Source organism: Pinus tabuliformis, chromosome 2_2, assembly GCF_031772625.1.
Source record: "Pinus tabuliformis cultivar Carrire ecotype Pingquan chromosome 2_2, CPIR1, whole genome shotgun sequence".
NCBI lineage: Eukaryota > Viridiplantae > Streptophyta > Pinopsida > Pinales > Pinaceae > Pinus > Pinus tabuliformis.
This window is the reverse complement of record NC_142300.1, coordinates 928812483-928884571: the sequence shown is the minus strand read 5'-3', so window position 1 is coordinate 928884571 and position 72089 is coordinate 928812483. Positions and strand designations below refer to the sequence as shown.

Here is a 72089-nt window from a genome sequence, read left to right as displayed (position 1 = left end):
ATAGAAGAAAAGACTCCATCCAGATATGTTCAAAAGAACCATCCAGAATCTCAGATCATGGGACAAAAAGAAGCAGGTATACAAACTAGAAGAACAGTTGCAGAAGCTTCAAGTTATTTGGCATTACTCTCCTCTACTGAACCACAAAATGTGAAAGAGGCATGCAAAGATGAATGTTGGGTGAAAGCAATGGATGAAGAACTTGAGCAAATCGAAAAGAACAACACTTGGGAGCTGGTTCCTAGACCAAAAGATAAGAATGTTATTGGAACAAAATGGGTCTTCAAAAATAAATTGAATGAAAATGGAGAAGTAATTAGAAACAAAGCCAGACTCGTCTGTAAAGGGTATGCGCAGCAAGAAGGAATAGACTTTGAAGAAACTTTTGCTCCTGTTGCAAGACTTGAGGCCATCCGAATGTTCCTTGCTCTCTCAAGTTTTTAGAACTTCAAAGTATTTCAAATGGATGTGAAATCAGCCTTTTTGAATGGAGACTTGGAAGAAGAAGTGTACATTGAACAGCCAGATGGGTTCATTCTTGGAAATGATCCAAATCTTGTATGCCGATTGAAAAAGGCTCTCTATGGTCTCAAACAAGCTCCAAGGGCTTGGTACTACCGGTTGGACAAATATCTTCATCAACAAGGTTTCTTAAAAGGTTCAGCAGATAGTAATCTGTATATAAAAGTTGAAAATGACAAATTACTAATACTTGTTGTGTATGTAGATGACATTATTTTTGGCAGCAATGAAGAAGCTATGAGTCAAAGCTTTGCCTCAGTCATGCAGAAAGAATTTGAAATGTCCTTGCTAGGAGAACTAACATATTTCCTTGGTTTGCAAATCCAACAGAAGGAAGGAGGAATCTTTTTATCTCAAACCAAGTATCTCAAGCAGATTTTGAAGAAATATGGCATGGAAGATGCAAAACCAGTATGTACACCCATGGTCACAGGATGTAGTCTCAGTGCAAATGATGAATCTGCAGCAGTACATCAACCAACCTACAGATCTATGATTGGAAGTTTACTATATTTGACAGGTACCCGACCAGACATCATGCATGCAGTTGGAATAGTTGGAAGACTTCAGGCAAATCCGAAGGAGACTCATCTTCAAGCAGTGAAGAGAATTTTCAAATATCTTCAAGGGACTCAAAATTATGGCTTATGGTATCCTAGAGATACAGATCTTACTCTTCATGCCTATACAGATGCAGATTGGGCCGGAAGCGTGGATGACAGGAAAAGCACAAGTGGTGGTGCGTTCTTTATGGGTTCCAGACTGGTCTCTTGGTTCAGCAAGAAACAGAGTTCAATTGCCTTGTCTACAGCTGAAGCAGAATATGTTGCTGCTGCATCTTGTTGCACCCAACTCCTTTGGATGATGCAGAATTTGCAGGATTATCAAATCACTTGTACTCCTCCAATCCCTATCTTATGTGACAACACAAGTGCAATCAGCATCTCAAAGAATCCGGTTATGCATTCAAAAACCAAGCACATACCAATCAAGTACCATTTTCTCCGGGAACAAGTACTTGAACAGAAGGTCAAGTTGGAGTATGTTCCTTCTAAGGAACAAGTTGCTGATATTTTCACCAAACCGTTGCCCAGGGACACTTTTGAATATCTCAGGCAAAAGCTGGGGGTTGTTGATGCATCATCTTACTGTTGATCATCTTCCTATTGGTGGTATAGGCTCAGGGGGAGCACATAATGCATTGTTGGCATTATGGAGAAGGAGATCTTGGAAATAGCTGCAATATGTCTCTATCTCCTTCATGATGGATTTCTGGTTACAGATCTGGAGATGCATGAGCATAGGGGGAGCATACCCTTTGCCCTTGATGTCAAAGGGGGAGAATGAAGCTGAAGATTATGTGGTTGCCATCAAGTCCAAAGGGGGAGTTTGTTGGCATTATGATTCAGGTGTTGTCCTTGATGGCAAACCCATTCAGGTGATAAATCAAGAAGGACGCAGGAAATATGTTCAGAAAGTGCGTCCCCGCAGGTATACCATACAGAACCCGCGTCCAGGGACGCAGGCCAGCCGTTCAGGAGGTGCGTCCGCCCAGTGCACACATTTCAAGGCAGAGAAAAGCACGTGGGGGTTTCTTGTGTGGTATCTAGCCGACGGTTTTGTGTTTCTATGGTGTCGGCTCGTGGTTTTGTTCCATGTTTTGGGGAGAAGCTTGCCTATATAAAGCAAAGGAGTTCATTTGGATTTGGCATCATCTTGGTTGAACATCTTTTGGTGAGATCTAGTCCAGATCTATGAAGGCGAATCTTCTAATGGACTGTGATCTCTATGGCGCATGATCAGATCTGTGGATCTGAGTGTTTGGGTTGGTTCTGAAGTCCTCATATCTTTTATATCTGAAGGGACGCAGGTTCAGTGAAGGGAAAGTGCGCCGGGACGCAGTACAGTAAAGGCTCAGGTGCGTCTCTGAGGCAAAGGACGCGGCGCGACTGTGTTATTGGGTGCGTCTCTGAAGCAAAAGACGCGGCGCGATAGTGTTTCTGAGTGCGCCGGTCGCAGCAAAGCATAGAGGAACAGTGCGTCGGCACGCAGAACAGTGGAAGGTAGACTGCGTCCAGTCGCAGGTCACAGAAAGAAAATATGCGTCCCTGTCTTAAGATGATCTGTTGACTGTATATTTCTGTTCATAAGGTGTTCTGGGTTATTTCTGTAATTACTGATCTGATATCTGTAGTGGACTGTATCTGTTGTATACTTGTTGATCATTTGATTCTTCATGAAAAGAAGTAGGGGTTTGTAGCTCCCTTCCAGGAGAGACTGGAAAACGAGAGAGAGTTGTAGCTCTCTGCAGGTTGCAACCTGCGTGCTGGTAAAGGACTGCACCAGTACAAAATCATTGTAAAAAAATTTCTTGAAAGAAGATAGAGACATATTGCAGCAGGTGGTTTTCTCCCGCATTGGGTTTCCACCTTACATCTTGTGTTCTTTGGTGTGACTGTCTATTTTCTTTATTCATGCTCATTATTTTATGGTACTGATATGCAAGAATAATTCAAAAGATCAAATAAGGAAGATTTGGTAAATTGCTTGATAATACTGATTCACCCCCCCTCTCAGTATTATTTCCAACAATTGGTATCAGAGCAGGTCCTTCAGAAAAGCTTGATCGCTTGAAGGTAGATCGTTCATCATGAGCAACTACGAGAGAGAAGCATCAATCAGGCCACCAGTTTTTGATGGGACAAACTTCAATTATTGGAAGGTAAGAGTTACTGCATATCTTCAATCTCTTGGTACAGAAGTTTGGAACATTGTAGAATCAGGCTATGCCTTTCCTTCAGCTACTCCTACAGATCCAGCTGAGAAAAAGCAGTATGAAACAAATGCAAAAGCAGTCAGTACTCTATTAGGAAGTATATCTCAAACAGAGTTCATGAAGGTCATGCACTTCAAATCAGCAAAAGAGATATGGGACAAAATGATCACTAGCTATGAAGGAGATGAACAGGTAAAAGAAGCTAAACTTCAAACTCTCAGGATTCAATATGAGACTCTCAAGATGTATAATGATGAAAGTGTGGCTAATTATTTTCTTCGGGTAGATGAGATTGTTAATTGTATGAAAAATTTGGGTGAAGAAATAAAAGAGACTATAGTAGTTCAAAAGATTCTAAGATCTTTATCCCCCAAGTTTGAATCTAAAGTATCTGCAGTAGAAGAAAAGGAAAATCTCCGTGTTCTCACTATGTCTCAGCTGCATGGAATTCTAACTGCTTATGAAATGAGAAAGGGAGGTCCATCAGACAGAAGGGAAGCTGCTTTTAAAGCATCAGGCAAAGAAGATCACTATGAAGCAAGTCATGTTCCAGAAGAAGAGGAAGAAGAATCAAATTTTGTCAGAAATCTTCAAAGAGGTTCTGGAAGGTTCAGAGGTAAGCTACCTTTCAAATGTTTTGCTTGTGGAAGAGTAGGTCATTATGCTGCAAAATGCTCTTATAAGGATAAAGGAAAGGAACCAGTTAGATGGAACAAGAAACAAAGTGCAAATAAGAAAAGCTACTACACCCATGAAGATAGTGATGGCTTATCAAACAGTGATGAAGATGAACAAGGTAACAAATATAGATTGTTAATGGCATTTGAAGATGATGATTATGAGGATGCTGTAGATGTGGATAACCTTTATGATGAAATTACTAGACTCAAGAGATGTATAGAAGAAAAGAACATGATTATTGATACTCTACAATTTCAGATTGATGAAAAGGAAAAACATCTTGAAAAATTAGAAGGTGAAATTGTTGGTCTTAGAAAAGAAATTGAGAAAACAAAAACTATTAATCTCAAGTTTGTCAAAGGATCTGAAACGTTGAATGAGATTATCAGTGTGCAGCGGTCTCCACTAAATAAGACAGGTCTGGGCTATAATGGAGAAACTTCTCAAGCATCCACTTCAAAAAGTTATCTTGATGCAGCAAGAAGAAATGAGCAAGAGCACAAGGAAGATCATCAGGTAAAGCAGGGACAAACGTCAAACAGAAACTATCAGGGGCAATCCAGCTTAAGGGTGAACAAAAGCCACAACCAGCCACAGGTAAAATCTTCCCAATTTGGTTCAAGAATAGATGAAAATAGAAATTACAATCAGTTGGCTGGTAGATTCAATAATCGCAGAAACTTCTTCAATGGACAATGCTTTTCTTGCCATAACTTTGGTCACAAAGCAGCTCAATGTGTTGCGTATAAAACAATCATGACTAGGGAAGCTCAAAAACAAAGAAGTATGACAGGGATTACAAAAAGGACCTATAACAATTTTTCAGCTCTTGAAAATGAAGTTGAATGCTCTATTTGCAATAATTTTGGACATGAAGATTTTGAATGCAGAAGCAGGTTTCCGGAAAGAAAGGTACAAGAACAAAAAAGGGAACAAACCTCAGGCACCAAAACATGGAAAATAAAGGAACCTCAAACAGAAAGATGTGGGATAGCATTCTATGCAGAAGGACAAGAAAATCTATGGTACATTGACAGTGGATGTTCAAAGCATATGACAGGTGATAAAGAAAAACTTGAATCTTATTCTAATTTAGAAAAGGGAAAGAAAGTCTCTTTTGGAAATGATACTCCTGCAACTATAAAAGGAAAAGGTATTGCTCCTTTAAAAGAAGATGTTAAGGCTGGAAATGTTTTGTTTGTTGATGGACTAAAGCATAATCTTCTAAGTGTAAGCCAGATGTGTGATCAAAGAACCGAGGTTATATTCAGATCAAATGGATGTCTTGTTCGTGATCTTGATACAGGTAAAACAGTTCTCAAAGGTAAAAGAACTCCAAATAATCTATACATATTTGATGAAGGACAACAACAATGCTATCTAAGCAAGGATGAAGAGCACTGGTTATGGCATCGAAGGTTGGGACATCTAAGCTTCTCACAAATAAGGAAAGCTTGCAAATATCAGGCAGTTCGCGATCTTCCAGATATCAAAATTCCTGACAACACCATATGCAGATCATGTCAGTTTGGAAAACAAACCAGAACTAACTTTCCAGAGAAAGAAGGATCAGCCAGCATGCCTCTTGAGCTAGTACATACAGATGTATGTGGACCATTCAGAAAAAGAACACCTAGAGGAGAGGAATACTTGATATTATTTATTGACGATTTCTCCAGGTTTGTTTGGTTAGGTCTTATGAAGCACAAAGATGAAGCATTCGAAAAATTCAAAACCTTCAAAGCCTTGGCTGAAAATGAATCAGGTCACAAAATTAAGTGCCTCAGATCTAACAGAGGTGGGGAATTTACTTCAAATGAATTTTTCGATTTCTGTGATGAACATGGGATAAGGAGAGAATTTTCTACAGCTAGAACTCCTCAGCAAAATGGAGTAGTGGAAAGAATGAACAGAACAATCCAGCAAATGGCTCGTGCTATGCTTGATGAATCAGGAACTCCTGCAACCTTCTGGGGTGAAGCTGCACATGCGGCAGTTATTATTCTCAACAAGACAAATGTCCGAGTGAACAGCACTCAAACTCCTCATGAGCTCTGGAGTGGTAAAACTCCTTCGGTAAAGCACTTCAAAATCTTTGGGAGCAAATGCTATATCAAGAATACTGAGGAGCAGCTTGGCAAACTTGATCCTAGAGCAGATGAAGGAATTCTTCTTGGCTACTCTCCACATAGCAAAGCATACAAATGCTACAATAAAAGACTTGGCAGAATTGTTGACAGCATTGATGTAGTGGTTGATGAGAAGGGATACATTCCTAGGCAAATACATCGTGAAGACATTGAAGAAGATGAAAGCTACCCTCAAAGACAGAATGATGAAGAAGAAGAACCGCAAGAACAATCTCAAGAAGGACCTCACGAAGAAGCAGAAGAAAGAACAAGAATAGAAGAAAAGACTCCATCCAGATATGTTCAAAAGAACCATCCAGAATCTCAGATCATGGGACAAAAAGAAGCAGGTATACAAACTAGAAGAACAGTTGCAGAAGCTTCAAGTTATTTGGCATTACTCTCCTCTACTGAACCACAAAATGTGAAAGAGGCATGCAAAGATGAATGTTGGGTGAAAGCAATGGATGAAGAACTTGAGCAAATCGAAAAGAACAACACTTGGGAGCTGGTTCCTAGACCAAAAGATAAGAATGTTATTGGAACAAAATGGGTCTTCAAAAATAAATTGAATGAAAATGGAGAAGTAATTAGAAACAAAGCCAGACTCGTCTGTAAAGGGTATGCGCAGCAAGAAGGAATAGACTTTGAAGAAACTTTTGCTCCTGTTGCAAGACTTGAGGCCATCCGAATGTTCCTTGCTCTCTCAAGTTTTCAGAACTTCAAAGTATTTCAAATGGATGTGAAATCAGCCTTTTTGAATGGAGACTTGGAAGAAGAAGTGTACATTGAACAGCCAGATGGGTTCATTCTTGGAAATGATCCAAATCTTGTATGCCGATTGAAAAAGGCTCTCTATGGTCTCAAACAAGCTCCAAGGGCTTGGTACTACCGGTTGGACAAATATCTTCATCAACAAGGTTTCTTAAAAGGTTCAGCAGATAGCAATCTGTATATAAAAGTTGAAAATGACAAATTACTAATACTTGTTGTGTATGTAGATGACATTATTTTTGGCAGCAATGAAGAAGCTATGAGTCAAAGCTTTGCCTCAGTCATGCAGAAAGAATTTGAAATGTCCTTGCTAGGAGAACTGACATATTTCCTTGGTTTGCAAATCCAACAGAAGGAAGGAGGAATCTTTTTATCTCAAACCAAGTATCTCAAGCAGATTTTGAAGAAATATGGCATGGAAGATGCAAAACCAGTATGTACACCCATGGTCACAGGATGTAGTCTCAGTGCAAATGATGAATCTGCAGCAGTACATCAACCAACCTACAGATCTATGATTGGAAGTTTACTATATTTGACAGGTACCCGACCAGACATCATGCATGCAGTTGGAATAGTTGGAAGATTTCAGGCAAATCCGAAGGAGACTCATCTTCAAGCAGTGAAGAGAATTTTCAAATATCTTCAAGGGACTCAAAATTATGGCTTATGGTATCCTAGAGATACAGATCTTACTCTTCATGCCTATACAGATGCAGATTGGGCCGGAAGCGTGGATGACAGGAAAAGCACAAGTGGTGGTGCGTTCTTTATGGGTTCCAGACTGGTCTCTTGGTTCAGCAAGAAACAGAGTTCAATTGCCTTGTCTACAGCTGAAGCAGAATATGTTGCTGCTGCATCTTGTTGCACCCAACTCCTTTGGATGATGCAGAATTTGCAGGATTATCAAATCACTTGTACTCCTCCAATCCCTATCTTATGTGACAACACAAGTGCAATCAGCATCTCAAAGAATCCGGTTATGCATTCAAAAACCAAGCACATACCAATCAAGTACCATTTTCTCCGGGAACAAGTACTTGAACAGAAGGTCAAGTTGGAGTATGTTCCTTCTAAGGAACAAGTTGCTGATATTTTCACCAAACCGTTGCCCAGGGACACTTTTGAATACCTCAGGCAAAAGCTGGGGGTTGTTGATGCATCATCTTACTGTTGATCATCTTCCTATTGGTGGTATAGGCTCAGGGGGAGCACATAATGCATTGTTGGCATTATGGAGAAGGAGATCTTGGAAATAGCTGCAATATGTCTCTATCTCCTTCATGATGGATTTCTGGTTACAGATCTGGAGATGCATGAGCATAGGGGGAGCATACCCTTTGCCCTTGATGTCAAAGGGGGAGAATGAAGCTGAAGATTATGTGGTTGCCATCAAGTCCAAAGGGGGAGTTTGTTGGCATTATGATTCAGGTGTTGTCCTTGATGGCAAACCCATTCAGGTGATAAATCAAGAAGGACGCAGGAAATATGTTCAGAAAGTGCGTCCCCGCAGGTATACCATACAGAACCCGCGTCCAGGGACGCAGGCCAGCCGTTCAGGAGGTGCGTCCGCCCAGTGCACACATTTCAAGGCAGAGAAAAGCTCGTGGGGGTTTCTTGTGTGGTATCTAGCCGACGGTTTTGTGTTTCTATGGTGTCGGCTCGTGGTTTTGTTCCATGTTTTGGGGAGAAGCTTGCCTATATAAAGCAAAGGAGTTCATTTGGATTTGGCATCATCTTGGTTGAACATCTTTTGGTGAGATCTAGTCCAGATCTATGAAGGCGAATCTTCTAATGGACTGTGATCTCTATGGCGCATGATCAGATCTGTGGATCTGTGTGTTTGGGTTGGTTCTGAAGTCCTCATATCTTTTATATCTGAAGGGACGCAGGTTCAGTGAAGGGAAAGTGCGCCGGGACACAGTACAGTAAAGGCTCAGGTGCGTCTCTGAGGCAAAGGACGCGGCGCGACTGTGTTATTGGGTGCGTCTCTGAAGCAAAAGACGCGGAGCGATAGTGTTTCTGAGTGCGCCGGTCGCAGCAAGGCATAGAGGAACAGTGCGTCGGCACGCAGAACAGTGGAAGGTAGACTGCGTCCAGTCGCAGGTCACAGAAAGAAAATATGCATCCCTGTCTTAAGATGATCTGTTGACTGTATATTTCTGTTCATAAGGTGTTCTGGGTTATTTCTGTAATTACTGATCTGATATCTGTAGTGGACTGTATCTGTTGTATACTTGTTAATCATTTGATTCTTCATGAAAAGAAGTAGGGGGTTGTAGCTCCCTTCCAGGAGAGACTGGAAAACGAGAGAGAGTTGTAGCTCTCTGCAGGTTGCAGCCTGCGTGCTGGTAAAGGACTGCACCAGTACAAAATCATTGTAAAAAGAATTTCTTGAAAGAAGATAGAGACATATTGCAGCAGGTGGTTTTCTCCCGCATTGGGTTTCCACCTTACATCTTGTGTTCTTTGGTGTGACTGTCTATATTCTTTATTCATGCTCATTATTTTATGGTACTGATATGCAAGAATAATTCAAAAGATCAAATAAGGAAGATTTGGTAAATTGCTTGATAATACTGATTCACCCCCCCCTCTCAGTATTATTTCCAACATGTATTGATTAAGTGAACGCAAGTAGGAAGATCTGTTTACGCGAAGATGATTAAGGTCTTTCACTAAGATAAGTAAGATACTTAGTCTAGTTTGGGAAATAGCGCAGTTCGCTGCCGTAGCAGCACGAAAGGACTTAAGCCCCTGGTTAGGGCTGCGCAAAAATCAATTATAACAAATCACGAAGGTACCGAAGGGTAGAACAGTGCACGAAGCGACCTGCACGAAGGTAGGTCTAGTTGGAATAAACCTACATCACAAACATCTCAAGGGTGCAGAAATTTGGTTCCAACATCCCCCCATACTTCTTTGGGTGAGACTTCAGTCCGCGCTCCGCGGGCTGATGCCGAAAGGGCCAGTAGTGTAGGGATTTGTTTGGATAAATAACTCCGAACCTGGGTCAGGCCCCCATAAGCCAACAACAACTAGCCAATTATCTACAAATTCATCTATTTTTGTACATTTTTTTAGCTTTGAAGACTTGCTTTTTGGACATTTTGCCGCAAAATGACCTTTTTCTTTACATATGAAGTAACAACTTTCTTTTATAGCATTTTGTCTTCTTTTAATGTACCTGTATTTTTTAAATGGTTTTCTAAGATTAGATATCTTCTTGATCTTATATTTGCCATATCTTTTCTTATGATTTTTCTTCTTCATTGGCATCCATGGAAGCACTTCTCTACAACATTCTTGAGAAGGATTTATAGCATTATCTTGAGCATTCTTTTGCCAACAAAGATATTTTAACTTTTCTTTGCATAAGTGGATTAAATCAACCCAATAAATTGAACTCAAGTTTTTTCCTTCTTTTTCTAGATCTTTCATAACCAGTTCACATATATTATGAGGTAGTTTATAACAAAATGTAACTTTGGTCATGAAATCATCTTGAATATTTTCTTTCATGACCACTCAAAAATATTCTTGGGAAAAATTTTCTAGTTTTCTGGAATCGCTAATTTCCATTCTGGACAAATTAGACATGTCTTGTTTCTTTGTATCATGTGGTTCAACATAAAATTGTGTATTGAGAAGTTTTTCTAATATATCTAACCCTATTGAGATGACTGCATCTCTTTGTTCTTGAGATGGAGACATCCACCAATCATATAATATTCTATTCATTCTTTTTTCAGCTATCCAAAATATGGCATTGTTATCTAATTTAGTTGTATATTGGATTTTCCATAATGGACCAATCCATACCCTTATTGCATCTGTCATATTATCTATTTCATCTAAGTCTAAAATATAGCCATTATTGTTGGCTTCCATTAGACTTTCTTCAACTTTTGGGTATTTAGGAACATATTGAAAGATGTGGGCTTTGTTGAGACTGGGTCTTATAAAATCAAGACACAACTTTGCAGCTTTAGTCATATTCAACTGACTCTTTTTTAATTCCGGTTTAATTTCAAACTTAGTTCCTTTTTCTTTCTTTCTACTACTTTTCCCCTCTGAAAGTGAAAGGTATTTTTCTGGTTCTTTCTTTAAGAAACAAGTTGATTCACTATCATCTTCAGAGTCATATGTCATTCTTGTGAAAGATCTTAAGTTATCAAACTTTGATATTTCTCGTTTATTCTTTTTCTTTTCTTCTCTGATTCTTCTTCATTCTTATTTTTCTATTTTGGCTTGAGTTTGTTCATCATGAATTAGCTTTAAATTCTACAATATTAAGTATCCTTGTGATCCCAAATCATTTATTGCACTTTCTGCATGATGACACCAATTGGCTATGTTATTTTTGATTTGATAAAGTTCATTAAGATCCTTTGGATCACTGGCATATTTTCTATCATTGGAGCACAATCAACTCTTGTAGTTGTTTGTTTATAGTTTGTTGAACTTGTAGTACTATATTTTGTTTTGGGAGGCCATTTTCCAACATAGGAAAATCTATGATTATTATAATTCCATTCTTATGATGTAGCTCTAGATTCATTTGGAATTTGAAAGGATTTTAATGGACACGTATCTTCTTTTAATGAACCAAGTAAAGATTTATAATGTTTTGGAACGTTTGGTTCATATGGAATTCGTATTGAGTTGATCTTGAAAGCCTTAGACAAAAACGGTTTTTCATCTGGAACATACAATCCCTTGTGTTCTGGAATATGGAACTTGGACTGACTATTACTAGATGATGCTTCTGTATTTACAATTTGGGATTTATTCATATGATTAGAAAAACTATATCTTGGTGGCTTAATGATTGTTTTTGGAATTTCTTGCATATCTTGTAGAAACTATATTTGACCATTCCTAGTCACAATTTTTCTTGGATATTTTTCTCATTTTTTTTGACCCTCTAAAGATTGATATTGAAAATACCAATCGGAAGGAAGACCAACTTCTTCATAACCAACTCCCTCTACCTCAGTATTTGAAGTACCAGTTGTTATGCAATCTTTTAACACATGTTGTTTTAGTTTTGGATGAGCAGTATCATTAAGCTGGAATGAAGTTTGTACCATTACTGAAAGATATTCAGCTTCATCAACCATAATAATTCCTTGGACTCCGATTAGTAGTTTCCATGCATGCTTAATATGCTTATTTGTTAAGCTAACAACATAGTCTAGATATATAGTACCATACGGACAACTAGTAGCTAAATTTCCCATTATTGTACCTATTCTTGCATGTTCATATTCCTTATGACGGATATCAAACAGTTCAACCATGCAAGGAGTATTAATTCCTCTTTAGAAAAGGGGTTCCAACCCTATTCTTATACCTCCAAAATGGAGATAGGATTACCTTTTTTCTTGGACATATTTTTGAAATTTTTGTATATCTTCATCAGTGAAAAATATTAAGTGCAACTATTTGAGTAGCAGGTCCAAACACATTGATTTTTACTTCGACTTGTTTTAACAAAACTTTATTCCTTAAGAGATGAATAATATTATTCTTATATACATCATTACTGGATAGTTCAGGAGGATTCCATTTAGTAGGGTCAATGATTTCTTCCTCTTTTTCTAACTCTTTGATCTCTACTTCAGATATACATTTCTTATCTACTAGAGAAAAATTTCTAGCCATAATCTTATCCATAATAAAAACACACAGAGATTTATATATGCTTCTTGGACGTTTCACTTTTGAGGGATTCTAGAAGATGATGCTCCCAATGCTTTGCTTCTAAAAAATTCTCCCACTTCGTGCAATCTTGCTTTTGATTATCTCAGTATGTTTGTTAGTTTGGGGATGGAATGAGGTGGAAAACCTCAATTGACAACCAAGAAGCTTCCACAATGTCTTCTATATTTACCTCATAAATCAAGAGTCACGCTTTGAAATAATGGGCAACATGTCTTGCATCATTTTGGCTTGAAACTTGTTATGTTGTTGTTATTTACAATGGTTGCTCCAACGAGAACTGGATTTATTGGAAACATTGCTATTGGATCTTCTCTGCCAAGAGCTGAATGGTACAAGGGTCTTGTGACTTGTCTGAGTCTCTAGAGTTATGAAGAGTCATGATGCAGTACTGAAACAAAAAGTTATGTTGGTTTGAAGTAGTTTTCGTCTGTGGTAAGGTACATTTCCTTGAAATATATAGTACATGCAACAGGAATATGTGGTAGAAAAAAATAGTAGCGGGATTGTAGGTCATGAAAATGTGATGTGACTTGAGAAAATCTGTAGAAGAATGAAAAATGGATTTGGAAACTTCGAGTGACAAGGTGTTACTTGTGTTAATTACATACAAAGAGTATGAGTGGGTACCAATGCATTGTGGATCTCTCAAGCATCTTGGAGTTGAGATTTCAAGGAAAAGTGGATGTGGGAGTCCCTATGGAAGTAAATTGTTGATATCCAAAATCCCTAAAACTTTGCATATATTCAAGGATCTAAAAAATCTCTGCATACAATCTCTGCAAAGATTTGTATACATATGTTTGTATACAATCTCTGCAAAATGTGCTTGTGTAATATATTTCATTCTTGAAATCTCCTTGAATAGTGGACTTTAGAACGTCATTCCATTCTACATTTTCCACACACTTAAGTTATGATAATAAGAGAATCGCCAAAAGTTACTAAATTTGGAGCCTATCCCTTTGAAGCTACATATATAAACAATTTTAATCTTGTAAGCACCAAAAAAATAAGTAGAATAGCTTCACACTCCTGTTTTGAACCCAATGAAATGCCCTTTAAATCCGTTTTTAAAAATAATGAAATCAGTATAAAATAAGAAAAGGGTTCCCTTTCTCCATAGCCAAGAAGTCCTCCTTAGATGGTACCATTGAAAGGACCCCATTCCCTTGACTTTTTAATAAGCTAATGGATGAGTTTCCTCTATTGCATCATTTAAGCTAATGGATTTACAGGAGAAAGTACATTGCAGAATAATCCATTAATGGCTGCAAGCTGAGTGGAGCAAACGATAGCATTTGAATATGCCAATCACGACGACGGTGGCAACAAAAGACCAACAATGGAAATGTTTAGGTCGAGTTATTCAATTTGGCAAAGGAATAGTTACTTGGGCTCATATTAAATTCACTTCAAAATCTACCATCATGCCCATTTCTTGGAATGGGCCCGAAGCTCTTACTTAATCCAGCCCCAGTAAACCATCCCGATAAAGGTAATCACGATGATGCGAACCAATTGAGGTTGAATTCTGAACATTCAATTGGGCAACAGAGTAATTATGTGGGGTCATATAAAATTCCTTCATCTATGTCAATAGAAAATCTACCATCATACTCGTTTCCAGGTATGGGCCCAAAGTTGTTTAATCGATGAAGAATGCCAATTGATGATGATAATATAATTAGGGTGTGGTGATTAGAGGATCGACACAGATATCAACCACTTGATGGTAGTAATGCATTGACTGTTCAAATCTATCCCTTGAATCAGCCCGGAATCCTTCCATTAAGAAAGATGAGCTCTCAAATTGTATGAGCTCCCAAGATGGGACATCTTCATTGTGATTTTTCTTTTGAGCATCCCATCCTATCCACAAACAGGCCATAAATGAATCTACGGGTCCTTGTAATTCCTTAAAATGTAAACATTGCATTGCTTTTCAAATGTTGATTTCACAGCTTAATATAAACTGATGATAATTTATTTAAATAATTTATATGCAAATTGATTCTTGTTTGTTAGGGACGTTGATTGTTTGTTGAGCACCATATATGCAACCTCGTTGGTTTCACTAGTGTGAATATCTAGTGGGTTGGGTTGGGTTGGGTTGGGTGGGGTGGGGTGATTATAATAATAAACATAAACCCTTCTTCTAAATCATCTCATAATTTACAATAGCAAGAAGATGTAGTGATCCATATGTTGTCACAGTGGCAGCTACCCTTCTCGATGGATGTTATATCCATGGTTGCCCAGTAACGATGTTAATTAAAGTCAAGAAGCTATGGAGAGCGGGTTATAAATAAAATATTTATGTTGAGAGATTTGACCCCTCTCAACACTTGATAGATCCTAAATTAAGATGGAACTATGCTAATTATAAAAATTTCATGATAGTATAAACAAAATATTTTAGCAAAAACACATAAAATGTATTATCAAAATACATTATTATGAATGCACCATAATAGACTCATCTCCACATCTAATACAATTATCTCCGGCTATGTATACAATCTTTACAAATAAATATAACACCTCATGTTTAGATCCTTACATATTTTCATCCTAGCCTATTAATTTTGCTTGAAATCAGAGGTGCCTTGAAGAAGTATCTGCAGGGGACTCTGATTTTGATATCCGGATCATATGTAGAATAGTATTATGAACACCTGAATGCTACTCATTAAGATAGTATTATCTACACAGATTAACCTCCTTAGTATCTGGCATAATAAATTCCTTTAATTCTACACACAGTGGTACTCGTGATATATCATAAATGCTGAGGGATAGGTGTTACTCTGTCTTCAGGGCCTTTAGTATGCCCTCTTCTTTTGTAAAGCTAGGGAGCATCTAGCCCTTGCCATCAAAGGCATATTCCCATTCATTGTTTAGGTGGATGCTAGAATATAGAACTAGGCAGCAGCTTTAACACCACCTTCATTGATCATTTGATAACTGAACTTCTTGTGCATCAAAGGGGTGTAGTGTACATATGCTAACACTTGCTAACTTCTTATGGAATCGTTTAACCATGACGAAAGAAAAGTGACACAAGTAATACATATTGTCATAATTATTGGATATTTGGGCATAAATATCTACAAGAGCAATAATTTCACAGTGGCATAGGCTCATTGTACCAAGGTTTTTGTTTGAGCACGTTCATTTCTCATCAATCGTATTCCTTCCTCCCCATCAAGCAAAGAAAAGGAGCCATGAAGGACATTGTGTTTTCCTCTATCATGTTGTACCTTCAAGAAGTGAAAGCGTGAAAGCTCATGGCCCAAAAAGGAATGTTCTTCTTTACTTTTCAAGAGCATGATTAAAAGGCAGAGTCAATCATGTACCTGGGCTACTCAAGAAGACAGCTAGCACCACCAAAAAGCCCACAAGGATGACTCCAGCTAAAGCAACTCTAGTCCTCCCAATCTTCATTTCGCTCAGTGAGCTGGGCATGATTAATTCTCTTTTAAATATGGATCTCAGTTGTGTAATATTTTTAATCCATAACTGCAGAGAGTCAACCAACCAGAATTTCATTTAATTTTCTACAATCTCTCACTTTAATCCAACTTCTAAATGTTGTTATATAAATCCTAAACAAAAGCACAGGGAGAGTTTTCCCTGATACTGTTTCTCATGCATAATTCTCCATCATATGATTTAGAGTCCTGGGAAGAGAATGGTGTCAATCACTATCACACCATGTCTCAACCCTCAATTGGCAACAATGTTGATCATGGCTATGGACTCCAAAAGTGGAGGCAACATTTAGTCTACTGTGTGTATCCACTTTCTCCACTATCCTGAATATAGACAAATCAATTCTCTCAGTGTTATTATCATCAGCCTTGCTGATCTGACTGCTACTGGCATGGACTCAAGGTTTACATTTTGCAATTTAAAAACCAAATGTGCCTTTCCCATCACCAACTTATTAATGCGCTCCCATTGTTTTTCATGGTGTTTGTGGAGGATGAACAAAATAATTGAAAAAAAAAATCATGAGTTGACACAAATGTATATTATTATTATACAAAGAGAAGGTGGAGTGGCATGATATTTGTAAAGTTATTTATCATGCAGAATCTGTCTGTGATTTCTATAGATATTCACAACATTAAAGTCCTAGATCTCATCTTTTATATTTATAAAAATGCCTTGGTCTACATCGTGTACCACGCAATACCAGATCTCCTTCTTACTCCTCAAGATTGTCATTATATTCAACAACATTGGCCTTTCAATATGATTATTTAAAAAATAAATGCACCAACTTTATAGAAAGGACATTTGACTTGTTTTAATATTGTGATCCCAATAAAGTTTTGATGCTTCCAACCCAAAGTTTTGATGCTTCCAACTATGCTATATTAATCTGAATTTAAGTTACTAACAACATTTAGCAACACCCATAATGTACTCTAATATGTAATTATGCATTTTTCATATATTTTCATCCTAGCCTATTAATTCTGCTTGAAATCAGAGGTGCCTTGAAGAAGTATCTGTAGGGGACTCTGATTTTGATATCCAGATCTTATGTAGAATAGTGTTATAAACACCTGAATGCTACTCATTAAGATAGTATTATCTACACAGATTATCCTCCTCAGTATCTGGCATAATAAATTCCTTTAATTCTACACACAGTGGTACTCGTGATATATCATAAATGCTGAGGGATAGGTGTTACTCTATCTTCAGGGCCTTTAGTATGCCCTCTTCTTTTGTAAATCTAGGGAGCATCTAGCCCTTGCCATCAAAGGCATATTCCCATTCATTGTTTAGGTGGACGCTAGAATATAGAACTGGGTAGCGGCTTTAACACCACCTTCATTGATCATTTGATAATTGAACTTCTTGTGCATCAAAGGGGTGTAGTGTACCTCTGCTAACACTTGCTAGATTTTTCAGGTTGTCTTGCTCATCAAATTCATGAAATAAATTGACAAAGGTCGAATTGTGACATACGAACTGCAACGCCTATCAGGAATCTTGATCACAACAAACTCCTTCAATTTTAGACAATTGTTTGGGTAATATCAAGATCAACGTTACCATGATCCTGGAGAACATGTCTCAGTTTGCATCTCTGACATGAAAGCACAAGTATCTTTCAAACCTAACACAAATTTCATTAGAGATGTGATTAAACTTCATCCCCAGTAGTCTTCATTATTTTTTTCAATTTTGAAGCCCCTTTCCAAATATGCAACATGTTCTTGTTCTTTGCCTACATCATGAAACGGGTGATCATCAGAAAACACATAGGGGGATTTATTTAAGTTGAATGCAATGAACTCATCAAGATTGAATTATCAAGGATCAATTTTCCATAAAAATAAAAAATGTGAGATGGTTCAGAATTTGTTTTTTCACAATCATATTTTTCAAAGATCAATTGTCAGTAACAGTAAGTAGTCTGTAGGTACATTTTCACTAAGATATACGAATATTAAGATATAAGTGTTTGGTCATTAAATATATTTAAATTTAATTAAAGGAATAGACTAAAGTCTAGAATTAATCATATATTAGTTTGTGTTATTATAGATATCAGTCTATATTTTATGGGAATATGATAAAGAAAATTGTACATTAAAATAAAATAAAGAATGTATTTATATATATAAGTTTTCGAGAAATATTATAGAGATATTAGTAAATTTAGTAAGACTACATCATGTGAATTTAGTAGCTTTTAAAGTTTGAATTGGTCTACATTCACTACATGCATTTTAATCACAAAACGGCCTCAATGAAATTAGTATTACATGCATAAAAGTTTAAACCAACATATTTTAGAATACTTTTATGGTTTATATATTTCAACATTTATTTATGTAATGATCCTAACTAGTGTCCACAAACTTTTCTCTGCATATTTCTATTACGTTATTCTATACAAAATGGCAGACTGGATATTTATGTTTCTTTTGGTATTTGTAGTATTTATGTTGCTGATTTAGTTAGAGGTTGGATTTATTTTTAGAAATAACTCTAAAATGATACTTCAAAAGTTTGTTTGTGACCAGTTAGATGCTTGTTGGAACACTCTGATAAGCTTGCCTCAAAGTGTTGGATAGATCTTCAATGCTCACTCAACACATTGGTATAGTTTTGTTTAGGGTTTTGAACCTAGATCTCATTTGTTTTCATACCTAATTCCTACAGAAGCACTAAACACTACCTTGAAACAACAAAAAAATAAAAGTACAAACAATCAAGTGATCAAAGAGCCAAAAAATACACTGAAAAACTACATATTCATAGATTCACTCCCTAGGTTTATTCATTGGTCATGTTCTCTTGAAAAAGAAGTAATACTCAAGTTAAAAATTGCAGTCTTATTGTTTAAAAAAAATGGTGCATTCAAGGAAATAGCACATCATCATCTGAATATTCAGATGAATGGGCAACAAGACCTACTCCAGGTACAGATGAATACTTCAATGAAATGATATATTGCAGTTGCAAAATGTGCCAAAATAGGAAACTAAAGAAGCGAAGGCTTGTTGGTATCCATAGATTGGACCATGGAGTTTATATAGAAGAGGTACATTATAATTAACAAATTGTTATTCTTATAATAAATAAATATGCACATTATTTAATACATTATTATTGATCATTTCATTTGATTTTTTTATTTATGAAAAGCCGCTTCTGGTTCCCAATATTCCTGAAGAACCAACAGATGATATTGATAATAGCGACTCTCAAGATGAAGGACAAGACACATTTATGGATGAAGCCACTTCACAGATAAATGAGGCTGGTGTCAATGAATTTATCCAAGACTTATACACATCTTTTGAAGAAGTTGTTGATTCACCCCTAGCTCATTTGGCTAGGACACCTCTTTATGCAAATGTTGAATCTTCTATATTGGCGACACTTATGTTGTTGTTGAACTTGAAGGTTACACATGGATTGAAAAACACATGCTTTATTGATATATTAAGGTTGGATTGATATTCCTATAAATTAATGCTCTAGATGTCTTAAAAGTTTTGAATATTGTGTATACTTATAAAAATCATTTGTTGCACTCTGCAGACTTTTGGCAAACAAAATACTTCCAAAGGACAATAAGTTGCCTCATTCTCATAGAGAAGTATCTTCAATAATGAAAGACATTGGAATGCAGTACAAGACATATGATGCATGTCCAAATGACCATATATTGTACTATGGAAATAATGCAAATTTACAACAATGCCCAATGTGTCACACAAATAGGTATTGTCAATATCAAGTATCCAAGAAGGTTCCTTATAAAGTATTATTCCACTAAAGCCAAGGTTTGAGAGAATGTTCAAATGCAAGGATTTGGAAAAATATCTGGATCATCATACACAAGGGAGGAGACAAGATGGTGTCATGCGTATGGTTGCGGATAGTAAATATTGGAAAGAGATTGAGGTAAAATGGCCACATTTAAGAAATGAGCCAAGGAATGCAAGAATTTCTCTAGCAATGGATGGCATCAATCCTTTTGGAGATCTTAGAACAACATATTCTGTTTGGCCAGTGTTAATTATAAACAACAATCTTCCCCCTTGGATGGAAATGAAAAAGGAACATGCAATGTTAACTCTTATCATACTAGGTACTAGAACATATGAATGCAATGCTTTCTTGAAGATTATATAAAAATATTTCAATTCAGTTAATCCTAATAAAGAACTCTTTGTTCACTTAGGGAAATATCAGGTAAAGGATATGGATGTATACATGGAGCCCCTCATTGATGAGCTTCGTGAATTATGGGATGGTGTAAATATGTTTGATGTATCAAGACCTATCAATGATAGAAACTTCCTATTTCATGTGATTCTTATCTAGACAATTCATGATGTCCACGGGCTCTCTATTTGTTGTGGTAATATAATATAAATTACATTTATAATTATTGTGTTCATTTTATCATTTACTAAATATGGTTTCCAACCTTATTTTAGGACTACAAACAAAGGGGAAACATGGTTGTCCATCATATGGGCCAAAATTATTGCATATCTAGTCAAGGGATCTCAATAAAACAGTCTATGATGAGTATCGACAATTCTTATGACAAAATCATCGCTATTGAGTGTGTGATAAACATAAGTTCAATGGAAAGGCATTGGAAATTAGGAATCCAATAAAGATGAACCCTTCTAGGTCGAAAGTGATGTATGACAAAAAAGAAGGGATAGGTTTTCCCCTAGGAATGAAAAGACTCTATATTTTCTACAAATTAGAATATTATGAGAGCTTTCCAATAGCCCACCCATTTGATACTATGCACATCGGGAAAAATGTGGCAGAGTGGTTGTGGAAACATCTAAATGGAAATAAAATTGAAGCACAAATAAAGTTAAGAAAGGACCTTCGAGTTTCCAATATCATGCTGAACATGTGGTCGCACGAAGACAACTCATATGTTCATTCTCCATGGACATTTACATCAAATGAGAAAGAAAACATCATTTCTACTATGAAAAGCATAAGATTTCCTTCTGGCTTTGGTGCGACATTAAAAAACGTATTCACAAGAGATGGATCAGAGTTCTCAGGCCTAAAAACACACGATTGGCACAACTGGATAAAGGTAACATTGTCACATGTTATATTTGTTGGAAACTTAATTAGAAAATTGTATATCCTAGTGAAAATATCAATTCATGCATATTTGAACATGGTTATTTGTTAATAGTCAGGGTAGTATAGTGATAAAATCAGTTCATGCATATTTGAACATGGTTATTTGTTAATGGTCATACAATATGTGGTTCCTATAGCAATACCAAGTACTTTTGACCACAATGTCACTTTGACTATTTACAAATTATGTAAATATCTGAGGTATTTTTCAATCCATCATGCATACTCTTCCATTACTCTTATCATTTGAAGTGCACGATTGGTTATGCCCTTATATGAGTTTCTACTTTTAGTTTACAAGAAATAACAAGTCTTTATTGTAATACTTGTAGGTGGGTCTCATCTAAAGAGATACATCAGGATGACTTGAAGTATTGGAAGAGGAATGTTTCACTTTTGATGTGTGATATTCAACTCTGCTTCCCTCCAAGCTTCTTTAATTCTCAAGAGCACTACCTTGTACACCTAGTAGAAGAGATTGAATAGTGTGCTCCTATTCATATTCGAACAATGTGGCTCGTGGAGAGATATATGAAGGTCTTAAAACAATTTGTGAGGCAAAAGGCTCGACCAGAAGGGTCCATAGTTGAGGGGTACATGGTTTTCTAGGCCATGGTTCATTTGAGTGAGTACTTACCTCAATTGCATCTTGAAGCTCCGCGATTATGGAATTATAACCAATCTTAATCATTTGAAGGAGAAAAAATAGAGGGTGAAGGGACTTCAAATAGGATAAAAGGTATAAAAAAATGTTAGGAGTTATTTTTATCTTAAGTTTTATATTACATGGCTTTAAATAATTATTAATTCATTGAACAAATACATTTTTCATTGTAGATGCTAAGGAGTGGGAGGCATTACATTTGTATGTTGCATACAATTCCGACTTTATGTTGGAATGGATGGAGAAGTACGCTGAAATAAAATAAATAATAAATAAAATAAATAAATAAATAAATAAATAAATAATAAAAATAAAAATAAAATAAAAATAAAAATAAAAAAATTAGAAGATGAAAATGCATGGGCCGATATATATAATAGACATGGTGAAAACACTACTCAAGGATTGCTTGCAAGCCATAAAAGAAAGTGGCCAGAGAGATGCTCATGGAATTGGCTAAAGACCAATATTGAACATGAGGCAACAAAAGGGAATGATAGAGTAACACAACAACAATTGAATTTCATTAAAGGATCTATAAATGGGGAGGTGATATATATTAATATATTGCATATATTTAATAAAGTTTTTGTTAGATTTCATATCCTTGAATCTAATTAGTTGATATTTATATGAATTTAGGTAAGATATTACAAAGGAATGTGGAATTTTGGTCATCATTTTCGCATCAGAAAAGTTGATGAAAAGAGAAAAACTTATGATTGTGGAGTTTCAACATCATTTGAGGTGGAATTTCGTTCACATGCAAATGATAGACAACCAATCAAAAGAACTCTTCGCTACGATGGAGTGTTGGAGGACATTATAGAGCTTGACTGTATGTCTTTCAAGAAAGTTATTTTTTGTGTTGAATGGTACAAGCTTATCGCAGTGGGAGAAGAAAAAACTATCTTGCTCCATAATAATGGATGCCATATGATCAATACATCTAGGTTTGAAGCCACTTTTGAACCTTATGTGTTTCCAAGTCAATGTGACCAAAATTTTCTCATTCCAAATTTAGAACAACCTGGTTGGCCATTTGTGATTGATTATGATCCAAGAGGATGAAGAGTAACATTTTTTCAAGATGTAGAGCACCATGATTTACTTGAAGATACAGAAGTTCCCCCTAAAGACATAGATGGCCAAGATGGAGATGATAAAGAATTTATTGGCAATGATGCATCTGACCAAGATGAAGACCAAGACGAGTTTACTGAAGTGTCTGAAGGACATGAGAAACCACATGGGCATCAAATCCATGAAGATGATGAATTCATTGATTTTAATTTACCTGTAGTTGAAGGTGATGAAGACTATGAAAATGATGGTATTAATTTATTTGTGGATTTAGGGTCTATTAATGATGGGGTATATATGCCATCATATGAGGAGATTTCATGTGAGGATGACATTTTTTATCACTATGTTTACTTTAAGATAGTTTTAAGGATTCACTACAATATAATTTTTCTTTACAAGTTAAGCATTGAGTTTTTAATTGTAATGAACATTAAGTAATTTGAATGTTTAATGTTTTACTTGTGAGGATGACATTTTTTTATCACTATGTTTACTTTAAGATAGTTGTAAGGATTCACTACAATATAATTTTTCTTTACAATTTAAGTAATGAGTTTTTAATTGTAAAGAACATCAAGTAATTTGAATGTTTAAGTTTTTACCTGAAATATATATATATATTTGGTGATATCGATTCTATTTTCTTATCGGTTTTTTGATCAAGGTTTTCTTATTTTCATGTTATTATATATTTTTTTAAGAATGTGCCCATGGGTTTTACCAATGCTACTATGGGAGATTCAATGATCTTAACTACTTTTATGGAAATGTTAACAAATGCACGAGGGCAAGACGTTGCTATGATGATGCATGAGGTAAGCTTGAATACTGTCTTTTATAGGTTCAACTATCTTATGTTCCTTATTATATTACACTAATTTATGTTTGTGGAATGCAGGCAATCTGTAAAGTCGTTCCGACCCCTATAACACCTTTTAATACATCTAAGGTAATGCTAGTGGTAAAACTTGATCAATATTTTTGTGCATTTAATTAACTTATTTCACTATATCTATTTATTAATATTTGTGTTTTTTCTAAGCATGCATTTTGTTGGCATGTAGGATTCATTTATGCCCCTCAATACACCCAATGTTGGCATGCAGGGATCATTAATGCCCCCATATACATCCAATGTTATGAAAAATGTAAGATTCAACCATCTATTTGCGTGAAATTGATTATGTTATTTGTTGAGAAATCTAGGGCATATATTTAATAAATTTCTTTCACAATGACTCCATGATTTATGAGGTTACCAAGAGATACATTGTCCTATGATGACTTCTACCAGTATGTAGACTTTTACTTCAGCTATGAGCTCTTTCTCCAATTTTTATTTTTACCATGACGCCTTCTTGCAAAGATGTATTCAACCATGGAAAAGGTCTTTCATCTTTTACTTTTTCCTTGCTATTCATCTATATTATGAATAGTATCTAAGGGTTTGTATAGTTCCCTTCTTTCATCATGCCTTACAATGGATCACCCCATCCGTTTTTTACTTCTTGTACCTACAATATTATTTTAGCAAGTAACCCAAGCAATATATTATTCCAAAACATGATTTCAAGTTACTTTTCTAGGGATTTTATGTAATCAAGATGTCATTTTAGGGTTTCTTAAATTCAAACCTTAGATCATACTCTTTTCCCTTTATGTCATTCTAGAGTTTATCCCATGCCCTAGAAATCAAGTCATAGGAACAAATATCTTAAGATTAAGGTTTCTAAATACTAGGGTTTTCTTAAAATATAAACCCATAAATTCAACCCTACTACATCTTATGATGGACCCTTTAAAAGAAAATTATTATACATACCTCATAGACACCTATCTGTAGTTCTTAGTATTTTGGTTGCCATGATTCTTTGCAATGGTACTATACATTTCATTGATCATTTGCCATCTTCATGACCTTCTTTTAATGAGTCTTCTAAGATATTTTCATTCTATAATGGGAATTGCTTCTTCATGTGTTCCATTAAGTTATAGTATGGTTGCTTATGGAACATCTTGACTTGGTCTTGGAGGGTCATTTGACTATATTTGACTCAAACAAAAAAAAATTATGCAATATGTAACATGCCCAAATGGGTCTTTATGACAACGACTCAATGACCAATACTAAGAGTTCAAAATCAGAGCTTGATCTAGAATACAATTCCTTGAGCATGAAACCCATGCCTCAATCATAACAAAAATAATCTTATTTCTCCTTTTTTTACATAAATTACATAGAATTGTGATTACATATGTCATTATGAAGACGGAACCTAGTTACATATTTCGACATTATTCATCTATTATTCCATCTTATTATTTATATTTGTGCCTTGCAAGATGTTTCTAGGGTGACTCCAACAAGTATACAATCTGTTGGTATAGAGGGTCATGTTATGCCATCTACACCTAGACCAGAACCCCATAACATGCCCTTTACATCAAATGTGGGTTCAATCAAAATTCTCCCACCAGGATCGGAACAGGTTTATTTGAGTCTTATAGTCTCACAAACAAGAATGTTAAGGCTCCTACCAACTATTCCTGAAAATGTTCAAATGAAACAAGAAATAATTGAACGAATTTAATTATGGGAAATGCCATTGTTGGAGAGTGTAGCTCCTACAAGAGATCAATGGGTAATTTTTTATTTATTTTTTATAATTTTATTTGTTACGTTTAGGATAATTATTTTAGAAATGAAAAATAGTTTCATATTTTGGTTGGGTTCTTAACAGCTCCACAATTTCATTGTAAATGCAAGAAGTAAGTGACAAAGTGCCTAATGTACCTATAAGGGCATCTTCCTCAATCCCCAAGACTACAACAATATCATCGGTGACCACAAAAGGAATGCAAGAAGTTACAATCTTGCTCACTTCAGAAGGAAATGTCTTGAAGGATGAAATGGGGTTGAAATTTTATCACTTTATTTTTCGTCATGCATAACAATTATTTGGAAATACCATCCAAATGGATTGAAGGAAACAAACCAATGCCAAAAAAGAAGAAGAATTTAAAGATGTAGTAATAGCATTTGGTAATCCTGGATTTGATAAGGAACTTATTTTAGAGATTGAAAGTAAATACATTCACTCAAAGAGGTCCAATTTAAGGTCAAAGTTGACAAAAAACTTGATGTATCCACGTCCAGCTTGGATCAACGACCAAGTGACGTGGGATGAACTTATGAAAGATGCCAAGTTTAAGAGGAAAGTCCACAAAAATCCAAACTATATTCCATCTGCAAAAGGAGGAGCTAAGAGATGCCTCTGAGATACAAGAAAAGCAACCCAAGCTAGGGTGTCAAAAATTGGATCTCACAAATTAGGCTCTGGTGGATATAATAATATTCGTGGTGGCATGGTAAGTGATATTTCCATCTATTATATTTTCTATTTTAGGAAAAATAACCATGGTCACATTGAGTTAATTGTATCTTATTAGTTATTTTACCTTATAAATATGATTATCTTTGTTAATGTAGGCTCACCAGTTTCAAAAGGAAGCTTTAGAGGAAGACTTAAAATATGCTTTATTACATGGTTCCCAAGGGCTTCGATAACACATCATAAATCAAGGGGAAAAAATAATTATTGATTATGGATCGAGGTTAGTTGTTTATAATATTTTATGAATAATGAAATAATTAAATTGGAGGTATAATGTTATTCTAACAAGTTAAAGTGTGTTGTGTATAGGAATCAGGTGAAACATCTAGGAGTGAGCATGGAGAGGAGATACAAGCACATGATGATTCGTTTGTTGCACACAATCATTCAATTGTCATTCCTGAACCTTGGCAGGAAACCATTATTGAATTTCAGCGAATGGGAGACAAAAATAATGAGGAGAGTGTTCAATGTGATGAGCATTCCACACCCATAATTAATGTAGCGCCTCACAAAAAGAGGACAAAAAGGATTGATATGTGTTAAATTTTAATAACTTGAATGTGCATCGCTCTAGCTTATAAGGAGTGCACTAGGTTGTGAGGGTCCAAACATAAACTAATTCTGTGTGCAAAAAAACAAATTTTGAAGATACTTTATTTTCTGAACTTTGTGGAACAAAACAAATTTTCAAGGTACCTTGTTTTTTGAAGGTACTTTGTTTTCCCGCATCACTATTTTTTATGTGAGTGTCAGAAAAAACAATGCCTTGACTCTACATGATGAATTGAATATATTGTGACTTTGGGTTAGCAATAGTTTCCTTCAATGGCACTCCTACAACAATCTTCTGGACTATACGACTTTGTACACTTATGATAGTTTATAATTGAACCATTTTTTGTCGAGAATTATATTTTAGATCAGGCCCGTTTTGAATTTAATGCTTGTTATTGTGTTTGTGTTTCCAAGAGGAAGCCCAACCATAATGTTAGGGATGGATTCTAATTAAATGCCTATTGTTTCTGTTTCCAAGAGATAGCCCAACTATCATGTTAGGGAGGGATTCATTTTGTTTATTATTTCCTTTTCTTACTGCGTCTACAACCTTCATTAGTGTTATTACTTATTAATGTGATTTTTGGGTTTCACCACTACAAGACAAAAAGCCACAGACATGCCCTTTTTTCTGAAACCTCTGCATATGTGGAATTCATGGGGTCAATCGGTACACCTCATCGTAGTCCTTATATTTTCAGGTAACACACTATTTGTTATTGTTTTTCTTTCTTCGTTGTAGTTGTTTCTTGGTTTTTTCAGTAGTATTCATTCCCTTACATGCTTTATATATCCATGGCTATAATTTGTATCTCCTTCTTTGGCTACTAGGGCTTTCTCTAGTTGTTTTTTTTTCATTTTAGAGTTCAATGGATCCCTCGAGCTTCTATCCCTTTGGGAAATTTTTGCATTCTTAATATCCCTTGGTTCATACAGATAATGATAGCAGCGTGGGATCCTCTAAGAAATCACCTCGATTTCTGGAGGGTAAAATATGAAGCACTTCAGGTAATTTTGAAGTATTCTCTGTTTTTTTTAGGCTCTAGTAATTTATAGGATATCCATCTCATAGAAAACTATGTAGAAACAAGTCCATATATTTCTCTGTCCCTTAACATTCAAATTTCTCAACTTCCATTAGGCTTCAATTAGAACCCAACACCCAATCCTATAATTATGTCACAATTATTATACTAAGCCTTTAAAATTAATTTATGACAATAACATTCTAAGTGGTCATGACAATGCCTTAATCATCATTCTAGTAACAATTTAGCTTCAAAATGATGCCTGTCAACTTTTCTTTTGTCCAAATCTGTGAACACTTAAATTTATATGATTGGCAGATGAAGAGATGAGAGGCTTCCAAACCTCGGAGCGTAGGAAATTGGAGGAGTGGACATGGTGAACATTGGTAAGGAAGAAAGTTGTTTAGGGTGTGTTATTCCACGTCCAAGTACTCTTCAGCAGCATCGCAGGTAAGTCGTTTCTCCCACGTTACATTGTGTTGTTCCACATCCTACATTACAAAATAAAAATGTTTCAGATTATATTTACTGTGAGTTATCATTTCTTAAAAACTATATGAGAAGAAACGTTATAGCTCATTATCAAAATTTTAGTGGGTTTAAGTAGTTGCAAGGTGTCTGCATTGTGGCTTATAGATTTGCTTAACTTAAAAAAATTTGTACACTCACCAATGGTAATCGTTCAACACACAGGGTTTTATCATTATACAGAATGGGAGCATCGTCAACATTAGCTGTCATGTTCAACCAATTTAATTCAATTCAGGTCAGTTGTGTCTGTGGTTACTCTGTTTCTGTGTTTCTTATTCTGTTGCAACATATTCTGTCATGTACGATAGAAGCAAAGAAAGTGATTGAAAGATAGGATATCCAACAAACAGAAGGCAACTCTGGTCATGAAAGGAGTGGAGCTGAACCATAACATAGTGCAAATAAGTAGTGCTTTTCTGAGTCCACTGTCAACTATAAACTACAGAACAAAATCTCGCCCTCGTATTGGCAACATTGTCTATTTGAGAAATGATTTTGGTAAACAAATGATTCACGACTCCACTTATTTGTGTTATGGAAAAGTGATGTTCTGAAAACTGTTCAATGTTGGCATTAGGAGAAATTATTGATTTTTAAGGCAAAACTGTTCATTATTGATTTTTTTATTGACTTTTATAATTTATATGATAATGTGATGCACCCTTTAGGTGCTTTCTCTGATAGTCAGTTTTGTCCTGATCTAAGTGGCACTTTATGCCATCAATACTCTGCTCACATATTCTTTCTACAATCTTTAAATTATTTAATGTTTTCATGCCACACATAGATTACATAGTGCCCATTCCAAACCTTCTTTTCCTATGCTGCCAAATGATTTTGTAGTGACTTTGTCAACACTTTGCTTTGTGCTCTTTTGATCATGAATCTGAATTGTTCTCATAGGAACTCTTTGCTATTCCATTTCAATCGAACATATACTTCTATTTATGACAATGTCTCACAACTCCATGATCTTAATCTCAAGCTTATAGTCATAAACCCTTACCCTAGCAGTTATATAAACAACTATCCACTAACTTTGATTCTCAAAGTCACTTTGCAACATCTCCACTTCCAGAAATTTGGAATGACATGGCTCATTCAATGTATTTTGTCTTCACACAGAGATTTAAATCACCCTTCTTCGAATAATAATCAACCTCTGAAAACCAGAGATTGCTGCTCTTTGTTAACTAGCTGAGGTCTCCTTCTCCAAGTAGCGATTTCCTACTAGATTGACCCTATGGTCAATTAACTTCCTTTCAACGAAATCTGAAAATATTTCTTCACCACGTACTTCGGAAAATTGACCTTTAAGCCCTTTTGCTTGCTTCCCTACGTGCCAACTCCACAAATCGATTTACAAATTGATTATTCCATTCCATACTCCCCATTCCACGATTGAACTGTATAACTATGCTTTCTTCCTATAGCGTTACTCCACCATGCATAGGTACAAACCAATTCAACAATCAAATTGATTTTTCGCACATACAACCTCCAGACACATGAGTTACCTCCACAACGAAGCCATTATCTTGCAGAGATCAATTTCTACCATTCTAATCACCCAATACAAACAACGATCACTCATACATTCAATTGATTGATGATCACATTTAGTTATCTAGAGTTAAAGTCAAATCAAGACTTGGGATCAAGAATTCGTTAAAGTCGATGAGGCCACTTTGTGTGACCTTATCCTGGTATTCTGTCAGAAACCCTTATTTAATTAGGAATTTGATGGTTTGGTATTCTTTGAAAGCCTGATTTAATTATGGTTTCAACGGGCTGTTACTTTATCATAAAACTTCATTTTATTAAGGATTTGGTACGAAAATTATTAAGGATTCGATCGTTTCATAAGGATTCAGTGGCTTTCTATCTCTCAAGAAACCCATTTAATTAGGGTTTCAAGTTTTCTCTGTGTTTACCTTCTAGATTTGCTCTTGTGGACCTACGGTTGGGGCTTTCTGGGACCGTTTGCAGGGTTTGTGGACTGCTGGCCTATTTGAGGCATTCTATCTCAGGGTTTTTGAAATCTTGGAATTGTTCAATAATCTTGAGCTTATTTTTAATGGATATTTTGGGGCATGAAATTTGGGGCATGCAATTTGAGACTTTTATGAAAAATTTCAAGGTTTCTTGCAATCCATTTGGACAGATTTTTAAGAGGTGCCTTCTTTAAGTGATTAAATTAAAAGGTTTTTGAAGTTTTTCTTTTTGATACTAGGTTCGAGTGTTTTTCCATTGATATCTTTCATTCACCCAATTTAAGGATTATTTATTTTTGGTGTTTTCTTAGTTTTGGGCCTAATTTCGTCAAAAAATTATAGTTCTCTTATTCCATTGCTCTTGTTTGAACTTCTAGTCTTTTGTATATTGTTAAAGGACATATTTTTAATGATTTTTTTTGGGGTTTGGTTAAGGTTTCCATATCCGAGACAATATGCTCAATTGGATTGTATTTAACGTTTGGACTTTCTGTTTCTCAAGTTTAACAGTTAATTTAATTATTTTCTTGGGTGACCATATTATATGGTTTTCTTTTAATTTAATTTATGATTTTCTGGGCACATTTGTAGTGCTACGGTTTTGTTTTCATTTTCTTCGTAGGTCCTTCGTAGGGTTTGACAGTTTAGTATTGATAAATGTTTTCCTGATGAATTTATCTCAAAGGTTTTAATATAAATATTTGAGTGCATACGGTCAAGGGTTTCTAGTTTCAAGGGGTTACTAGAACTAATTTTTCAGATGCCCAATCGAAACTTACGTGGTTTCTGTGGGTTTAGTTTCTAGATATGTTTTGGGTAAGGGGAAAATTAATGTTTTGAGGGATTGTTAGCATTAGTTTTTCAAATGTCCAATTCTAATTTTATTTTCTTGGTTAATTTGTGAGTTTAATTTCCAGGTTTTGTTTGAGGATTCTTGCTCTTATGAAATTAAAAGGCTTGGAAAATGTATATGCATTTTTTGAGAGTGATTTTTTTGTGTATTCTTGAAGAGAAAAATCTGAGGATTCAGAATGTCGATTATCATAGGCTTTTGGTTGTATGGAAAAGTAATGTTTTTCTCATTTTCTATTTTGAGTGTTTACTAATTTTCCTAAATTGCCCCAACCTGCTTCAGAACCTGATTCTTCGGATATTTTCTGGTTTCAAGGGGTTATTAGAACTAAAATTTCACATCTCCAATTCTAGAGTTTTTTTATTTTCCTTGGTAATTTCTGGGTTTAATTTCCAGGTTTTGTTTTAGTATTCTCATTTTTATGCAATCAAAAGTTTCGGAGAATGTACATGCAATTTTCGGAATGTATTTCCTGCGTATTATTGTAAAGAAAAATCTGAGGCTGCTAAGTGTAGATTATCATATGCTTTTGGTTGTGTATAAAACTAATGTTTTTCTTATTTTTTGTTTTGAGGGTCCAATCTACTTGAATTGCCCCCAACCAAATGTTTTGGAACCTCTAAAGATAGCTACCTATGGCTTCTCTAATAAATCAATGTTCCATCAACTAATTGTTTTTTTTTTTTTTTTTTTAATTTTTGTTTTTTTTAAATGGTAAAAATCTTATTTGGATGATTGTTTCCCATGTATTCTGAGATCGTTCAATTATCTTTGTTTCCCTATAGTCTCACTCCATGTAATTGTTCTACCATAGCTTCGTCGCTTTGTTTAGTAATAGTTTAGTCCTAATTGATGATCACATTTAGGCAAATCAATGATGTTTTTCTGTTTCTCCCACAAATAATACACACCATCTACTTATCCAAAGAAAACTTCATCCAGCATTCGTACAAAACGTTTTACCATATGATTACTCTCATACTTTGTCTTGTGTACGGAGTCCAAACACATACACGCAGAATCACCTTTATTTATGCCGATTGGGATTCATTTTCAAGCATGAACCAAAACCAATTACAACGCATTAACAATACAGTTAATTGCCTCAAAGTACCCACAATTTCATTATCAAATCATGTACAAACTAAGAAATCGAAATATTGTAACAGCATGTTACATAAACTCATTCAACACAAATCACTTACACAGTTTGTGGCATAAACTAACTGCCTTTTCTTCCATTAATAAGCTTCTGTACAAACAAGAATAAACTGCCTATCTCCATGATTTTCAGGCCTGGCTCAGAGCTTAGCCAGCCTCCTATTGAACCCCCTCCCCCTTTCTCCTAATTTTCTTTGCTACTTATACACAAAACCAATTTGTGGTCACTTCAACTAATTCCCTAACTTCTAGTAATTAACTTTCTAAATATAGAAACCCTAACTCTATCTTGAATGACTCACAATTTAAATCTTTTGAGTCTCAATCGAATGCTAACACCTAAATATCTGTAACTATTTCTCAAAATAGAATTTATCCTCATCCTGTCTAATGACTCAACAAACAGCCTCCTACATTCTTGTAACCAACTCCTAAATCTCCTCAACCTACTCTGAGTCATTCCATCAATCTAGGTTTTTCGTTATGAATCATTAATTACATTGACACTTCATCATTAGACTAAATAACTTATGCTGGACTAACACCTATCACATTTAGAATCTTCTAAATCAACTATGATAATTACAATATTTTCATGATTAAAACTCCTCCTTGGAATAATTGTCAAGACCTTAGGTATGACCATCCTTTGAATTCCTTAGAAGTCTAGGATGCCCCTGCATCAGACTCCCCAGGAAAAAAAAAATTATGACCTCCTGGTCATATGCTTTGACACTTGAACCCTCCAGGATCCCATACTCTAGTTTGTTGTTGTCCATAAGCTGCATTGTCTTCATCATTCTTCATCTGCAACCTTTCAGGCTTCCACACTTCATGTTGTAATGCTCCACTATCTCTACCTTCTTTGTTCTTCACTTTCCAATCATCTTCACAGTGGATTACCTTCTTCATTCTGTTGTAGCTCTCCTTAGGTATCTGCATTAGGTTCCATAGTTCATCTATGGTTTCTTGTAATTCAGTTTGTTGCTGCAAACAACTTTTATTTTCTTCACTATGCCACTGTACTCTGCTGCACTTTATCCATTCATCTCTAAACTGCTAATTGTTTTCTTCAGCTTTCCTTGCTTCAATTTCTACTTTTGCTCTTAAAATTTCTCCAAATGCTGCTCCAGATATTGCTGCCACCCATACTTCCTGAATATCCTTGAAGATATCTCCCTCTGCAATATCTAATTGATGTTTCTTACCTTCAAATTTACTTTCAAAAGTAAATTGTCTTCCAATTCCCTTACTACGGTAACATATTCACTCACACTTCTCTGCATACTAGTTGTTATCACAAAATCTGACCTTGATAGGCTGTTGATCAAGTAGACTCTGAGTAACTCTTTCAAACTAATCTTTTGGCTGATGCTTAGCCTCCTCAACCTGAGAGGGCTCTCTCAATAGGTTTAAGTTTTTTGATTAATGATTAGATGGCTAACTCTAGTAATAAAATCGAACAAAATGTATAACTGGTTGAATCAAAGATTAGCAAACATTCATTGGGCTATGGAGTCAAGGTAGTCTTCAACAAAACATCATGATCAGCAAAACATGGAAGTCAAGGCACTTGGAGTTTAGGTTTACAAGTAAAACAGTAACACAGTAAATCAACACAGTTTACAAGCATGTGAAGGAAGTTAGAGCATTTTCCAATGAATTCTAAGTATCACAAGCTCATACCACTGCAAATAAGTAATTGAACAAGGCCATAAAAACATCAACCACATAAACCCCTTGTGAATCCTGAGTAGTAAAACTGATCTCTGTATTAAGTTTGAAAAACCATAGTTTCTTACAATAACACAGCTTTCTTTTGCTAATAAAATTACCAACCTTGAGGAATTCGATTCTCAATATTTATATAGAGTTTTACATCCTTGGATACTCTGATCCACCTTTAGAGGAATTCAAATTCCTAACTTAGACACCTATCATTCACAAAACAAACTACTTAATTACATTGTTTAGATAATCTTCGGCGAAATCACATAATCAATCATTTGTCGACGCGTTTCGAACCAACCAGTGTGGTTCATCGTCAGGACAAGTTGAAGAACTGATCAGGTTTAGCTTGATTAAATAGGGTGTGCAGAGACTCCAACAGCTATATTGCAACGACTAATTTTGACTTGATGATCAAAGTCAAACCCTTAATTTTATTATTATTATTCGTTAATTGAATAATTCTTATTAATTAAATATAATGGTCATTATATCTTCATTTTCGTTAAGCAATCAATATTTATTATTATTCCCAAATTTATTTAAATATAAATAAATAGTATTAAATTATTATTATTGTTAGAAATTAGTTACAAAAGGTAACTTGTGTATTTATTTATTAATAATTGTTTAAATCAAGGTCCAAAGGTAATAAATCATATCATCAACTAACCTATATTTATTTATTATTATTCCCAAATTATATTTAAATATAAATACATAGTATTAAACTATTATTATTCATAGAGTTTTGTTACACTAGGTAACTTGTGTATTTATTTAAAATAATCGCTTAAATCTAAGGGTCCAATGGTAAAATAATAAATCATATTTATTAATTATTTAACCGTAAAAGCCCAATCGAAATTAAATTAATAAGTTCTTTACGATAATTAGGTCCATTAAATAATCTATATTTACTTAATAATATATAATTTTAATATTATTAAAATTAATAAAAAGAACCATAATTATAGTGCATGTGTAACCATTAACTCAATGTTATTGGTATATCATCAAATTCTAATAATTCCTTGATTATCAATTAAACTTAAGGGTCATTACCTTTTATAATTAATTTAATAATTTATAATCCTTGAAACATCAATAATTATTCACTAAAATTATTTTAAATAAATTAACAATGTTATTACTCATAAGGTTTAAAAAAGCAGGGGGGGGGGGGGAAGGAAGAATTAAATATCAATGCAACAAATCTAATCTAATTATAAAGAACCCTGGGATTACATAATGACAGAAAACTCATGCATTCCAGACTCGTCAAAAACATAACCCGAGGAGAGGGAAGACAGAAACCCTAAGACCAACAAAAGGGGAAAGAGGAGGCTAGGAAGATAAGGCTGGGACCCAACAACTGGTAATCTTCCAGCCATCATCTCTATTAATATTGTTCGGCCTTTTCTCAATCTCCAGGGCCTCTCTAAATTTGCGATGGTGAAAATGCGCAACTTTGGCAATGACTTGAGCATCTTCTATACAAACATGATGCATAGTCTTCCCCGCATGCTCAGCTAGGGCTGAGGACTTGGTCCTACCATGTCTTAAGTCAGCTGAATGCTCACTAATCCGTTGATTAATAGAGCGACCCGTCTCACCAATATAAGGGGTCCCACAGGAACAGGGAATGACATAGACGCCCTTCATGTCCTTAGGGTCAATAGGGTCTTTCATAGACCTGAGGGAGCTACGGATAGTGAGGAGAGGTCTAAAAGAAGTGGGCACATCATACTTCCTCAGAACCCTCGCAATCCTATCTGTGGTCCCTTGGATGTAAGGAAGGTTCACACCCATGATACAGTCTTTGGGAACTCTCCGGATTGAAGGCTCCTTCTTGGCCCTGAGGAAGGCTTTTTGACCAAGGTTCCTATTGTAACCATTCTTTTCAAAGATATCAAGGAGATGAGCCTTCTCGGCTTCCAGGCTCTCCTCATCCGAAATCCTAACAGCACGTGTGGCAAGCGTGCTAAGAACCCCTAACTTCTGAGCTGGGAAGTGATGAGAAGACGCATGCAAGTATTGTTCAGTATGCGTCTTCTTTCTAAACACCTGATGAGAGAAGGAACCATCCACCTTCTTAGAGATGAGAACATCCAAGAACAGAAGACAACCATTATCTTATTTTTCCATCGTGAATTTAATGGCGTCGGACTGGTTATTGAGGTGACTGAAGAAACGATCCAGCTCGTCAAGACCATGAGACCAGACCACACCGGTGTCATCAACGAATCTTTTCCAAAGCTTCGGCAAAAGACGAGAGGAGGCCAAAGCCTTAGACTCAAAATCCTCCATGAAGAGATTAGCGACGACAGGGGACAAGGGGGAGCCCATGGCAACTCCGCAAGTCTGCTCATAGAATACTCCCTCGAAGTAGAAAAAGGTGGAGGTAAGGCAAAGCTCAACTAACTTAGCCATATCCGGGTCAGTTAGCTTATTAATTACCCTCACAGCCTCATTGATAGGAATACAAGTATAAAGAGAGACCACGTCAAAACTTACCAGAATGTCCTCGGGCTCAAGTTTAATTCTCTTAAGATCCTCAATAAAAGAAGTTGAGTCTTTGACAAAGGACTCAGTCTGCCCAACCAAGGGTCTCAACTTTGCAGCGAGGAACTTGGCCAAGAGGTAAGTTGGACCACCAATGGTATTGACAATGGGTCTCAGGGGGACGGTCTCAATACCATTGGTGGTCCAACTTACCTCTTGGCCAAGTTCCTCGCTGCAAAGTTGAGACCCTTGGTTGGGCAGACTGAGTCCTTTGTCAAAGACTCAGCTTCTTTTATTGAGGATCTTAAGAGAATTAAACTTGAGCCCGAGGACATTCTGGTAAGTTTCGACGTGGTCTCTCTTTATACTTGTATTCCTATCAATGAGGCTGTGAGGGTAATTAATAAGCTAACTGACCCAGATACGGCTAAGTTAGTTGAGCTTTGCCTTACCTCCACCTTTTTCTGCTTCGAGGGAGTATTCTATGAGCAGACTTGCGGAGTTGCCATGGGCTCCCCCTTGTCCCCTGTCGTCGCTAATCTCTTCATGGAGGATTTTGAGTCTAAGGCTTTGGCCTCCTCTCGTCTTTTGCCGAAGCTTTGGAAAAGATTCGTTGATGACACCGGTGTGGTCTGGTCTCATGGTCCTGACGAGCTGGATCGTTTCTTCAGTCACCTCAATAACCAGTCCGACGCCATTAAATTCACGATGGAAAAAGAAGATAATGGTTGTCTTCCGTTCTTGGATGTTCTCATCTCTAAGAAGGTGGATGGTTCCTTATCTCATCAGGTGTTTAGAAAGAAGACGCATACTGAACAATACTTGCATGCGTCTTCTCATCACTTCCCAGCTCAGAAGTTAGGGGTTCTTAGCACGCTTGCCACACGTGCTGTTAGGATTTCGGATGAGGAGAGTCTAGAAGCCGAGAAGGCTCATCTCCTTGATATCTTTGAAAAGAATGGTTACAATAGGCACCTTGGTCAAAAAGCCTTCTTCAGGGCCAAGAAGGAGCCTTCAATCCGGAGATTTCCCAAAGACCGTATCATGGGTGTGAACCTTCCTTACATCCAAGGGACCACAGATAGGATTGCGAGGGTTCTGAGGAAGTATGATGTGCCCACTTCTTTTAGACCTCTCCTCACTATCCGTAGCTCCCTCAGGTCTGTGAAAGACCCTATTGACCCTAAGGACATGAAGGGCGTCTATGTCATTCCCTGTTCCTGTGGGACCCCTTATATTGGTGAGACAGGTCGCTCTATTAATCAACGGATTAGTGAGCATTCAGCTGACTTAAGACATGGTAGGACCAAGTCCTCAGCCCTAGCTGAGCATGCGGGGAAGACTATGCATCATGTTTGTATAGAAGATGCTCAAGTCATTGCCAAAGTTGCGCATTTTCACCATCGCAAATTTAGAGAGGCCCTGGAGATTGAGAAAAGGCCGAACAATCTTAATAGAGATGATGGCTGGAAGATTAGCAGTTGTTGGGTCCCAGCCTTATCTTCCTAGCCTCCTCTTTCCCCTTTTGTTGGTCTTAGGGTTTCTGTCTTCCCTCTCCTCGGGTTATGTTTTTGACGAGTCTGGAATGCATGAGTTTTCTGTCATTATGTAATCCCAGGGGTCTTTATAATTAGATTAGATTTGTTGCATTGATATTTAATTCTTCCTTCCCCCCCCTTTTTTAAACCTTATGAGTAATAACATTATTAATTTATGTAAAATAATTTTAGTGAATAATTATTGATGTTTCAAGGATTATAAATTATTAAATTAATTATAAAAGGTAATGACCCTTAAGTTTAATTGATAATCAAGGAATTATTAGAATTTGATGATATACCAATAACATTGAGTTAATGGTTACACATGCACTATAATTATGGTTCTTTTTATTAATTTTAATAATATTAACATTATATATTATTAAGTAAATATAGATTATTTAATGAACCTAATTATCGTATAGAACTTATTAATTTAATTTCGATTGGGCTTTTACGGTTAAATAATTAATAAACATGATTTATTATTTTACCATTGGACCCTTAGATTTAAGCGATTATTTTAAATAAATACTCAAGTTACCTAGTATAACAAAACTCTATGAATAATAATAGTTTAATACTATGTATTTATATTTAAATATAATTTGGGAATAATAATAAATAAATATAGGTTAGTTGATGATATGATTTATTACCTTTGGACCTTGATTTAAACAATTATTAATAAATAAATACACAAGTTACCTTTTGTAACTAATTTCTAACAATAATAATAATTTAATACTATTTATTTATATTTAAATAAATTTGGGAATAATAATAAATATTGATTGCTTAACGAAAATGAAGATATAATGACCATTATATTTAATTAATAAGAATTATTCAATTAACGAATAATAATAATAAAATTAAGGGTTTGACTATGATCATCAAGTCAAAATTAGCCGTTGCAATATAGCTGTTGGAGTCTCTGCACACCCTATTTAATCAAGCTAAACCTGATCAGTTCTTCAACTTGTCCTGACGATGAACCACACTGGTTGGTTCGAAACGCGTCGACAAATGATTGATTATGTGATTTCGCCGAAGATTATCTAAACAATGTTATGGATCACAGAAGTCTAAATTCCTACTTAATTACAATTTGACAGCTAGCTGTCTTTAAGAGTTCTAACACAAATAGGAGTGAAACTCCTAAAACATGCTTTCAAGAACCTTATATGGGTCTTCAATACATTCTTTAATCAACTACCAACCATGTCTTCAAGCCTGATGATGTCCACTATGCTATTGCAAAACCTGCTGAGTCATGACCTAACTGTCCTGAAAACTAGGAGAGAGAGTTCCTCCTTTTAAGGTCCTTAACCCTTTATGCTTATCTTTAAACAGTTTATCTGGTTTATAGGTGGTATGCATTAATAATCCATTGAAACATCATTTTCCACCTGTGCAAAAAGGAAATTCAAGCATATGGTGTAAAGGATGAAACATCACTGTGCTATGAAAATACTTTGTTTTCATAGCACAACCTTCATATTACTTATGAAATACTCCTTGAAGCTTTGCTATCTACACCACTACCATCTGAGACTTCATAAATGATCCCATGTCTACCAGCAACCTCATAATTTGGAACTAGTCCAACTTTACCTCCGGAAAACATCCATAAGTGCTAAATGAACATCTTCAACAGTTTCATAGCGCGCTACGAAACTACTGTGTATGTTCTTTTTCAACACGGCCTTCAAAAATCTGTAGTTTGGGAGTTTTTTCAAAATTATAAGAAGACTGATATGATCAACCAAAAATCAAAAATCACTTTACCCTTATAGATGTTCTTCTTCATTTTCATCTTTCCTTCTGAATTCCTGTGACAAAAGCAGCTTCCTTTGAAATTATGTTGATCGGCCTCGCTTGCCAATGGTGGTCAGCCTTGCCTAAATTGTGGATGAGGAAAACCTTGGTGGAAAATTACCAAAGCTTACTGTTCGAAAAACTTATGTTCGAGGGTTTGCATGAAAACTGAAATGATGAGACTAGCCAACCCTTTTGAATTTGAAATTATCTTTCATAAATGAACCCTAATTTTGAAATGATGAGTTTGGATGGTGGCATGCATAAGGACTGACTCCTAGCTGACACCTAATAATGAAAATTATAACGGAATATTAACGGATTGATGTTTGACAAGACTGTTCTCCGAATCCGTGTTTTCGTAGCACGCAGGGAAAAGCGCTATGAAAAGAGTAGCGTTTTTGTAGCACAAAAGAGACATTTTACACTGCCTGTGCTACGCAAACGTGGTTTCGGGGCTAATTCCAAAAATTTTCAAAAATGGTTTAAGCTATGATTTTCTAAAAAGAATATAAGACTCATGAAACTTGGAATAAGGTTGTTGGACTTTATTTGGACATAAAAATTGAAACCTTTGAGACTCCTAACCTATTACCTACCCATTAAGATATAGGGTGACTTGACACTTATCTAAGACCATGACTAAGAAAAATGTAAACACTTGTTTTGGTGATAACACCAGCAAACATAATATAAGTTGGTAAGTTAGTATCTTTTTTTTTCTCAGCCAAAACTTGAGACAATTTCCTATCAATGACTACAATCCCTTTCTCATACTCAGATTCTTCTAGTAACTCACCTTCTACTTGATTCCTCTCAGATACATCACTATGTTGTTCATCGATTCCATCATATATTTCTTCCTCTTCCTTAACAACATTCAATAATCATCCTTCAACTCTTTAACTGATCCTAGTAATCAGTTCAACTTACTTCAATTCTAAGATTGATTCCTCTTTATCATGAGACATGTCTGCATCACCTTTCTCCAATTTCAATTGTACAATCAGAATATTTATTCTTTGGTTTGCTAGTCTACTCTCCAAAATACTTAGCTCATGCTACAAATCTTTCATCTCACTTGGAATTTCTTCCAAAAACTCTATACAATCCTCACTATCTTCTCCTTTGTCACAAGTCCAATTTCTTGGTGACACTACTATTTCTTGGTGATCCACTTTATAATTAAGCTCTTGATACCTTAAACAGGACCAAGAGTAAAGATGCGGTTGGTGTTTTAAACATGTATTTCAAGCATATTTGTTAAGTAGATTTTCCGCTTTAGGAATGAGCACATGGGTATTATCTGCAGTATAATAATAATTTCTTGCATTCAAAATATTATAAATAAAGAAGATATTGTAAGCCTATCTTGTTTAAAATAACAAATTTTCCATCTTTATACCAGTGCTCTAACCATTCATGAATTCATTTTTAGTGTATCAAGAGGTTTGTGATTTGTACATGGAGATGCTGTTCTGGACATGTACAAGTCTCACATGGACAGGGTAATCTTCTTAGGTAAGAGTAGTGAATATACTCTGTACCATAGTGATTTTCTTGTAGGAATAAATTGTTACATTCCTTGCAATTCAAATAGGCATGGACTTATGTTATATTGCAGATGTTGTAAGTTTATCTTGCTTATCATATCTGTTTTTCCTTTTTATTCCAGTTCTCTGACCATTCATGAATTCATTTAGTTTATTTAGAGGTTTGTACAGAGGGGCATATTAAACAACCAAAATCATATTCATGTATTAGGTATAGTAGTGAAGGATTGCATTGAAGAATTTGACCATTTTTTCTTTTCAGTTGAGTAAAGGACTACTTCTTAGGTAAGAAGAGTGAGTGTGATGTTCTGTAAATTTTTCAGAGTTGGATAAATCCTTTAGCTAACCCCAGTTTATGGCACTGTCTTTGTATATTGAACTTACAATGTTACACTTCCATGTTAGTTTCATGTTTCGTTTTTGGGTTTTTTGTCTCTTAATGCTTATAATGGATAGATTTTGATATTTGAGCAAACGGCCCAGGTTGGGATAGAGAATTGGACAAGTTGCAAATAGTCCCTTATCTCTAAATGGGTTTCTCTTGGAGTCAACATGATTGAGATCCACTGCTATATCTATCTTTGAAGGTGTTCTGCCTTTTTGTCACCTAGATAATTTTTCTTTTAAGAAATACTGCTTATAGAAATGTTGCTACCCTAGGATGTCTCTATGCTGTCAATCACTTACGACTTGCAACTGGCCTCAACCGTGGAACACTAGTCTCCGCCTTAATTCAAGCCCAAGCCCTGAGTACCTCACTGCTTGCCCCAGGACCACACTCTCGTGGGATGTTAGGATGTTACCTAGATAATTAAAAATTGACAGTTGCTAATTTTAACATTTGTATTTTATTTTTAACTTTGATATCCTTATTTACAGTCTGCGGAGTGAACTTTGGATGCCCTTGAGCTTGTGGATGATTATTACTTGATTTGAAATGGGTTACTAAAGGCTTCTTGTCAGCTTACAAGAACCTCTCCCACTCCAAAGCTTATTAATTTCCAAGATCTAGCTTATGATTAACCAATTGCACAAAAAAAATGCTTGAAATAGGTGTATGCTTGTGTTTGCCTTTAACTTCTTAATTGCCTGAAGTCTATTTGCTTAAACTGATATATAAACACACATAACAGTAAAATGCAGCAAATAAACAAACACATAAGACAACAATATAATATGGAATTCACCTTGATAACTTGGGCTACGTCTCCTTGAGATCTAATCAACTCGATTAGGCTCTTTGGGATTATGGCTGAATTCTTTTACAAGATCCACAGTCAACTCCATTGATTTACAACTGAACCTATGGGTTTAGAATGCCATCTTATCCCACTGGTTGTCCATACTCTGTTGGAAATAATAGTGAGAGGGGGGGGGGGGGTGAATCATTATTATTAAGTCAAATATTCCTTTTTCAAAATCAATTGCTATACGCTACTTCAATTAATTAAACCCACGTATATACGCAATAATGCAGAAGAAAACCCGCATATACAATGCAAACTTTTAATTTACTTTATCTTTCTAATGTTGATTGTTAATATATGATTCAGAAGCAAATAACTAGTAACCAGAAACAATAAAGCAGAGCAGAAAGTCAATCACACACAAGAACACAAGATATAAGGTGGAAACCCAATGTGGGTGAAAACCACCTGCTGCAATCCGTCTCTATCTTTTCTTTAATTAGAAACTTCTTTTTACAAATGTATTGGTGCAATCCTTTTACCAGTACGCAGGCTACAACCTGTAGAGAGCTACAACTCTCTCTCATTTTCCAGCTTCTCCTGGAAGGGAGCTACAACCCCCTTATCTCTTGCACTAGCCAAGATACTAGTACGTAGGTGCTGGCCTACAGAAGCCTACAACCTTCTCTTTCTTTCAAGGACCACGTTTCATAAATTCTGGATCCACAAATAACATCAATCAACCATCAAGAATTTCTGCATCAACCAATCACCTTTTCACCAAAAACTAAATCAACATAAACACCTCTCTGACGACTATACCCAGATCACAGTAACAGTACCACACACCAAAACTGAACCCAGAACACTGCAGCAATAAACAGAAGCAGCAAAAACACAACTCAAAATGTATACGCTACTTTAATGGCCTGAAACATGCGTGCATACGCTTCTGCGTATGGAACAACCTGCATATACGTTTTTTTCCTTCACTTAACCTGCGTATATATGCGCCTTAGCTGAACTGAACCTGCGTACAGATCTACAAACATAATTCACTCTTTCAAGTATTCAGGCACTGATTAACCCAGATTATCAGATTTATAGATCACACATGTGCCATATATAACAGATCAAAATCATGCAAAGATATTATCATTCAAGCCAAGAGATTATGACCCATCAATAGAACTTATCCTTCTTTTCGCTAAGGTTCCTCCTTCATTCAAATCCAGATCTGCTCCACAATGCTAATCACCAATATTTCAGATCTCGTACATTATCAGATATTCAATAATAATTCAGATGATGCCTTGTCACATGATCTCCTTCCTCTTTTATAGTTTTAGGCCTTCCACAATACCACGGTCCAAAACCATAATAAACCAATACCAAGGGCACAAAACCTGGGTTCAACACTTCTGACGAGATACCTTGGTCCAAAACCATAGGTTCAAATTCCAAGGACTAACAACCATGGACCAAAAATAAGTTTCCCACCATGTACGCGCTTTTCTGTGCATAAAAGTGCGTGTATACGCATACGCGACTTCTGAATGTATAACCCGCGTGTATACGCGTCTTAGGCAAGGTGAACCTGCGTATACAAGATTTCCTTCATTCTAAGCGCCTGAACTGAGGTCTGACACCAAAGTGAGTTGCCATCAAGGACAACACCTGTACCATAGGGCCACACCTGTGCCAAAATGCCAACAATCTCCCCCTTTGGACTTGATGGCAACCCCAAGATCCAAGTCATTCTCCCCCTTTGTCATCAAGGGCAAAGGGCTGTGCTCCCCCTGAGTACATGCTGATATCTCTGCTCTGCTGAACATACTCCCCCTGACTGTAGGCAAGATCTGCAAAAAGGTGTTTTTCAAGAGGAACCATGACTTATCATAAAAGACCTTCCTATCACCACAAGACTCGATACGTACAACCATCACCCAACCAAGTGGGGATACATCAGAAATTTACATATGACAACCAATCACATTGCATCAATCATCCCAGGCATAGTGGGGAAACCAAAATAGGCCGTTACATGACCTTGATAAAAAAAGATATACATGACATAGAGACGAAATATCAAGACTATGCAAATCACCAATAACTACTATCAACAACATCTGATAATCACTGTATATATCAGCAACCATGTTCTCCTTCTGTTCTCCTTTCTGCAGTTGATCCACCTGAACCAAAAACAGCTTGAGTACTAGAACCAAGAGCTTCTAAGGTAATCCCAACAATGCATTATTAGAAGATTATCTGCTCCCCCTGAACCTGTGCCCGATGGTCTCTGACAGACCCATATCAGACTCTCTCCAACCAGAGTCTGTCCTTGCTAATTTTCTTCAGAACTCCATATACGCGACTGCACCTGCATAAATCGGCGTATGTACGCGGATGCCCCTCATCCAACTCGCGTACACCATCTTTCTCTGAAACAGACAAGCTTCAACAGCAGGATGAAGCATCAACTACTCCTAGCCTCTGTCTGAGATATTCAAAAGTTTCCCTGGGCAGTGGTTTGGTGAGTATATCAGCAACTTGTTCCTTAGAAGGAACATACTCCAACTTGACTTTTTTCTCAAGCACTTGTTCCCGAAGAAAGTGATATTTGATAGGTATGTGCTTGGTCTTTGAATGCATGACAGGATTCTTTGAAATGCTTATTGCACTCGTATTATCACATAAGATAGAGACAGGTGGAGTACAAGTGATTTGAAAATCCTGCAAGGTTTGCATCATCCAAAGAAGTTGAGTGCAACAAGATGCAGCAACCACATATTCCGCTTCAGCTATAGATAAAGCAATCGAGCTCTGTTTCTTGCTGAACCAAGATACTAATTTGGAACCCATAAAGAATGCACCACCACTTGTGCTCTTCCTGTCATCCACGCTTCCGGCCCAATCTGCATCTGTGTAAGCATGAAGTGTGAGATCTGTATCTCTAGGATACCATAAGCCATAGTTTTGAGTTCCTTGAAGGTACTTGAAGATTCTCTTGACTGCCTGAAGATGAGTTTCCTTTGGATTTGCCTGAAATCTTCCAACTATTCCCACTGCATGCATGATGTCTGGTCGTGTGCCTGTCAAATAAAGTAGACTTCCAATCATCGATCTATAGGTTGGTTGATGTACTGCTGTTGATTCATCATTTGCACTGAGACTGCATCCTGTAACCATAGGGGTACATACTGGTTTCGAATCTTCCATGCCATATTTCTTCAGAATCTGCTTGAGGTACTTGGTTTGAGACAAGAAGATACCGCCCTCATTTTGTTGGATTTGCAATCCAAGAAAGTATGTCAGTTCTCCAATCAAAGACATTTCGAATTCTTTCTGCATCACCAAGGCAAAGCTTTGACTCATAGCTTCTTCGTTGCTTCCAAAGATAATATCATCTACATACACAACAAGTATTAGCAATTTGTCATTTTCAATTTTTATATAAAGATTGCTATCTGTTGATCCTTTTGAAAAACCTTGTTGATGAAGGTATTTGTCCAAGCGGTAGTACCAAGCCCTTGGAGCTTGTTTAAGCCCATAGAGAGCCTTTTTAAGTCTGCATACAAGATTTGGATCATTCCCAAGGATAAAGCCATCTGGTTGCTCTATGTACACTTCTTCTTCTAAGTCTCCATTCAGAAAGGCTGATTTTACGTCCATTTGAAATACTTTGAACTTCTGGAAGCTAGAGAGAGCAAGGAACATTCTAATGGCCTCAAGTCTAGTAACGGGAGCAAAAGTTTCTTCAAAGTCTATTCCTTCCTGTTGAGCATACCCTTTACAAACAAGTCTGGCCTTGTTTCTAATCACTTCCCCATTTTCATTCAACTTATTTTTGAAGATCCATTTTGTTCCTATGACATTTTTGTCTTTTGGTCTAGGAACCAACTCCCAAGTGTTATTCTTTTCGATCTGCTCAACCTCTTCATCCATTGCCTTAACCCAACACTCATCTTTGCATGCTTCTTTTACATTTTGTGGTTCAGTGGAAGAGAGCAATGCCAAATAGCTTGAAGCTTCTGCTATTGTTCTTCTTGTTTGTATACCTGCTTCTTTCTGCCCCCGAATTTGAGATTCTGGATGATTCTTCTGAACGTACCTGGACGGAGTCTTTTCTTCTATCCTTATCTGTTCCTCTGGTGCCTATTGGGGTTCTTCTTCATCATCTGTCTGATTTGGAGAGTAGTCTTCATCCTCATCGATATTTTCATGATTCACTTGCCTAGGGATGTATCCTTTTTCATCAACCACTACATCAATGTTGTCAACAATTCTTCCAAGTCTTTTATTGTAACACTTATATGCTTTGCTGTAGGGAGAATAACCAAGGAGAATGCCTTCATCTGCTATAGGTTCAAGTTTGCCAAGCTGCTCATCAGTATTCTTAATATAGCATTTGCTCCCAAAAATTTTGAAATGCTTTACCGAAGGAGTCTCACCATACCAGAGCTCATGAGGAGTTTGAGTGCTATTCACTTGGACATTTGTTTTGTTGAGAATAACAACCGCAACATATGCAGCTTCACCCTAGAAGGTTGCGAGAGTTCCAGACTCATTAAGCATAGCACGAGCCATTTGTTGGACTGTTCTGTTCATCCTTTCCGCCACTCCATTGTGCTGAGTAGTCCTAGCTGTAGAGAATTCCCTTCTTATTCCATGTTCTTCACAGAAATCAAAAAATTCATATGAGGTAAATTCCCCACCTCTGTCGGACCTGAGGCACTTAATTTTGTAATCTGATTCATTTTCAGCCAAGGCTTTGAAGGATTTGAATTTTTTGAATGCTTCGTCTTTGTGCTTCATAAGTCCTAACCAAACAAACCTGGAGAAGTCGTCAATGAATAATATAAGGTATTCTTCTCCTCGAGGTGACCTTGTCCTAAATGGACCACATACATCTGTATGGACTAGCTCAAGAGGCCTGCTAGCTGATCCTTCCTTCTCAGGAAAGTTAGTTCTGGTTTGCTTACCAAACTGACATGATTTGCATATGGTGTTGTCTGGAATTTTGATATCTGGAAGACCATGAACTGCCTGGTATTTGCATGCTTTCCTTATTTGTGAAAAGCTTAGATGCCCCAACCTCCGGTGCCATAACCAGTGTTCATCATCCTTGCTTAAATAACATTGTTGTTGTCCTTCTTCAAATATGTATAGATTATTTGGAGTTCTTTTGCCTTTGATCACTGTTTCTCCTGTATCAAGGTCACGAACACTACATCCATTTGATTGAAATATTACCTCGGTTCCTTGATCTCACATCTGAATAACACTCAGTAGATTATGCTTCAAGCCATCAACATACAAAACATTTCCAGCCTTGACCCTTTCTTTCAACTGAGCAGAGCCTTTTCCTTTTATGGCTGCAGGGGTATCGTTCCCAAAAGAAACCTTCTTTCCCTTTTCTAATGCAGTATATGATTCAAGTTTTTCTTTATCACCTGTCATATGCTTCGAACATCCGCTGTCGATATACCATAGATTTTCTTGTCCTTCTGCATAAAAGGCTATCCCACATCTTTCTGGTTGTGGTTCCTTCACTCTCCATGTTCTGGCACTTGAGGTTTGTTCCTTCTGAGTTGTCTTCCAAAACCTGCTCCTGCATTCAGAATCTTCATGACCAAAGTTATTACAAATAGAACATTCAACTTCATTTTCAAGGGCTGAAAAGTTGTTATAAGTCCTTTTTGTGATCCCAGTCATATTCGTTTGTTTTTGAGCTTATCTAGTCATGATTGTCTTATAGGCAACACATTGGGCTGCTTTGGGACCAAAGTTATGGCAAGAGAAGCATTGGCCATTGAAGAAACTCCTGCGATTATTAAATCTATCATCCAACCGATTGTAGTTTCTACTGACATCCATTCTTGAGGCAAATTGGGAAGATTTTACCTTAGGCTGATTGTAGCTTCTATTTGTCCTTAAGGTAGCTTGCCCCTGATTTTCTTGATAGTCTTTGTTCATTCTTGAGGTAAACTGTCCTTGATATACCTGATGATTTCTATTAGGCCTTTGCTCGCTCCTCCTTGCTGCATCAAGATAACTTTTGGAGGTGGATGCTTGAGATGTTTCTTCATTATATCCTAGACCTGTCTTAATTAGTGGAGAACGCTGCACATTGATAATCTCATCCAGAGTTTCAGATCCTTTAACAAATTTAAGATTAATAGCTTTTGTTTCCTCAATCTCCTTTCTAAGACCAACAATTTCACATTCCAAATTTTCAAGGTGTTTTTCCCTTTCAGCTAGTTGACATTGCAGAGAATCAATAATCGCATTTTTCTCTTCTAAGCAAATTTTGAGATTAGATATCTCTTTATAAAAACCTTCTACATCTATAGCATCCATGTAGTCATCATCTTCAAAAGCCATTAAAAGTTTATACTTATTACCTCGTTCATCTTCGTCACTATTTGAAAGTCCATCACTATCTTCATGAGTGTAATAGCTTTTCTTATTTGCATTCTGTTTCTTGTTCCATCTAACAGGTTCCTTCCCTTTGTCAATATTATCCTTGTGAGGACATTTGGCAACATAGTGACTGACTCTTCCACAAGCAAAGCATTTGAAAGGTAACTTACCTCGGAACCGCCCAGTACCCCGTTGAAGATTTCTGACAAAATTTGATTCTTCTTCTTCTTCTGACACGTGTCCTGACTCATAGTACTCGCCTTTGCCTGAAGCCTTGAAGGCAGCTTCTCTCCTGTCTGATGGACCTCCTTTCCTCATTTCATAAGCAGTTAGAATTCCGTGCAACTGTGACATTTTAAGTCTTTGTAGATTCTCTTTTTCTTCTATTGCAGAAACTTTAGATTCAAACCTAGGGGACAAAGATCTTAGAACTTTTTCAACCACAACAGCCTCTTTTATTTCTTCACCCAAAATTTTCATACAATTAACAATCTCATCTACACGAAGAAAATAGTTAGCCACACTTTCATCATTATACATCCTGAGATTTTCATACTGAATCCTGAGGGTTTGAAGTTTTGCTCGTTTTACCTGATCATCTCCTTCATAGCTCAGAACAATCTTGTCCCATATCTCTTTTGCGGATTTAAACTGCATTACCTTGACAAATTCTGATTGAGATAGGCATCCTAATAGAGTATTGACCACCTTTGCATTTGTTTCATATTTCTTCTTTTCAGCCGAATCTGTAGGAGTTGCTGATGGAAAAGTATACCCTGTATCTATGATATCCCAGACTTCTGTACCAAGAGATTGAAGATAGGCAGTAACTCTTACCTTCCAATAAACGAAGTTTGTCCCATCAAAAATCGGTGGCTTGATTGATGCTTCCCTCTCGTAGTTGCTCATGATGAATGATCTTCCTTCAAGCGATCAAGCTTCTTCTGAAGGACCTGCTCTGATACCAATTGTTGGAAATAATACTAAGAGGGGGGGGTGAATCAATATTATTAAGTCAAATATTCCTTTTTCAAAATCAACTGCTATACGCTACTTCAGTTAATTAAACCCACGTATATACGCAATAATGCAGAAGAAAACCCGCGTATACAATGCAAACTTTTAATTTACTTTATCTTTCTGATGTTGATTGTTAATCTGTGATTCAGAAGCAAATAACCAGTAACTAGAAACAGTAAAGTAGAGCAGAAAGACAATCGCACACAAGAACACAAGATATAAGGTGGAAACCCAATGTGGGTGAAAACCACCTGCTGCAATTCGTCTCTATCTTTTCTTTAATTAGAAACTTCTTTTTACAAATGTACTGGTGCAGTCCTTTTACCAGTATGCAGGATGCAACCTGTAGAGAGCTACAACTCTCTCTCGTTTTCTAGCTTCTCATGGAAGGGAGCTACAACCCCCTTAGCTCTTGCACTAGCCAAGATAATAGTACGTAGGTGCTGGCCTACAGAAGCCTACAACCTTCTCTTTCTTTAAGGACCACGTTTCATAAATTTTGGATCCACAAATAACATCAATCAACCATCAAGAATTTCTGCATCAACCAATCACCTTTTCACCAAAAACTAAATCAACATAAACACCTCTCTGACGACTGTACCCAGATCACAGTAACAGTACCACACACCAAAACTGAACCCAGAACACTGCAGCAATAAACAGAAGCAGCAAAAACACAACTCAAAATGTATACGCTACTTTAATGGCCTGAAACCTGCGTGCATACGCTTCTGCGTATGGAACAACCTGCGTATACGTTGTTTTCCTTCACTTAAACTGCGTATATACGCGCCTTAGCTGAACTGAACCTGCGTACAGATCTACAAACATAATTCACTCTTTCAAGTATTCAGGCACTGATTAACCCAGATTATCATATTTATAGATCACGCATGTGCCAGATATAACAGATCAAAATCATGCAAAGATATTATCATTCAAGCCAAGAGATTATGACCCATCAATAGAACTTATCCTTCTTTTCGCTAAGGTTCCTCCTTCATTCAGATCTAGATATGCTCCACAATGCTAATCACCAATATTTCAGATCTCGTACATTATCAGATATTCAATAATAATTCAGATGATGCCTTGTCACATGATCTCCTTCCTCTTTTATATTTTTAGGCCTTCCACAATACCACGGTCCAAAACCATAATAAACCAATACCAAGGGCCCAAAACCTGGGGTCAACACTTCTGACGAGATACCTTGGTCCAAAACCATAGGTTCAAATTCCAAGGACTAACAACCATGGACCAAAAATAAGTTTCCCACCATGTACGCGCTTTTTTGTGCATAAAAGTGCGTGTATACGCATACGCAACTTCTGAATGTATAACCCGCGTGTATACACGTCTTAGGCAAGGTGAACCTGCGTATACAAGATTTCCTTCATTCTGAGCGCCTGAACTAAGGTCTGACACCAAAGTGAGTTGCCATCAAGGACAACACCTGTACCATAGGGCCACACCTGTGCCAAAATGCCAACATACTCTGCAAACAAATCTAGGCTTCTCTGGACTAGATTCCTTCAATCAGCGCTCTAAGCTATCTTGAGCTCTAGCTTGCACCAACTCTGCAGAATTCTCTTACTGTCTCTGGAACTCCTTCTGTCTTCTGCACACATTAGACACCAGCAACAGCTGGATCATTTGATCTCTTTGTTGTTTTTCAGCTTCATTACAGCTCCATGGCTCTTAGAAGTCTGCTGTGATCTCCCTGGCTCTGGCTCTAGCTCTTGGCTCTGGCTCTGGCTCTAACTCTTGGCTTTGGCTCTGGCTCTGGCTCTTAGCTCTGGCTCTGGCTCTTGGCTCTCATCTCTAGCTCTCACGAGCTTCTGGTTTCGCTTGACCTCCAAGAGAATCTCTACTTTTGAGTCACTATGACTCTGCATACTGCCTCCTCTGGGCTTACTCTCCGCATTCAAGCATCTCTGAGCCTCTTGGGCTTCTCTGCACTTCTCCTGAGCATAACTATGCATTTCTGTGTTATCTCTCAGCCTCTGCGGGAATTATCAGCAACCTTCAACCCTTTGTCAATTGAGCTCCCTGTGCTCTTGTAACACATCGGTTACAGTCCTTCATCATTGAAGAACTCGATTGTTTCATCCCAAGAATCTGTTTACAAATGGAAAATAATAGGCAGGCAGAAAACTCAGTCGTTTTGCCTTCCTCTGGCCGAAATAGCCAAATAACAGAATACACAGGAAAATGCACGCAAAACACATCATGGGCCTTTTAGCCGAACTTCAAATAATATGCAATTGCATTTATATTCCCATCGGGTCCGCCTTTGGTCACAATATTGCAATCGCATTGTCGCATGGTCAAAAACCCAAATACACAGGAATACACAGAAAATCTAAAATTTCGGGTTTCAAATATTATGTAGCCTCGCTTATAATCCTTATCGGGTCTGGGTTCTTTATCGCATATCGCATGTCGCACAGCGAAATGCTTAAAACCCATGAATTTGAGAAATAATGGAAATACAAAGGAAATACGCTATCGAGCGCCAACCCAGATCTCAAACGGTATGAAACCCTGTCTATAACCCTTATCGGGTTCGCACTTTATCGCAAGTCGCAATCGTGATGTGCATTGGCCCTTTGTATCGAGGATCACCGATTACTAATCGCCGATCATCAATATCGATGTATCACTATCAGCCCCATCACTATATTAGCATATCGCAATATCGTTGTCACAACGGCCTCAGGGGTCTTCCCTTTGACTGTGCCGATCGCCAATCGCCGACCATCACATATCGCAATCGGCTCCGGTTGGCGTCCCGATATCGCAATAAGGCCTTCCTCCGATGCGATATATTAGAGATCGCTATCGGGGAGCCCTTAAGGCCTATTGCTCTGCCCTTTAAACCTTCCTATTCAATTTTCTTTAGAAAGCCTTTATTTCTCCTAAGTCCCATTTAATAAGAAAATGCCTCCTTTTCAAAGGACAATGGGCAGTCTTCTTTTTGCCATAACTTCTTCATCTGAAGTCCATTTTAGTCCATTCAAATTGCAGTAGATTTAGATTGAAAAGATCTACGAAATGAGACTATTTCCAAGAGCATCCTTTGACTTTTATTTTCCTCTGTGAGGAATATTTATAGACTTAGAAGTCTATTCTAGATCCATTTTGGATCACACCTTCCCACTAAAAAGAACTTTTGGTCTCCAAAAGACTGATATACTAATCTGAACAGTAAATGAGAGTAATTGCACCCTCTTCTTTTAGCCTTCATACACTTGCCTGCATGGCTAGTGCCTCTGGACCAAAACCTTTGAACACTCCCTTCTTGGATGTGCTTGTCCTCCTGGGAAGAACTGTCTTCCTCCTTGAATTCATGCAGAACTCCTGCTGAGAAGGTCACAGAAGGTATTTTTAACTTCTTTGCCTTGATCATTGACCCAAGGTGGCTCAAACCAATGTGAAGTTACATCTACTTCACAAAATTTTCATTTGTACCTGCTTGACATACTGTCAACAACAACTGTTAACAACAACAGGATTACAGACAACAACTGGATGGCCTAAACTCTTGCTTCAACAAAAGAAACATATTTCACATCTTGTGAACACCTCCATGTCTTTACATCTGCATTTACAAATGATGGACTATATAACAAGCCCGATATTACATTCATGCTTAAAACAAAGAAATCAACCCTTCAAGTTAATCACACATACATGTTTAAATACAAGGAAATCATTAACATCCCTGTGTTCATGCATATCAAGCTTATGCATGCATTTCATCTTTCAACTTTCACTTAATGAAATGAAATATAATGTTGCAACAATAAAGTGAGTCTCCTACTCAACTTTTCCATTCACCTTCTTGGTAAAAACATGCAACTTGAATTCCATTAACAAAGAAATGCAAATAGATGTGTTATATCAATAGACATGCAATCTTAATTGGATAAGAACTCTAACCATTTCTTACCAATCCATTTCAAAGGTCCTTCCTTTGTCTGCACATTAGCATCAACATGTGAATCATCTTGAAACACATCATTCATGGAAACTTCCTTTCCATTCCTGCCATTTTCTCTTTCCACCTTCTTCAAGTTTCATGGAAGCATTGTTGGATTCAAAGTCCAACACTTTTCAGCAATGTGTCCTTGCTTATGGCAATAAGTGCAACACATGTGCATCCTCTTGACAGCATGATTTGCCTTGTCCAATGGACCTTTGGCTTCTTACTTCTTTTCCTTCAAAAGTTTCCTGTATGTGGCCATTCTCTTCCAACATCTAGAAACATTATGGTTAACCAAACCACAAAAGGAACATGCAATTCTTTTCCCATGCTTATATGGAAATTTACCATGCTGAACATAATCAAAAGGAATATGATTAGAACCAGATTTGTACCTTTCTTTTTCACCTTTATTACCTTCATGAGGAGGTGAATCAAATGAAGAAGTGGCTCCCTTTGGAACACCATCAACCTCTTCAATGGTTTCAGAGTTTCCACAACTCTCTCGTTCAAGTGTATGCTTATGAACAGCTGCATCCTACAAATGATGTTTCAAGCTATTGTATTCTCCATGAATACAATCTTTACAATCTTGAGGTAGAAGACCTGAAATGAAACTCCTTCTTGGAACTGTTTCAATGGCCTTCATGGCAGCTTTGGAACTTTCTCCATAAGACTGTCCATAGCCAAGACCCAGATACTTAGGCTTTTCCTCAACCATTATTGGCTCAACAATACCCTGTGCATGTTTGCTCAAGCCTCTTCCTTCATAGCCCATCTTGGACATTAACTTGGAACCTATGCCTTTGGTATGTTTTTCAAAAGAACCAATATAAACATTCTTAGAGGAATTCGAAGACAAATTGGAATTATTTACCTCTTCTTCAAGCTGATACTTGACTAAGGCTTCTTTTGCAACAAAGAGTTGTGTCTCCAACTCATGCATCCTTTCCAAGTTCATATTTGCAATATGAAGTTGCCTCTCCATTTCCTGCAATTTGTTAGAAAGCAATTGATTCTCTTCCTTCATGGAATTCAACTGCTCTCGAAGTATGATGCTCTTCCTTCCATCCTCATACATTTATCTCACCATATCCATCATGATGAACAAGTCTTGCTTCATATCTTCATCAAAGACTCTTGTGAAGAAAGAAGAATTTGAGGACTCACTTGTAGAAGTTGTCATTATCAAAATGAACAAAAGAACTTCAAACAAGATTAACAAAGAGCTTATTCAAGCAACCTTTTGCAACAAACCTCTTGTGCTTCAAGGATTGTCTTGAGGTCCTTTGGGATAAGAAGAATGCCTTCATCCCTTCTTCCTTCTTGTCCTCTCCTGGACTTAGCTATCAATAGCTTTCCCTGAACCTTTGCAAACTCAACAACAGTTAGTTTACAAAAAATCAAACAGAAAAATCCTTGCTATTGTTTGAACACCTTTCAAGTCAAATAAGCATATATTGGTACCACTTGCATCATGATGCAACCTGCTTCATGATACAACCTACTCTGGTATAACTTTCTTTGAAGGTGGGATTAATCAACCTGAGGCTTTGATACCACCTAATCTGAAATGGGTTACTAAAGGTTTCTTGTCAGCTTACAAGAACCTCTCCCACTTCGAAGCTTATTAATTTCCAAGATCTAGCTTATGATTAACCAATTACGGAAAAAAAAAAATGCTTGATATAGGTGTATGCTTATGTTTGCCTATAACTGCTTAATTTCCTTAAGTCTATTTGCTTAAACAGATATATAAACACACTAACAGTGAAATGCAGCAAATAAACAAACACATAAGACAACAATATAATATGGAGTTCACCCTGATATCTTGGGCTACGTCTCCTTGAGCTCTAATCAACTCGATTAGGCTCTTTGGGATTATGGCTGAATTCTTTTACAAGCTCCACACTCAACTCCATTGGTTTACAACTGAACCTATGGGTTTAGAATGCCATCTTATCCCACTGGCTGTCCATACTCTGCAGACAGATCTAGGCTTCTCTGGACTAGATTCCTTCAATCAGCGCTCTAAGCTATCTTGAGCTTTAGCTTGCACCAACTCCCTCGGAATTCTCTTAATGTCTCTGGAGCTCATTCTTCTGTCTTTAGCACACATCAGACACCAACAAAAGCTGTATCATTTGATATCTTTGTTGTTCTACAGCTCCATGGCTCTTAGAATTCTGTTATGAGCTCTCTGGCTCTGGCTCTCGGCTCTGGCTCTGGCTCTTGGCTATAACTTTGGCTCTGGCTCTTGGCCTGGCTCTAGCTTTTGGCTCTTAGCTCTGGCTCTCACGAGCTTCTGGTTTCGCTTGACCTCCAAGCGAATCTTTGCTTCTGAGTCACTTTAACTCCGCAGACGGCCTCCTTTGGGCTTACGCTTAGCATTCAAGCATCTCTGAGCCTCTTGGGCTTCTCTGCACTTCTCCTGAGCATAACTCTACCTTTTTGTGTTATCTCTCGGCCTCTGCATGAATTCTCAGCAACCTTCAGCCGCTTTGTCAATTGAGCTCCATGTGCTCTTGTAACACATTGGTTACAGTCCTTCATCATTGAAGAACCCAACTGTTTCATCACAAGAATCCATTTACAAATGGAAAAGAACAGGCGGGCAGGAAACCCGGTCGTTTTGCCTTCCTTTGGCTGAAATAGCCAAATAACGGAATACACAGGAAAACACACGCAAAACACATCATGGGCCTTTTAGCCAGACTTCAAATAATATGCAATCACATTTATATTCCCATCGGGTCCACCTTTGGTCGCAATATCGCAATTGCATTGTCGCATGGTCAAAAACCCAAATACATGGGAATACACAGAAAATCCGAAATTTCGGATTTCAAATATTATGTAGCCACGCTTATAATCCTTATCGGGTCTGGGTTCTTTATCGCACGTCGCACGGCAAAATCCTTAAAACCCATGAATTTGACAAATACATGGAAATACAAAGGAAATCCGCTATCGGGCACCAAGCCGGATCTCAAACAGTATGAAATCGCGTCTATAATCCTTATCGGGTCTGCGCTTTATCGCAAGTCGTAATCGCGATGTGCATTGGCCCTTTGTATCGGGGATCACTAATGGCCGATATCAGCGTATCGCTATCGGTCCCATCGCTATATTGACATATTGCAATATCGCTATCACAACGGCCTCGGGGGTCTTCCCTTTGATTGTGTCGATCGCCGATCGTCGTCGCATATCGCAATCGGCTCCGCCTAGGGTCCTGATATCGCACTAAGGCCTTCCTCCGATGCAATATATCTAAGATCACTATCAGGGAGCCCTTAAGGCCTGTTGCTCCGCCCTTTAAACCTTCCGATGCGATTTTCTTTAGAAAGCCTTTATTTCTCCTAAGTCCCATTTAATAAGAAAATGCCTCCTTTTCAAAGGACAATGGGCAATCTTCATTTTGCCATAACTTCTTCATCTGAAGTCCATTTTAGTCCATTCAAATTGCAATAGATTCAGATTGAAAAGATCTACGCAATGAGACTATTTCCAAGAGCATCATTTGAACTTCATTTTCCTTTGTGAGGAATATTTATAGACTTAGAAGTCTATTATAGATCCATTTTGGATCATTACTTGAATCTGTTGGACTAGAGTGCCAATAATGTTTTATCGATAGCCTTCAGCAATACGGTGTATTTATGGGATTCCTCCAAGAGCACAACTTATGAACTCCTGATAGTCGATGATGATGTTGGTCAAATAACCAGTGTTAAATGGGCACCTAATGGAAGACATATTGGTGTTGGAATGACTAATTCTGTTGTACAAATATGGCATTCTGCATCTAATAGACAAGTAGAATAAATTAATTTTTGTTCTCATATTTTCAGTTTCATTATTTGTTTCTAGATGCAATCTCATTCACCTGGTAATATTTTTCAATGAACACAGCTTAGAGCCTTGAAAGGTCACCAATCCTGTGTAGGTGCGCTTGCTTGGAATGGTCATATTCTTACAACTGGTGGCCTTGATGGTTTAATATTTAATCACAATGTCTACATCCATGATTCCATTGTTCAAACATACAGAGGACATGTGAAAGAAGTGTGTGGTTTGAAATGGTCTATGTCTGGCCAGCAACTTACAAGTGGGGGGAATGACAATTTACTTCATGTATGGGACAAGTGCATGTCATCCTCTAATGTTGCAACTCAGTATCTTCACCGGCTTGATGAGAATTGTGCTGTAGTAAAAGCCCTGGCATGGTGCCCTTTTCAGAGCAATCGTTTGGCATCTAATGGAGGTTGCGCTGACCGCTGCATTAAGTTTGGAATAACCATACAGGAGCTTGCCTAAATACCATTGACACTCACTCTCAAGTTTGCTCATTATTATGGAATAAGCATGAGCATGAGCTATTGAGTTCACATTGATTTAACCAGAACCAACTGACCTTATGGAAATATCCATCTATGGTTAAGATAGCAGAGCTTACTGGTCACACGTCTAGAGTACTGCATCTGGCAGAGGTATTCATTCTATTGATCTATCACTAAATGGGTTTGTGCTGACAGTCTTAGCCTTTTTGCTGACAGTCTTTCCTTTGTTTTGTATTTTCAGAGTCTAGATGGGTACACTGTTGCATCGGCTGCAGGAGATGAGACTCTTAGGTTTTGGCAAGTATTTGGAGCTCCTGATACCTTAAAGAGGACCAAGAGTAAAGATGTGGCTGGTGCTTTTAACATGTATCTCACGCATATCCGTTAAGCAGATTTTCCTCCTTCAGGAATGGGCACAGGGGTATTATCTGCTCACATGGATTTAGCCAGAACTAGCTAACCTTATGGAAATATCCATATATGGTTAAGATAAGAGAGATTTACAGGTCACACGTCTAGAGTATTGCATCTCGGAGAGGTATTCATTCTATTGATCTATCGCTAAATGGTTTTTGTGTTGAAAGTTTTTGTTTTTGTGCTAACATTGTTTCCTTTGTTTTTGCGTTGACACAATGACAATATTTCCTTTGTATTTGGTAAGTCTTTGGAGCTCTTGATACCTTAAAGAGGACCAAGAATAAAGATGCGGCTGGTGCTTTAAACATGTATTTCAAGCATATTCGTTAAGAAGATTTTCCACTTCAGGAATGAGCACATGGGTATTATCTGCGGTATAATAATAATTTCTTGCATTCAAAATATTATAAATAAAGAATATATTGTAAGCCTATCTTGTTTAAAATAACTGTTTTTCCTTCTTTATACCAGTTTTCTAACCATTTATGAATTCATTTTTAGTGTATCAAGAGGTTTGTGATTTGTACATGGAGATGTTGTTCTGGACATGTACAAGTCTGACATGGAAAGGGTAATCTTCTGATGTAAGAGTAGTGAATATACTCTGTACCATAGTGATTTTGCTGTAGGAATAAATTGTTACATTCCTTGCAGTTCAAATAGGCATGGACTTATGTTATATTGAAGATGTTGTAAGTCTATCTTGCTTATCATATATGTTTTTCCTTTTATTCCAGTTCTCTGACCATTCATGAATTCATTTAGTTTATTTAGAGGTTTGTACAGAGAGACATATTAAACAACCAAAATCATGTTCATGTATTAGGTATAGTAGTGAAGGATTGCATTGAAGAATTTGACCATTTTTTCTTTTCAGTTGAGTAAAGGACTACTTATCAGGTAAGAAGAGTGAATGTGATGTTCTGAAAGCTGTTTAGTGTTGGATAAATCCTTCATCCAACCCCAGTTTACAGCTTTGTCTTTGTATATTGAACTTACAATGTTACACTTCCATGTTAGTTTCATGTTTCGTTTTTGGGTTTTTTGTCTCTTAATGCTTGTAATGGATAGATTTTGATATTTGAGCAAACGACCCAGGTTGGGTTTGAGAATTGGACAAGTTACAAATCCTCCCTTGTCTCTGAATGGGTTTCTCTTGGAGTCAAGATGATTGAGATCCACTACTATATCTATCTCTGTAGGGGTTCTTCCTTTTTGTCACCTAGATAGCTTTTCTTTTAAGAAATACTGCTTATATAAAAGTTGCTACCCTAGGATGTATCTATGTCGTCAATCACTTACGACTTTCAATTGGCCTCAACCATGGAACATTGGTCTCCACCTTGATTCAAGCCCAAGCCTTGAGTACCTCATTGCTTGCCCTAGGACCACACTCCTGTGGGATGTTAGGATGTTACCTAGATAATTAAAAATTGACAGTTGCTAATTTTAACATTTATATTTTATTTTTAACTTTCATATCCTTATTTACATTTTGCCGAGCGAACTTTGGATGCCCCTGAGCTTGTGGATGATTATTACTTGAATATGTTGGATTGGAGTGCCAATAACGTTTTATCGATAACCCTCAGCAATACGGTGTATTTATGGGATGCCTCCAAGAGTACAACTTCTGAGCTCCTGACAGTCGATGATGATGTTGGTCAAATAACCAGTGTTAAATGGGCACCTGATGGATGACATATTGGTATTGGCTTGACTAATTCAGTTGTACAGCTACGGGATTCTGCATCTAATAGACATGTAGATTAAATTAATTATTGTTCTCATATTTTCAATTTCATTATTTTTTTCTACATGCAATCTCATTCAGGTGGTAATGTTTTTCAATGAACACAGTTCAGAGCCTTGAAAGGTCACCAATCCCGTGTAGGTGCGCTTGCTTGGAATGGTCATATTCTTAAAACTGGTGGCCTTGATGGTTTAATAGTTAATCATGATATCCGCATTCGTGATTCCATTTTTCAAACATACAAAGGACATGTGCAAGAAGTGTGTGGTTTGAAATGGTCTATGTCTTTTCAACAACTTGCAAGTGGGGTGAATGACAATTTACTTCATGTGTGGGACAAGAGCATGTCATCCTCTAATGCTGCAACTCAGTATCTTGACTGGCTTGATGAGAATTGTGCTACAGTAAAAGCCTTGGCATGGTTCCCTTTCCAAAGCAATCTTTTGGCATCTGGTGGAGGTAGTGCTAACCACTACATTAAGTTTTGGAATACTCATACAGGAGGTTGCCTAAATACCGTTGACACTGACTCTCAAGTTTCCTCATTATTATGGAATAAGCATGAGCGTGAGCTATGGAGTTCACATGGATTTAGCCAGAACCAGCTGACCTTATGGAGATATCCATTTATGGTTAAGATAGCAGAGCTTACTAGTCACACGTCTAGAGTACTACATCTGGCATAGGTATTCATTCTATTGATCTATCGCTAAATGGGTTTGTGCTAACAGTCTTAGCCTTTTTGCTGACAATATTTCCTTTATTTTTTATTTTTCAGAGTCTAGATGGATACATTGTTGCATCGACTGTAGGAGATGAGACTTTTATGTTTTGGCAAGTATTTGGAGCTCTTGATACCTTAAAGAAGACCAAGAGTAAAGATGCGGTCGTGCTTTTAACATGTATCTCGCGCATATCCGTTAAGCAGATTTTCCTCCTTCAGGAATGAGCATAGGGGTATTATCTTCTCACATGGGTTTATCCAGAACCAGCTGACCTTATGGAAATATCCATATATGGTTTAGATAAGAGAGCTTTATTGGTCACATGTCTAGATTGCTCCACATGGCAAAGGTATTCATTCTATTGATCTATCGCTAAATGGATTTTGTGTTGAAAGTTTTTGATTTTGTGCTGACAGTCTTTCCTTTGTTTTTGTTTTGACACAATGACAGCCTTTCCTTTGTATTTGGTAAGTCTTTGGAGCTCTTGATACCTTAAAGAGGACCAAGATTAAAGATGCGACTGGTGCTTTAAACATGTATTTCAAGCAGATTCGTTAAGCATATTTTCCGCTTCAGGAATGAGCACATGGGTATTATCTGTGGTATAATAATAATTTCTTGCATTCAAAATATTATAAATAAAGAAGATACTGTAAGCCTATCTTGTTTAACATAATTGTTTTGCCTTCTTTATACCATTTCTCTAACCATTCATGAATTCATTTTTAGTGTATCAAGATGTTTGTGATTTGTACATGGAGATTTCGTTCTGGACATGTACAAGTCTGACATGGAAAGGGTAATCTTCTCAGGTAAGAGTAGCGAATATACTCTGTACAATAGTGATTTTGTTGTAGGAATAAATTGTTACATTCCTTGCAATTCAAATAGGCATGGACTTATGTTATATTGAAGATATTGTAAGTCTATATTGCTTATCACATATGTTTTTCCTTTTTATTCCAGTTCTCTGACCATTCATGAATTCATTTAGTTTATTAAGAGGTTTGTACAGAGGGGCATATTAAACAACCAAAAGCATGTTCATGTATTAGGTATAGTAGTGAAGGATTGCATTGAATAATTTGACCATTTTTTCTTTTCAGTTGAGTAAAGGACTACTTCTCAGTTAAGAAGAGTGAATGTGATGTTCTAAAACTATTCATTGTTGGCTAAGCAATTGTTACTGCAGATATCTATTTCCACAGGATCTGTATTTGGCTCTAATTGGAACATATAGCCTAGCTCGTATACATGGGTATGTTGAACATGTCTTTTGGAAATTTAAATCTCGGTGAGGGATAGCAACAACCCGAGTATAAATTATTTTTCACCCTACTCAAATAGCCAACAATTGAGGTTGTTCAAAACTTTCTCCCGTTCTTTTGGCGAGCTTCCAAATCATTGTGAGAGTCATTTTTCTCTCTGTTGTCTCTATAATTGCTCTTTATTCATCTTTTTTCTCTTTTCCCAGAAGAAAACCATGAAATTTCTGAGTATCCACAAGTTGTTCCAGAAGGTCCTTGTCCCAGTTTATCTTTAAAAACTTTGATCAAAAGATAGATATTCTGATCCCCAAAAGGGCCATTTTAATTTTTCTCTCACAATAAAGCAATGTGTAAGCCACTATAAGAAATATCTGGGTATTGAGTGCTCTCTTTTTATTTAGCTTTGATTGGGTTTGAAGATTATGATTGTGTACTTCATTGCTTAATGTTCATTTGTTTATGGGACAAGAGATCCACTTTGATACAGTGATTTGACTGCCAAAATGTTAAAGTATTACATATATATATATATATTTAAAGTTTTATCTTATTCTATTTTTTTAATTTCCTTTTCTTGATAAGAGAAAAAAGATGTTCTTAACAATTAAACCCAGTCAATAAGCTAACACCATACATATTTATACCATTTATAGTGATTAAATGATCATTACTAATAGTATAAAGAAACATTACAAGTACCACAAAAAAGAACATTATCAAATGGAGATGATATTATGAGGTTGTGCAATGTTATCCCAATGACAACAAGTCTACTCGCCATGGCTGTGTGAATGACAATAGCCTATGAGAACTTGATTTATGGTTTGAAACTTACCTTGTATTTTCACTAGTATTCATGACATTTTTGGGCTTTGAATGGGAACAAACAGTGCTACCAACCAAAAATATATATGGTATCATCATTAAAAATTATGTTTATATTAAAGAGTAGATTGATTTTGTTTTTGAGCCATTTTTATATTGAGAGTTTAATAAGTTTGCAGAATTTTAATTTTATTTCAATTATTAATTATTATAAAGATGGTAGGGGTTTTTATTATAAATAAAGTAAAATGAATCTACTATTGCATTTGCAGGTGCTCCGGGGAATCGGGCAAGGCAAGGAAAGTGATAATGAAGAAATACTAAGAGTGCACACATTTCTATTTCAGGTACGCACTACATTTATTTTATTTTATTTCAGTAAGTAGCTCTCTTGGAAATGGTTGAGCAATGGTATAAAACTTGTCTTACAAGAATTTATTATTTTATTCTTAACGGGAAGAAGGATGGGTGGTTTGGTGTGCCTCCAAGAAACGATTAACTACCTAGAAAAAAGCTAGTGATAGAGACTTCTCTGCAACTTCAACTTGCTATGAAGTCGATCATAATAGTTCATTACCTAAATTAGATTCATTGGATATGAAGCTTCCTCGGGAACTAGATCACCACCAATTTCGATACCAATTGCAGCAATTCTCGGGCTGCAAACAGGAGATGGAGCCAACTCGAATTGTGAAAGCCAATAGTGGAGAAGATAATTTTGTAGGTCACCAATAGATTGAGAATTGGCCTATATCATGTTGCTAGGACCTATGTCAATTTTCCATATTTTGTAAAACCTTCATGAAGACAGAATTTCCAATCAATTGTAGATTCAAATGCATATACATTATTACAATTCTTTGTTATCAAGGAAGCTAATTCCAATTATACAAGGGTCTTGAAATTGTGGTTTAACAACTGGATATGAATTTAATTTCCACCATTTAATGTGATTGAAGCTTTGAATTTATATGTTAGAGAGTAAACCCTCTTGTAGGATGGAGAAATCTAGAACATTTTTCTTTTTCCTCATAATATGTCTTAAAATGAAGTTCCAATTGAGGATCTTGCATGTTCAAATGACATGAATGCATTTTCAGAAAATATAAGTGTGTTGCCTTATTATTTTCAACGTTGCTTTCGAGAATTGTTTTTCATTTAGATTTAAACTGACTTTGTTGTTAGCTTTAAAAATACTGGATTTATTTATTTTTTATTCTGTTGGTATCCACAAACAACAGAGATTTAAGGTAATTAAAATCACTATTTGGGAACTTTGAACGTTGAAACCACCTTAAAAGAACATTTAAAATGATTTTATTTATTTTTTTAAAATATTTTTTTTATATTGCCTCTAAAGAGACAATAGTTTGAATTATGGACATATAGTCTCTATAGAGACAATATGTTTTTAATCTTAGTTATTATCTCTGAAAACACAAAAATGTAATTGTCTCTAAAGAGACAAAAATGAAAGTGTCTCTACAAAGACAAATGAAATTGTCTCTAGAGAGACAAATGAAATTATCTCTTAATAGACAATAATTCTTGTATTTATAGAGACAATAATAATATGTGTTCTATATTGTCTTTATAGAGACAAATTTTTGAGACATTAAATTTGGAGACACCCGCTTAAAGACAATATTTAAGACAATACACAAGCTTATTTTTGTCTTAAGTTAAGAAAATTGACTCAAATATTGTCTTAAAACCCCCCTACATGTAGTAGTGCTAGTATGTGCTGCTTAGTTTAAATATAGTTAAACTGAAATAAAAAACAATGAAGAATTAAAATTGCATATATCTCATTTTTCAATAACAAGACAATTGAATTTAGGCAAGAAAATGTAGTAGCCTTTGATGCAGGAGCATTGGCTCAGAAACATCATTGTATTTTAGTTGACTTAAGGGGTCTTGTGTTTTCAAGGAAGTTGGATTCCTATGTATGCAATTATTAATGTTTTGAGTGGTTAAAGTAGGAATTAAATAGATAAGTGTGAGGATATTTGTAAATGCTCTCGAATGTAGGAGAACATGAATGATTAATGATGATGAGAGAGTTGGAAATCAATTGTAACTCTTATAGGTCTCATGATTCGAGGAACTAGAGAGGATTCTTAGGGATAACTAGAGTTAAAAGTGGACTTAGAGGATATTCAGGAGTTAGTTCAACAAATCAAGGATCTGAACCAGAATTAGTTCAACAGAACCTTTTGTATAAATGTAAGCCTAAAAGGAACAGTCAGTCAGTAGTTAGAGAAGTAGTTAGTGAGTCAGTCAGTTAGATTGTAAGCCTACGGGCAGGAGAAGAAAGGCCACTGATATAGAAGATCAGGTCGAGAAGGAATTCTCTGTGTAAATATTTTTTTATTTATACAAACAACTCAATTCTGAGTTTTCGTGTGTGTGTGGAGTAATTCAATGATAATCTGTGTGTGAACTTGAGTATTCTATGTAACAGAGGTTGCAAGCGAAGTTCGGCAAGATACAGAGAAGGAAGAATGAATAGAAGAATCCTAATGGATCACTTGAATCCATTCGAAGGATCACAATCAAGATTCTGGAGTGGCTATGTTAAAAACTCACAGAGTTAAGCTCAGGAGGGAGTCGCGCAACAAAACAGCGGAAGGAACAGAAACCCTGAAGAAACCCAACACCAAAGAAGAACATTATGTAATTGGCGTGAAAACCAAGTGAAGAGAAGAGCGAAGAAGTGAAGTGTCAATGCACAGTAACCGTTGGATCTAGAAAATCAATGGATACGATTTGTTCATGATGGGCGACCAGGATTAAGTCGCATAAGATGGAGCTATGAAATGAACAACGGAGATTCAATCTAAGTACTGGCGGAAGGTGAAAGGAAATAATCGATCTGGACCCTCAGATCGACATGGTGGATCGACAGTGATCAGTAGACTAGCGGGAGTAGGAGAGAGTGGAAGTCCTTGAGCCTGGTTGAAGTGCCGCAGTAAATCCTAACTGTCGATCCCACAGTCAATGCTTACGTCATAGTCAACTATGGGGGTTAAGAGTTGGTTAAAACATATGCTATATGAAGGGGCATAGACCGGAAGATTGGATGGCTTCTGTTATCCAATGGATATCGAGTTTTAAGTTGATCAGACGATAGTCTTAAAATTGAACCCGAACATTTATAAATTGCAATCTAAAGTCCTATCGGCCTCGAAAGGGTGGCTAAACGCCGCGCAAGCTTCTCGTGTGATGTTGCGAAAATCGTCGGATCAAGAACCAGATCGACAACAAAGATTTAATCGCAAATCGCGTTCGGTAAAAGAGTTTGGTCAGCGATAGACCCAGATTTGTGATATTGCGATGAGCCGAGATTTGTGATGTTGCGATGGACTATGGATCGTCAGATCAAAGGGTTGATCGATCGGCGGAGGTTAACTATCGTATTTCACAGGAATTAAGTGCTGGAAGATTGTGGAAACTGTGATGTGCGATGAGCCAAGAATGCAATGAAGCATCTACCGTTGGATCATGAAGCTGATCAACGGTAGAGATTGAAGAACAATGGTTTTGTTGAGTTAGAAGGTTCCGCAGCAAAAGATTTCCAAAGGGTCAAACTAGAGTTAGTTGTTAGCTCGTCCTGCATGAGATTAGTTAAGGCCCTTTAAACCTTAATGTTATGAAGGTTTGACGAGGCAGGTCATTGAAAGTCCTGTGATAAACAAGATTATGCATTTTATATGCATACTGTGGGTGTTTGCAGGTTTTTCCTTCGTCAAATTGGTATTAAAGCAGAATCAGGAAATTATGTGTTATGTTTTAAAGATGTGTATACAAGCATGAGGAGATCAGGTTATTTGAATCTGATAAGTAGAAGGCATGAGATAAGATGAGAGTAAGTGATACTCTTAAGAAGAGATTGAAGAAGCATAAAGAAAGCATAGTGATGTTTGTTTTCTTGAGGAAAGTGGAGGTTCACTCAAATGTGAAGAATGGATGGAGATTACTTGTGAAGCCATGCAGGTATTGTTTATTTAACTCTGTTTTGATTTTTGCAAGTTAAAGACAGAGTAAGGATTGATAGAAGCAGATAGACAAGGAAAGTTTTATGTGTTCTAAAGAACAAAGTGAATGAAAAGTGGCAGTGAACCTGAAGAATCCAACTGAAGGTTGGAAAAAAAGGATAAGAGTGTTCTAATAAAGAAGCTGAGCAGAAGCATTTTAAGCTAACAGCAGTTAGTGAAGCATCTCAGCAAGAAGATCACAGCCTGAAGAGCAGTGATAAAGGAAGACAACAAGGGAAGCTGAGAAGACTGCAGCAACCTAGAGCAAGGAGTGCTCAATTGGTTCCAGAGGAAAGAACCAGAGAAATGTTAAAAGACTGAGATCAGAGGAGAGAATCTTAGTGAAGCATATGTAGCAAGAAGGAGACTTGTTACTGCAGAGGTATTGTTGTAGCTCACAAAGGAAATTTCCACAAAGGATGTGGGTAGAATTTCTAAGAGATGAAGAAAGTTGGTAAGAGTTTTTGAGTGAAAGAAGAGGTGGTCAAAACCTAGTATTTCATTTGAGATTGAAGTACAAGAGGAAAGTGTTTTCTTAGAAGGTGCAGATGAGTTGAAGCCTAAAGGAGCAGAGAGAAGCGCTCAAAGAGGTTCCAGAGATAGAGAACCAAGGGCTTGCCAAAAGACCAAGTACAGAGGAAAGCTTGGTGAGGTAAGAGGTAGCAGGGAGGACTTGCTGTTGCAGAGGCTTTAATGTAACTCATAGTGAGTGAGTGAGGAACTCATGAAGATAGAGAAGAATATGACTACTAATAGTCATAACAGAGATAACAGAGGTTCTGAGGAAGACCACAGCAGAAGAAAATTGAAGAAGGAGGATGCCAAAGCAAATGGCAAGAGAATGAGTCAAGAGGAAATTGACAAGGAAATTGCAGAGATGAAAGAAAAACTCAGTGTATTAATGATGATACTTGAGGGAAGCCAAAGACTAGGATGGGTTTTGAAGAAAAAGCCAGTGAAGTGGCATAAGTTACAGAGAAGGCTACAACAGAGGCAAGTGAAGAGCCTGGTGGAAGAACTCAGAGAGGCTGAGTTGGAAATGGAAGTGTCCATTTGTGAACCAGATCAAGATGAAGTTTTGGGTGAAGATGAAGACTTGAAGACTGAAACTTCAAGTGAGACTGAAGGGTCACATAATTTGAAATTTGATCATTTGTGTATGTTTGCAAGTGAAACATGTGAAGAAGGAAAATTTGTTGATATTGTCGTAAAGGAGGAAGAAGATAGGCAGAATCTAAATTCTGTTCTGAAGGAAGATGAGATAGATAGGTCTCATGTAAATACCTGTACACAGTTGGGAACATGTTTTACTTTTCAGCATATTGCAAGGACTGAAAGCAAAGGAATTTCGACTCATGATGATGGCCAAAAGAAAGAAGAAGTAGAGAAGGATATCAAGCAATCAAGTGAAGGACTTGATGAGACTGAAGGGAAGACCATTGAAATATTTATGAGTCATGTAGAGGACTCGAAACAATAGGAGGACTTGGTGATTGAATCATCAAATGAGATCATGAGGTCTTGTGGTTTTACAACTAACAAATTGTGTGTGAATGCAGGTTTTTCAGAAGACAAACCATTCTAGGAGTTGTCTTGAATGAAGCTGAAATTTTCCAAGTAAAGTATGATGATGACTGTCTTTCAAATGAAGATCAAGTTGAGTTATTACGTCAGGAGTTCATAAATACCTTGCTTGGTTGAGGAAATATCTTCAGTGGAGATGATATAGTTATGTCTTATGATAAAGAATTTTCTATTGAGGAGGACAAAGAGGAATTGATTTTCTTAAATGGTCAAAGGAAGAGTGATGGACAAACATCTAAAATTATCGCAGAGATGAAGGATCAGAATGAAGAAGTAGTGTCAACAAGAATCTATACTTGTGAAAAAGAAGAAGATAGTGAGGATTGTACAGAGATTTGGGAGAAATTCCAAGTGAGATGGCAAATTTATGGCATGAGTTAAGTGTTTTGGAGGAAAGGCTAGAAACCCAAAAATTAAGTGTTCAGGTTGTAAAATTAGAACTGAATGAGAATGAAGAAGTCCACTACAGTGGACAAGAGCAGGAAGAAAGCATTGAAGCAGATTGTGTGGAGGAGAGACTAGCTAACAATCTCATGAATTCTTTTGAGAATTCAAATCAACATACTAATGTGCTGACAGATGAGGAAGAATCAAAGCAGCATACTGATGTGTTTCCAAAGGAAGAAAAGGTAATGATGCCTTATATTTTTAATTCTGATAATTGTTTTATGATTACAGGATTTGTTGAAAATGAGACAGACATGTTTCAAATTGAGGAGTCAATTTTAGAACTGAATAAGACTGGAAGTTGCCAGGACAAACATCCTGATGAGGAAAAAGAAAAGCGTGAAGATACTATGCTTGAAGAAGTTAAATTGATTGTTAGAATCAGTCAAGAAAGTGAATGACAAATATTGAGGGTTGTCAAGGAAGAAGAAGGAAAATATGTTGGAATTGCTTAACAACATAGTGATGTATTTGATGGGAATCAAGTACAAAGGACATTGAAGGACAATTTACTTTTTGAAAGTAAATTTACAGATATTGAACAGAGGTTTCTTGGGCAACAACAAGAGGGTAAGGATGAAAGGGTGGTAGTAAGGATCCAACAACTTCAAATAGAATATAGTAAACATCAGTTTGAAGAGCTAGTGGACAACAACAACAAACTAAAGCAAAGAGGAAGAGATAGCAGTAAGTGGAAGAGTGCGGACTAGCCCAAGGATGTGCTGGAGATGGAGATTGAAAATTTATGGAAAATAATGATGAAGCAATCCATATGGAGAATATTGATAGCAATAGGAAGTATGATCAATCAGAACTTGAACCTGATTGACAATGAGAGGAAGATGAAACAAAAGACAGCAGACATATAGCAACAGCAAAGGTACAAGGCATTTGGGCAGTTACAAACTAAAGTTTGGGACCCTAGAGGTAATCCTATCAACATATGAAGACACATGATCAGGAGATCATGGATGTTTTCTACTTTTGGAGTCTGATGCAGGAGCATTGGCTCAGAAACATCATTGTATTTTAGTTGACTTAAGGGGTCTTGTGTTTTCAAGGAAGTTGGATTCCTATGTATGTAATAATCAATGTTTTGAGTGGTTAAAGTAGGAATTAATTAGATTAGTGTGAGGATATTTGTAAATGCTCTCGAATGTAGGAGAACATGAGTGATTAATGATGATGAGAGAGTTGGAAATTAATTGTAACTCTTATAGGTCTCATGATTCGAGGAACTAGAGAGGATTCTTAGGGATAATTGGAGTTAAAAGTGGACTTAGAGGATATTCAGGAGTTAGTTCAGCAAATCAAGGATCTGAACCAGAATTAGTTCAATAGAACCTTTTGTATAAATGTAAGCCTAAAAGGCACAGTCAGTCAGTAGTTAGAGAAGTAGTTAGTGAGTCAGTCAGTCAAATTGTAAGCCTACGGGCAGGAGAAGAAAGGCCACTGATATAGAAGATCAGGTCGAGAAGGAATTCTCTGTGTAAATATTTTTTTATTAATACAAACAACTCAATTCTGAGTTTGCGTGTGTGTGTGGAGTAATTCAATGATAATCTCTGTGTGAACTTGAGTATTCTGTGTAACAGAGGTTGCAGGCGGAGTTCAACAAGATACAGAGAAGGAAGAACAATATGAAGAATCCTAATGGATCATTTGAATCCATTCAAAGGATCACAGTCAAGATTCTGGAGTGGCTGTGTTAAAAACTCACAAAGTTAAGCTCAAGAGGGAGTCGCACAGCAGAACAGCGGAAGGAACAGAAACCTTGAAGAAACCCAACACCACAGAAGAACATTATAGAATTGGCATGAAAACCAAGTGAAGAGAAGAGCGAAGAAGTGAAGTGTCAATGCACAGTAACCATTGGATCTAGAAGATCAATAGACGAGATTTGTTCATGATGGGCGGCCAGGATTAAGTCGCATCAGATGGAGCTAAGAAATGAACGGTGGAGATTCAATCTAAGTACTGGCAGAAGGTGAAAGGCGAGAATCGATCTGGATTGTCAGATCGACATGGTGGATCGACTGTGATCAGTAGACTAGCAGGAGTAGGAGAGAGCGGAAGTCCTTGAGCCTGGTTGAAGTGTTGCAGTAAATCCTAACCGTTGATCCCAGAGTCAATGCTTACGTCATAGTCAACTATGGGGGTTGAGAGTTGGTTAAACCGTATGCTAGATGAAGGGTCGCAGACTGGAAGATTGGATGGCTTCTGTTATCCAATGGATATCGGGTTTTAAGTTGATCGAATGATAGTCTTAAACCCGGACCCGAACATTTATAAATCGCAATCTAAAGTCCTATCGGCTCCGAAAGGGTGGCTAAGCTTCTCATGCAATGTTACGACAACCGTTGAATCAAGAACCA

General features: G+C 36.7%; 2 pseudogenes; both read left to right on the top strand.

Moving 5' to 3' along the window:
- The first annotated feature begins 23820 nt into the window (after positions 1-23820).
- Positions 23821-59046, top strand: LOC149196164 (cell division cycle 20.2, cofactor of APC complex-like; annotated as a pseudogene).
- Positions 59047-60623: 1577 nt separating this feature from the next.
- Positions 60624-61514, top strand: LOC149196163 (cell division cycle 20.2, cofactor of APC complex pseudogene; annotated as a pseudogene).
- The last annotated feature ends 10575 nt before the right edge of the window (positions 61515-72089 follow it).